The 72,089-nt window shown below is 43.1% G+C and overlaps 1 protein-coding gene across 2 annotated transcripts; it reads left to right on the top strand.

The window, feature by feature from the left end:
* The first annotated feature begins 40,200 nt into the window (after nt 1-40,200).
* LOC110505278 (YTH domain-containing family protein 2) lies at nt 40,201-53,369 on the top strand. 2 transcript variants are annotated; one of them, XM_021584409.2, is made up of 6 exons: nt 40,201-40,414; nt 40,638-40,662; nt 42,014-42,090; nt 42,725-44,353; nt 46,597-46,665; nt 52,113-53,369. In XM_021584409.2, the coding sequence occupies exons 1-6, from the start codon at nt 40,388-40,390 to the stop codon at nt 52,134-52,136; spliced, it is 1,851 nt and encodes a 616-aa protein (XP_021440084.1). In that variant the 5' UTR covers nt 40,201-40,387; the 3' UTR covers nt 52,137-53,369. The 2 variants fall into 2 exon arrangements, with proteins under 2 accessions (XP_021440084.1, XP_021440086.1); XM_021584411.2 differs by lacking the exon at nt 40,638-40,662.
* The last annotated feature ends 18,720 nt before the right edge of the window (nt 53,370-72,089 follow it).

Here is a 72,089-nt window from a genome sequence, read left to right as displayed (position 1 = left end):
ACATCAACTGTTCAGAGGAGACTGCGTGATTCGGGCCTTCATGGTCAAATTGCTGCAAAGAAACCACTACTAAAGGACACCAATAAGAAGAAGAGACTTGCTTGGGCCAAGAAACAGAAGCAATTGACATTAGACCGGTGGTAATCTGTCCCTTGGTCTGATGAGTCCAAATTTGAGATTTTTGGTTCCAACCGCTGTGTCTTTGTGAGATGCAGAGTAGGCGAACGGATGATCTCTGCACGTGTGGTTCCCACCATGAAGCATGGAGGAGGAGGTGTAATGGTGTGTTGGTGCTTTGCTGGTGACACGGTCTGTGATTTATTTAGAATTCAAGGCACACTGAACTAGCATGGCAACCACAGCATTCTGCAGCGATACGCCATCCCATCTGGTTTGCGCTTAGTGTGACTATAATTAGTTTTTCAACAGGACAATGACCCAAAACACACCTCCAGGCTGTGTAAGGGCTATTTGACCAAGGAGAGTGATAGAGGGCTGCATCAGATGACTTGGCCTCAACAATCGCCTCGGTTTTCAGCCAACAAGTGCTGTGGGAACTCCTTCAAGACCATTGGAAAAGCCTTCCTCATGAAGCTGGTTGAGAGAATGCCAAGAGTGTAAAAAGCTGTCATCAAGGCAAAGTATGGCTCCTTTGAAGAATCTAAAATATGTTTTGTTGTGTTTAACACTTTTCTGGGTAATACATGATTCCATATGTGTTATTTCATAGTTGTGATGTCTTCACTATTATTCTAAAATGTAGAAAATAGTAAAAAATAAAGAAAAAACCTTGAATGAGTAGGTGTGTCCAAACTTTTGACTGGTACTGTATATTTAATCGATTTTGATTTCAGGCTGTAGCACAACCAAATTAGGATTAGTCAAGGGGTATTGATACTTTCTAAAGGCACTGTAGCTAACTAGGAACACAACCCAGCTTCATAGGCTGCCCAATTCTGATCCTTTGTCACTAATTGGTATTTTAACCAATCAGATATTTTGCCCATAATTGGGCAAAATATCAGAATTGGGCAGCCTGTGATTTCCAGGGCCTATATTATTTTTACATTAAAAAAATATTAACACACTGCTCAAAAAAATAAAGGGAACACTAAAATAACACATCCTAGATCTGAATGAATGAAATATTCTTATTAAATACTTTTTTCTTTACATAGTTGAATGTGCTGACGACAAAATCACACAAAAATTATCAATAGAAATCAAATGTATCAACCCATGGAGGTCTGGATTTGGAGTCACACTCAAAATTAAAGTGGAAAACCACACTACAGGCTGATCCAACTTTGATCAAGTCAAAAAACAAGTCAAAATGAGGCTCAGTAGTGTGTGTGACCTCCACGTACCTGTATGACCTCCCTACAACGCCTGGGCATGCTCCTGATGAGGTGGTGGATGGTCTCCTGAGGGATCTCCTCCCAGACCTGGACTAAAGCATCCGCAAACTCCTGGACAGTCTGTCGTGCGTGGATGTCGTTGGTGGATGGAGCGAGACATGATGTCCCAGATGTGCTCAATTGGATTCAGGTCTGGGGAACGGGCGGGCCAGTCCATAGCATCAATGCCTTCCTCTTGCAGGAACTGCTGACACACTCCTGCCACATGAGGTCTAGCATTGTCTTGCATTAGAATGAACCCAGGGCCAACCGCACCAGCATATGGTCTCACAAGGGGTCTGAGGATCTCATCTCGGTACCTAATGGCAGTCAGGCTACCTCTGGCGAGCACATGGAGGGCTGTGTGGCCCCCCCTGCTTCCTAAGTGGACAGTTTGATTTCACAGAAGTGTGAATGACTTGGAGTTACATTGTGTTGTTTAAATGTTGCCTTTATTTTTTTGAGCAGTGTATATATTATTGTTATTATTATTTTTTCACCTTTATTTAACTAGGTAGGCCAGTTGAGAACAAGTCCTCATTTACAACTGCGACCTGGCCAAGATAAAGCAAAGCAGTGCGACAAAAACAACAACACAGAGTTACACATAAACAAACGTACAGTCAATAACACAATAGAAAAATGTATATACAGTGTGTGCAAATGTAGAAGAGTAGGGAGGTAAGGCAATAAATAGGCCATAGAGGCGAAACAATTACAATTTAGCATTGACACTGGAGTGACAGATGTGCAGATGATGATGTGCAAGTAGAGATACTGGGGTGCAAAATAGCAAGAGGATAAATAACAATATGGGGATGAGGTAGTTGGGTGTGCTATTTACAGATTGGCTGTGTGCAGGTACAGTGATAGGTAAGCTGCTCTGACAGCTGATGCTTAAAGTTAGAAAGGGAGATATAAGACTCCAGCTTCAGTGATTTTTGCAATTCGTTCCAGTCATTGGCAACACAGAACTGGAAGGAAAGGCGGCCAAAGGAAGTGTTGGCTTTGGGGATGACCAGTGAAATATACAGTGCCTTGCGAAAGTATTCGGCCCCCTTGAACTTTGCGACCTTTTGCCACATTTCAGCCTTCAAACATAAAGATATAAAACGGTATTGTTTTGTGAAGAATCAACAACAAGTGGGACACAATCATGAAGTGGAACGACATTTATTGGATATTTCAAACTTTTTTAACAAATCAAAAACTGAAAAATTGGGCGTGCAAAATTATTCAGCCCCCTTAAGTTAATACTTTGTAGCGCCACCTTTTGCTGCGATTACAGCTGTAAGTCGCTTGGGGTATGTCTCTATCAGTTTTGCACATCGAGAGACATTTTTTCCCATTCCTCCTTGCAAAACAGCTCGAGCTCAGTGAGGTTGGATGGAGAGCATTTGTGAACAGCAGTTTTCAGTTCTTTCCACAGATTCTCGATTGGATTCAGGTCTGGACTTTGACTTGGCCATTCTAACACCTGGATATGTTTATTTTTGAACCATTCCATTGTAGATTTTGCTTTATGTTTTGGATCATTGTCTTGTTGGAAGACAAATCTCCGTCCCAGTCTCAGGTCTTTTGCAGACTCCATCAGGTTTTCTTCCAGAATGGTCCTGTATTTGGCTCCACCCATCTTCCCATCAATTTTAACCATCTTCCCTGTCCCTGCTGAAGAAAAGCAGGCCCAAACCATGATGCTGCCACCACCATGTTTGACAATGGGGATGGTGTGTTCAGCTGTGTTGCTTTTACGCCAAACATAACGTTTTGCATTGTTGCCAAAAAGTTCAATTTTGGTTTCATCTGACCAGAGCACCTTCTTCCACATGTTTGGTGTGTCTCCCAGGTGGCTTGTGGCAAACTTTAAACAACACTTTTTATGGATATCTTTAAGAAATGGCTTTCTGCTTGCCACTCTTCCATAAAGGCCAGATTTGTGCAATATACGACTGATTGTTGTCCTATGGACAGAGTCTCCCACCTCAGCTGTAGATCTCTGCAGTTCATCCAGAGTGATCATGGGCCTCTTGGCTGCATCTCTGATCAGTCTTCTCCTTGTATGAGCTGAAAGTTTAGAGGGACGGCCAGGTCTTGGTAGATTTGCAGTGGTCCGATACTCCTTCCATTTCAATATTATCGCTTGCACAGTGCTCCTTGGGATGTTTAAAGCTTGGGAAATCTTTTTGTATCCAAATCCGGCTTTAAACTTCTTCACAACAGTATCTCGGACCTGCCTGGTGTGTTCCTTGTTCTTCATGATGCTCTCTGCGCTTTTAACGGACCTCTGAGACTATCACAGTGCAGGTGCATTTATACGGAGACTTGATTACACACAGGTGGATTGTATTAATCATCATTAGTCATTTAGGTCAACATTGGATCATTCAGAGATCCTCACTGAACTGAAGGGGCTGAATAATTTTGCACGCCCAATTTTTCAGTTTTTGCTTTGTTAAAAAAGTTTGAAATATCCAATAAATGTCGTTCCACTTCATGATTGTGTCCCACTTGTTGTTGATTCTTCACAAAAAAATACAGTTTTATATCTTTATGTTTGAAGCCTGAAATATGGCAAAAGGTCGCAAAGTTCAAGGGGGCCGAATACTTTCGCAAGGCACTGTACCTGCTGGAGCGCGTGCTACTTGTGGGTGTTGCTATGGTGACCAGTGAGCTGAGATAAGGCGGGGTTTACCTAGCAAAGACTTATAGATGACCTGGAGCCAGTGGGTTTGGCGACGAATATGTTGTGAGGCCCATTCAACGAGAGCATATGGGTCACAGTGGTGTTAAGTGTATGGGGCTTTAGTGACAAAATGGATGGCACTGTGATAGACTGCATCCAATTTGCTGAGTAGAGTGCTGGAGGCTATTTTGTAAATGATATCGCCAAAGTCAAGGATCGGTAGGACAGTCAGTTTTACGAGGGTATGTTTGGCAGCATGAGTGAAGGAGGCTTTGTTGCGAAATAGGAAGCCGATTCTAGACTTAAATTTGGGTTGGAGATGCTTAATGTGAGTCTGGAAGGAGAGTTTACAGTCTAACCAGACACCTAGGTATTTGTATTTGTCCACATATTCTAAGTCAGAACCGTCCAGAGTAGTGATGCTAGTCGGTGGGAGGGTGCAGGCAACAATCGGTTGAAGAGCATGCATTTAGTTTTTCTAGCATTTAAAACCAGTTGGAGGCCACGGAAGGAGTGTTGTTTGGCATTGAGGCTCGTTTGGAGGTTTGTTAATAACACAGTGTGCAAAGAAGGACCAGATGTATACAGAATTGTGTCTTCTGCGTAGAGGTGGATAAGAGAATCACCAGCAGCAAGAGCAACATCATTGATACATACAGAGAAAAGAGTTGGATGGAGAATTGAACCCTGTGGCACCCCCACAGAGACTGCCAGAGGTCTGGACAACAGGCCCTCCAATTTCACACACTGAACTCTATCTGAGAATTAGTTGGTGAACCAGGCGAGGAAGTCCTTGTGAAACCAAGGCTATTGACTCTGCCGATAAGAATGCAGTGATTGACAGAGTCGAAAGCCTTGGCCAGGTTGATGAAGACGGCTGCACAGTACTGTCTTTTATCGATGGCGGTTATGATATCATTTAGGACCTTGAGCGTGGCTGAGGTGCACCCATAGTGGAGAAGGTACGGTGGGATTCGAAATGGTCGGTGATCTGTTGGCCGGGGTAGGGGTAGCCATGGCCAGCCATAGTAAAATGCTTCTTGAAATTATCGATTGTCGTAGATTTATTGGTGGTGACATTGTTTCCTAGCCTCAGTGCAGTGGGCAGCTGGGAGGAGGTGCTCTTATTCTCCATGGACTTTACAATGTCCCAAAACCTTTTGGAATTAGTGCGACAGGAGGCAAATTTCTGTTTGATAAAGCTAGCCTTAGCTAGCCTTAGACTCGGCAAGCAGTGTTGTCTAGGACCAAAAAGCTCCTTAAGAGCTTCTACCACCAAGCCATAAGACACCTGGACTATTTACATTGACCCACCAATTTGTTTTTACACTGCTGCTACTCGCTGTCACTTTACAAATTACTTAGACTAACATGTACCCCCGCACATTGACTCGGTACCGGTACTCCCTGTATATAGCCTTGTTATTGCTATGTCATTTTCTTGTGTTACTTTAATTTATTTTGTTCACTTTAATTTATTTAGTAAATGTTTTCTTAACTCTATTTCTTGAACTGCATTTTTGGTTAAGGGAACCTGTTTGGGGTAGGGGGCAGCATTTTCACTTTTGGATAAATAGCGTGCCCAAACTGAACTGCCTCCTACTCTGTCCCAGATGCTAATATATGCATATTAGTATTAGTATTGGATAGAAAACACTCTGAAGCTTCTAAAACTGTTTGAATCATGTCTGTGAGTATAACAGAACTTATTTAGCAGGCGAAAGCCTGAGGACAAACCATTCAGATTATTTTTATTTTTAAGTCACTGTATTTTCAATATGTTTTCATGGGGAATCCAGAATTCGAATCGACTTTCCTGCAGTTCCTACCGCTTCCACTGGATGTCACCAGTTTGAAGGAATTGGTTGAGATTTTTCCTTTGTGTAATGAAGAAGTACCATAGCTCAGAACGAACGTCACTTCATGTGTACCTTTTGATAGAGGCACGTACCAGAAAAGTAGCGTCAGTTTGTTTTGCTCCTGTATTGAACACAGATCATCTCGTCTTCAATTTGAAGATTATATACATTTAGAAATACCTAAAGTTGTATTACAAAAGTAGTTTGAAATGTTTTGGCAAAGTTTACAGGTAATTTTTGAGATATTTTGTAGCGACGTTGCGTAAGTTGGAAGCAGTGTTTTTCGGGATCAAATGTGCCAAATAAATGGACATTTTGGATATTTATCGACGGAATTAATCGAACAAAAGGACCATTTGTGATGTTTATGGGACATATAGGAGTGCCAACAAAATAAGCTTGTCAAAGGTAAGGCATGATTTATATTTTATTTCTGCGTTTTGTGTCGCGCCTGCAGAGTTGAAATATGCTACTCTCATTGTTTACTGTTGTGCTATCATCAGATAAAAGCATCTTATGCTTTCGCCGAAAAGCCTTTTTAAAATCTGATGGCTGGATTCACAACGAGTGTAGCTTTAATTTGCTATCTTGCATGTGTAGTTTGATTTTTAAAGAAATGTATTTGAATTTGGTGCTCTGCATTTTCACTGGCTATTGGCCATGTGGGACGCAAGCGTCCCGCCTACCCCAGAGAGGTTAAGGGCTTGTAAGTAAGCATTTCACGGTAAGGTGAAAATTTGATTTGGTTTTGATTTGTTTTCCAGATGATAGCCTGAAGGAGTAATAGAAGATATGACCTCAGTCACCACAGTGAAATGTCATTAGCATAGCAAGACAAAGCAGTATACAAGATAAGGGTATTTTGATGGCTATAAAGTTGATTGATTGTGAGACCAGTGTCCAATGCAAGACCAGTATTCAATGTGTCCAATGCGAACCCAGGCAGTCGGCAAATACAGCCACTTTCCCCTCACTTTGTCTGTTTATTAAAGACTAACCCTCTCAAATGGACAGAATGCGAATTAACAGATTGACAGGAGTAGCTGGCGGGTGCCACATTCCTCCCACTGTATGGCCATGCATCGCAGTCCGTCCCCCCCCATTTGGCGTGCATGCAGCGCTGCCACCGGGTCGCTCATGTCACATACACTGCTGTGGGGACAGGGGATTGTCACCTTCCCAACAGACATTCTTCCAGGGGGGGAGATCGAGCTTCAGAGGGGGGCTGTGGAGGTTGGTGGTCAGCTCCCAGTGAAGAAGACATGGATAGGGGAATGAGGCAGGGAAATGGGGGTGGGGGGGGGGGGGGGGGGGGTAATACGGGTGTAAGGGGGAGGTGGGTTGGGGGTGCCACACAAATGTGGCATGTCACATGGTCAAACAGAGTCTGATTTACAGGCGATCGGATTCCGTGTCAGAATGCCAAGTATGGAGGAGTGATGTCAGGGGGGCGCTTTTAGATGGTGCCTTTCTAACCAAGCAGGGTTCAAGATGGCAGAGATGTTTGTGCACCCAGGGCCCCCAAGTATCTCTCGTCTTGCCTCTGCATCCTTTCCTGAATCACCCTGATTCTCCAAGGTGCCCTGGGTTCTGTCGGTTAGTCCTATGTACCACATGGCATGCAGAGTGAAGCACTCGAAGGGTGGCAAGGCTGGTGAAACACTAGAATGCAAGCTGAGAGGTGGAGGGAGAGCGATCAAGGCATTGAGAGAAACCCAAGGGGGGGAGGGAGGGACACAAATAGAAAGGAGGAATGTGAGAAAAGGAGAGCGAGAGAAAAATACGAAGTGACCAGCCGCATAACGAGCGAGGTTGGGTGAGGGGTGGCACCTGCTGTAAATAGTGAGGGAGAGAGACAGAGAGAGGGAGTAAAAAGAGAGAGAGAGACTATAGGAAAGAAGAGGTGGATAATTAGGGAGGTATGTCCCCTACCCAGAGCAGCTACAGACAGTCAACCCAGAGAGCTTAGAGACAGTGATTTACTTTGCGGTGACATCATGGAGACCGCAGCTATTTTTATTAGCCGGTAAAAGTGCCAGATCAGCTCCACACTACACCACCTGTTCAATCCAAGCCAGTCACAAAAACCCTTGGGAAAAAGTCAAACACAGAAAATGATTGGGAGTTGAAAGGAGCAATGTGACGCTGTGCATGTACGTGCTACTGTTTGGGAAATGTTCAACGAGACAAGCCAAGTTTGGAGTCTCGGTTCTTCCACAGCCTTCGCTTCCTGGTGCATGTGGTTTTTACACACGTGGTATATCTGTATAAGTAGGGTTTGAATTATACATCGACTCAAATTATTCACATACTATTTTCATACGTGAAGAGCGCCTATTTCAACTCAGTCCCTCCAGTTCTTTTGTGTTAGCAGCAGGCCGGGAAGAGGTAACTTCACCCTATGCGTGATGCACACACTTTTGGGAACGGGTGCACATGGAATGTTAAATATAAGGCCTACCTGTCGAAGAGGCCTCATGAACCACGGCTTACTCCTCACTCCCCCGCCTTATACAAGTGGGGGAAGGTAGGGGTGGGGTTATTCCTGGCCCCCTGCCCTAGTCATCTTATGTGCCAGTCACATGCCGTCTGACTCTGACCCCTGAAAACGATCAGTGGTAACCGGAGTTCTTCATACAACTCCCGGTCGATGATGTCACCTCCCTAGATAGTGATTGGCAACTTTAAAAAGACTGGGCGGAAGAGAAAATGTGTGGTGAAGTTAAACAAACTTCATAGCAAGATAATAAACAAGGTAAAGACAGACATGGACAGTATTGATCTACAATGTGGAAAATCTCAAATCTGAACAAACATTTATCGACGGCCCTGTTTGTTTAATTCAACTATATTTTATTTCAGACATTTTTTTTTTTTTACCTCTAAATGGTCTAAATTTGACCAATTGTATAATGCGTTCTGTAGTGTAAACCTTTCTATGCATTGGCACATGTCTGCAGGTTTCAATCCCAAATGATATAACTGTCCCCTTTTTATCCTAAGATCCAATTTGTGACAACAAGAGGAGAAAGACAGACTGACAAGGATCAATATGGTCTGTCAATGCGAGCAGGCCTTTTGTATTGAGAGGCAGGTGTGTGGGTGTGTGTGGGGGTGACATTGTAGTGGAGAGAGAGCTGAGGGTATGTAGCAGTGATAAACCAATGCTCTCATTAAACTGAGGTACAATGGATGGATATATGAAAGGTAGTCTGAGAAGTCTGCTCCATAGATCAATATAAACCACGTTCACTGTTCAATCCCACTAATGAGGGCCATTCGTAAGTGTGTGTGTGTGTGTGTGTGTGTGTGTGTGTGTGTTTGTTTGTGTGTGTGTGTGTGTGTGTGTGTGTGTATGTGTGTGTCTGTGACTGTGTGTGTGTGGTGGAATTGAAAGGGTCGCTCCTAGTCGTCTCTCATATGGGACCCTGCACAAGCTGCAAGCGCTGCTGGTCATGTTCTGTCCATTGCGACAAAGAGGCCATCTTGTGGTCGGGACATCGATTTACTGTCATTCCACAACTCAGTCAAACTTTTGGTTGGTTCAGCATCCCATTTTTATCAGAAGCTGGGAGTCAAATTAAATAAATAAGGCCTAATCAACTAAAAATAATTGTAAAAAAAAAATCTGTTAATCTAATCTGTGTTCCCCAATGTAGCTTCAATATTCCTCTGAATTGAGGGGTTTTTTTTGTCTGTAATAAAGCCCTTTTGTGGGGAAAAAGTAATTCTGATTGATGCTCATTGGCGTCTATTTCGTATTTTTTATTTCATTTCCATGATTGCAGAACATTTTCTGAATGTTTCATACTCACGAAATAGCCTATAGGCCTACAACAAGTTAGGATATAGGCTAGCATTTGTCCCATCTCTCATTTAATTGGACCCACTTCACTGTAGTAAATCGATAATCCTTTTCAAGTATTTTGCTCTGTCTATGCGATCCGATCCGAAGCGCAGTCAGTAAAACAGACGGTTCACCTTTTCCATTGACGTTTGTAGACTACGTCTGAATAGCCTACTGTAAATGTCACATTTCTCAAGTAGACAATATTTCATTAATAAACATAATACATGTACTGAGTGTACAAAATATTAGGAACACCTTCCTAACACCTTCCTTTTGCCCTCACAACAGCCTCAATTCGTCGGAGAATGGACTCTACAAGGTGTGGAAAGTATTCCACAGGCATGCTGGACCATGTTGACGATAATGTTTCACACAGTTGTGTCAAGTTGGCTGGATGCCCTTTGGGTGGTGGACCATTCTTGATATACACAGGAAATTGTTTTTTGCAGTTCTTGACTCAAACCGGTGCACCTGGCACCTACTACCGTGCCCTGTTCAAAGGCACTTATATATTTGGTCTTGTCCATTCACCCTATGAATGGCACACATACACAATCCATGTCGCAATTGTCTCAATGCTTAACATCCTTTTGTAACCTGTATCCTCCCCTTCATCTACACTGATTGATGGATTGAACAAGTGACATCTATAAGGGACCATAGCTTTCACCTGTAGCCTATTCACCTGGTCAGTCTATGTCATGGAAAGAGCCTGTGTTCCTGATGTTTTGTACACTCTGTGTACATCATAAACATTGCAGAATCAATTCCTGACCTTTCCTGGCAATGATGAGTTCATATTCCCGAAGAAGCCATACATCCATGTGCATCTCTCATTTAATTGTGCCTATTATAATTTCTATTTTGTTCTCTATGCATGCAAAATGAGCGCAGTTTATAACATACAGTAGAATTGAACAGGTGAACAGACAGTTGATATTTTGCATTGAAGTGTGTAGGCTACTGTAAGCAGGCCTAGCCTACTGTAGTTTAAAGACAATCTGAGTAGGCAATGTTTCAGAATTCACAGGCAGTGCAGGGGGGGAGTCAAATCAAGACAAACAGACACCTTAGAAATGGGGGCCTGCTGTCATGAGTACCCAAGGTAGGTAGTTTGAGTCCTTGCATGGGATGGGGCGGTTTACTCACCTCAGTGGCAGCGGCAGTGTTTCTTTTGTTGTTGTTTGTTGGTCTGTTGCCGGTGTTGTTTTGTGCTGAAATAAAAAAAAAACGCAGATTTGAATTAACGTTCAAAAAATATGAAGGCTATCTGTTGTTATAGTTATGCAGCCATATAGCCAGTGTTGCTATAGCCAGTGTTGCTATAACAAATAACTCTGCCTCCTGCCTCTCAATAGCCAATGTTTGCTATTGACTGCCTGTCAGTGTCTTGCATGCAGTAATGCCTAAATAGCTGCATGTAGGCTAACTCCCCTCCTGAAAAAAAAGAAAAAGAAATCGCTAGACTGCCTGTTGTGTCGTGCTTATGTTTGCATTAGATTACTGTTAAACAGACAAAGAACTACGTTTGTTCAAGCTGTGTTTCTTGTTCAAGCGGCAGCGGAGTCACATATTGAGCACTGAGCAGCAGGGGAAAGGGCTCGAAGGGGGAAGCGGTAACGGATCCTGCTGCACAAGTGCAGAAATCTCCATATCATTAGTCCAGAAAAGACCTGTTCCAGAAAATACGGAACCGCAGCCACTCCGTTGTTTTTATTTCTATTTTATTGCTATAATGTGATCACATGGTGGCATATGCATATTAAAATCCTAATATTTGTTTTATTGCACTCACAATATATATGAACTTGTATGAGAGAGAGAGAGTGTGAGAGAGAGAGAGAGAGAGAGAGAGAGAGAGAGAGTTTGTATGTGTCCAATCTCCTTAAGTAATAAACACTATAATTAAAATAAAAAATGTAACAACAAAATGACTACATCGGGCTACATCACAACATGCGTATGTATTAATAACAGAGTGCATATATGCAGAGATTGTAACGGCGTTCTTCGTTTGTTGAGAGAGAGGACCGAAATGCAGCGTGGTGATTACTCATGTTCTTTAATCAATAATTGACGATACATGAAATAACTAAACGAATACGAAAACAACAAACGGAACGTGAAACCTAATACAGCCTATCTGGTGAACACTACACAAAGACAGGAACAATCACCCACAAACACACAGTGAAACCCAGGCTACCTAAGTATGATTCTCAATCAGAGACAACTAATGACACCTGCCTCTGATTGAGAACCATACTAGGCCGAAAACATAGAACTGCCCCAAAACATAGAAAAACAAACATAGACTACCCACCCAACTCACGCCCTGACCATACTAAATAAATACAAAAACAACGGAAATAGAGGTCAGAACGTGACAGTACCCCCCCCCCCAAAGGTGCGGACTCCGGCCGCAAAACCTTGACCTATAGGGGAGGGTCTGGGTGGGCGTCTGTCCGCGGTGGCGGCTCTGGCGCGGGACGCGGACCCCACTTCGCCATTGTCCTAGTCCGCCTTATTGTCCGCCTCCGTGGCTTACTCACCCTGCCCACCCCTCTCAATGACCCCACTGGACAGAGGGGCTGCTTGGGACAGAGGGGCAGCTGCTCGGGAGAGAGGGGCAGCTGCTCGGGACAGAGGGGCTCCGGCAGAGGCGCCGGGCAGGCGGGAGGCTCCGGCAGAGGCGCCGGACAGGCGGGAGGCTCCGGCAGAGGCGCCGGACAGGCGGGAGGCTCCGGCAGCGGCGCCGGACAGGCGGGAGGCTCCGGCAGCGGCGCCGGACAGGCGGGAGGCTCCGGCAGCGGCGCCGGACAGGCGGGAGGCTCCGGCAGCGGCGCCGGACAGGCGGGAGGCTCCGGCAGCGGCGCCGGACAGGCGGGAGGCTCCGGCAGCGGCGCCTGACAGGCGGGAGGCTCCGGCAGAGGCGCCGGACAGGCGGGAGGCTCCGGCAGAGGCGCCGGACAGGCGGGAGGCTCCGGCAGAGGCGCCGGACAGGCGGGAGGCTCCGGCAGAGGCGCCGGACAGGCGGGAGGCTCCGGCAGAGGCGCCGGACAAGAGGAAGGCTCTGGACGGATGGGCCGGAGAGACAGCCTGGTACGGGGAGCTGCCACCGGAGGGCTGGGGTGTGGAGGTGGTGACGGATAGACCGGGCCGTGCAGGCGCACTGGAGCTCTTGAGCACCGAGCCTGCCCAACCTTACCCGGTTGAATGGTCCCGGTCGCCCTGCCAGTGCGGCGAGGTGGAATAGCCCGCACTGGGCTATGCAGGCGAACCGGGGACACCGTGCGCAAGGCTGGTGCCATGTAAGCCGGCCCAAGGAGACGCACTGGAGACCAGATGCGTAGAGCCGGCTTCATGGCACTTGGCTCGATGCCCACTCTAGCCCGGCCGATACGCGGAGCTGGAATGTACCGCACCGGGCTGTGCACCCGCACTGGGGACACCGTGCGCTCCACAGCATAACACGGTGCCTGCCCGGTCTCTCTAGCCCCCCGGTAACCACAGGGAGTTTGCGCAGGTCTCCTACCTGGCGTAGCCATACTCCCTGTTAGCCCCCCCCCAAGAAATTTTTGGGGCTGACTCCCGGGCCTCCATCCACGACGCCGCGCTGCCTCCTCATACCAGCGCCTCTCCGCTTTCGCCGCCTCCCGTTCTTCCTTGGGGCGGCGATATTCTCCTGGCTGAGCCCAAGGTCCTTTACCGTCTAATTCGTCCTCCCAACTAGTATACTCCATGCCATTGCTGTCCATAACGTCCTCCCTTCGCTGCTGCCTGTTAACACGCTGCTCGGTCCGGGTGTGGTGGGTGATTCTCTATGTTAGTGGCTTGTGTCAGCACAGGTCTCATTTTGTAGCTTCACGGTCGTATTTGGTTTATTGTTTTCGTTACTCTTTTGCATAGTGTTCAGTCTTTCTTTATTAAAGATTCACCATGGACACTTACCACGCCGCATATTGGTCCTCTGATCCTTCTCGCCTCTCCTCTTCAGACGAAGAGGAGGACGATCGTGACAGAGATGTTGCTATACACTGTTGATGGCGCAACAGAGCAGCTTGTGAACAGACAGGTGTATTGGCCCAGGGTCCTCTGGGTTAGGGTTTGGCAGGGGTAAATAAGAATTTGTTCTTCACTGACTTGCCTAGTTAAATAAAGGTTAAATAAATGAATAAAATACATTAACAGGGTTAGAAATGTCCCTGTTGAGTTGAGGGACTCACCAAAAGTAGTTTTTTTTATGTTGCCATGTGTTCAGAGTGATCTCTACTGGCGTAATATGGGACTGCTGTTCTGTGGTTACATCCTGGGTCTTTTACATTCTCAGCTTAGTTATTTTTACCATTGCTGGAGGTAGCTATGTATTATTGTCCATTGTATTTCAATATTTTTTTTGATATACTGTATAACTTGTTGTAAGTTGCAAACCTCTAAAGTGCTATACTCGTTATTTATGTTAGCGTGTTTCGTGATGGTTTAATTGGACTTTTGTCCAGTAACTGGACATTTCGCATTTCACCTCAGTTAGCTATGCTAGCTCCGTCCATTGGTTAATATGGTTATGCTATAGCTATGCTCACATTAGCATTGGTTTCGTGAAAAGTGACATATGATTTTATTTTATCTCAATACCCAGATTCTGTTGTAAAAACTGCAGTCGCCAAGTATTCACCAAGACACGTTTGTTTGTGTGTGTCTTTTCCAGGTATGTCACGCAGGTATTTTAATGCAGCGATTCTCAACTGGTGGGTCACGATGCAAATTTGGGAGGTTTTGAGTGGGTCTCGGGTGTCTTGAGTAATTCAAAGAAAATACAATTATAAGGATTTATTTATTTTTGATGGAAAAAATAATACTCCAGCCTGAACTTAAATGACTTAAACCTGCTAAAATGTGTGTATAAATGATAATGTACTTAATTTATTTTATAACTGAATCTCTGAAGAAAAAAAATTCAATCACAGTGTTTTCAACATAGATCTTTTAGCAGCACTAGTTCGTTGATTTTGTGGTCTCAAGTGAGTGAGTTTATTAACATTCTTCATCAAGAATATGGACAACATTTTATTATTGACAATGAAAGAGGTTGGAATGTTGTTCCCTTGTCATTTCATTGTAGGACTTGCAAAGCAAAAGCCCCACTTAAATCTTCAACATACTTCTGACTTTTTATTATATTATACGTTTATTATTGTATCTCATAGGACTGAATGTTTTAGTTTACCACACCAGTTATGGAGATCCTATTATAAGAACTGCAGTCACCAAGTACTCAACAACACACTGTCTGTGTGTGTGTGTGTGTGTCTTTTACCAGCAATTAAAGATATCAAATTTAAGAAACAAAGCGCTCCTCTGTCAGCCTCCTTCCATTTGAGAAAAGAAAAAAGAGATCCGTTTGGAAGACTTTACAGTAGTGATACGCAGGGTTAGAAAAAGAGGAGGAAATGTTATCTGAACCGCCTGAAGAAAGGAAGAGAGATGAATGATGAACCTGGGATGATAAAATGGGGGTTTGAAATATAATGCAAACAATGCTGGAGTTTTTAGGAATGATGAAGTTTGAGTGTTACATTCTAAGTGAATCCAACCATGTACAGAAGCAGTGACTCAAGAGAGGCATGGAAGATATGCATTTTAAAATGAGTGAACTCGCTATCAAGCAAATCAAATTGATAAACAACCGGTATTAGCATGCTATAACAAAACAATATTATTTTATTCAACTCAATTATGCTAAATAAAACTGACATGTACAGGATGTTCCATTCAGTGTATTGAGTTCATACAGAACGATAATTACAGTCACAACAATGACATAACTAAACATTAACATGAATATTTATAAAAACCAAGGATAAGAAATGACGAGATACCTCTTTGAGATCCCTCCAAATTAAATGTTTTTACAGTGCAGAGTGGTCAACTACGATGGAATACATTCAACTACAGTGGAGTACAGTGGGGCAAAAAAGTAGTCAGCCACCAATTGTGCAAGTTCTCCCACTTAAAAAGATGAGAGAGGCCTGTAATTTTCATCATAGGTACATGAGAAAAAAAATGAGAAAAAAAATCCAGAAAATCACATTGTAGGATTTTTTATGAATTTATTTGCAAATTATGGTGGAAAATAAGTATTTGGTCAATAACAAAAGTTTATCTCAATACTTTGTTATATACCCTTTGATGGTAATGACAGAGGTCAAATGTTTTCTGTAAGTCTTCACAAGGTTTTCACACACTGTTGCTGGTATTTTGGCCCATTCCTCCATGCAGATCTCCTCTAGAGCAGTGATGTTTTGGGGCTGTTGCTGGGCAACACGGCGTTTAAACTGTATATTCAACTACTGTGGTCAACTACATTGGAGTATATTAATGATTATGTACAGTACATAAACAGATGTTAACTCATGACTTGAGTGTGTTCACGTGTGTGTGGTCAAGTTCAAAGTGAAACCTATTCCACCATGACACATGGTTGTGTTTGAACAGGAGTTTGACTTCCCTGACAGTTTTCAACTCTTGACTTGAGCATGTGTGTGGTTGAGTTCAAAGTCAAACCTATTCCATTATGACTGTAACGTGTGCGCTGGGAGTCGGGAAGTAAGTTCAGGGAGTGAATGAATGAAACGTAACAAGAACCACGAACAACGCACAGACATGAAACAGAAACAGAAACAATGAGGTGATGGAGTCCAGGTGAGTGTCATTCAGCGCAGATGCGCGTAACGATGCTGACAGGTGTGCACCATAACGAGCAGCCTGGTGACCGAGAGGCCGGAGAGGGAGCACAAGTGACAATGACACATTGTTGTGTTTGAACAGGAGTTTGACTTCCCTAAAGACTCGGGTGTTGCTCCAGGACAGAGGAGGCTGTTCTACCCACAGGGACACTGACGAGTCGAGCCGAAACCGAAACCCTGGGTAGAGGGGTTCAGTGAATGCGGAGTAGAATGTGTACAGGCGGATGAGTGTTTTGGATGAGACACTGTAGAAGGAAAGAGTGCCGGCCACCCTGTCCGGATACACTCCTACTCTGTTAGAGTGGGAGAAGGAGGCAGGTATCCTAGTGGTCTTATTATTGCGATGGGCATAACAGTTTTTATGCAAGTAGAATAGAATCCATGACTTGTCATTGCGTCCGAGACTTGAATCGTGACCTCCCTGCCTCCTGCTGATTCCTTTATATGTCACTCCTATCTCAGCCCCATCCCTCCACTCTACCTCCCAGTAACAGTGCCCAGACAGCTCCTCTTTACCCAGCACCTGTGGCTCTATCCGAAATATAGCTGGGTGATCAGGATACTGCTGCTTCTCTTTCTCCCGTGGCACCTTTCTCTTCTCCTCAGGCAGTGAGAGCAGTTTGTGTACTGTGCGTGTGTCCAGTGTGAGCTCACAGGCATCTGATGGGGGAGACCAAGGAACAATACATTTACAAATCATCATTATTCATTATCATCATTATTATTGTTTTTTAAATTTTTTTACTGTTAATAAAATAATATAATTTTTCTACTTACATCTCTTTGCCCAGGTTTATCAGCCCTGCACTCTCCACGGTCCATATTACGGTAAAAACAGAAGAACAGCATGTGATTGACATATGCATGCGCACACTCACGCACACAACAGCCTATGTGGGCCTATACAGTGCTGTGTGCAAACTGAGCTTTTCGACGAAGAGAGAGAGAGGGTCAAAATATTATACATAAACGCTAACTGTATAATTCCGTGCATTGCTGGATATTCACATTAATAAAATTGAAGATCAGGTCTAGCTCTCTCATGTGTGAGGGGTTTCACTTCAGAGCTGAGGCCAGAGAAGCACAGCCTTCCTCTTTGACTCCACAGAATGACAACCTGCAGAGAGTTTAATATGATTTCAATGACACCACTACCCTCTGGCGGTGGACCAAGTGCCAGGAAGCTCTGTATTTCGCCCTTTTCCATGACACGGTTTCTTATTCCCAGAAATATTCAATATCTTTATGAAAGTCAACACATTATTTGATATCATTAATTTAAAGTTATTTTTTCGGGAACTATGAACATTCAGTTTAGCTGAACCGAAAAACACTGGGCCAATATAGTGCCCTAAAAGTCATGTGAAAGAATCGTGAAAATTATGTTGAACAAGCACAGCAAGACTTACCTCAGTATCTCAAGTTTACAGTGTGCATTCGCCAGTTCAGCAGAAAGCAGCTTCACTCCTGAATCATTGTCACTCAGTTCCAGCTCTCTCAGGTGTTGGGAATTAGAGCTGAGAGCTGGGGCCAGAGCCTCACAGCAGTTGGCGGTAAGTCTACACATATTCAACCTAAATAAATGATATAAATTGAATTGGAAAAGGAGACCCAAGCTGCAGAGCATGCCTTTGTCTCAACATGCTACCTTACAAAAGACAGTCATGTGAGGTCTCTATTGTACTGAACCACACAATTTCACCAAATCATGTTGACACAGGTTTACGGCTCATGTTGGCACAGGCTTAAGGCTGGTTTATACTTGGTCTAACGACATGTCTGTAAACAATTCAAATGCGACAAGTTTTGCTGCCAAAACAACATTTAATTTATACTCCGGTGGAATGTCTGTAGACCGTTACTGCGACTGTCGGTTTCCTTGTCACACAGACATGAAAAAAAGTTTAAAAGCTGGTATAGCTGTCCACATGTCTGTAGACAGTTGTGGCAGTGACATAACGAAAATACTATTGTCGCCCGACATCGAATTTGTCATTGCCGTTATGAAAAAGTATAAACACAAGTCTCTGCATGACATCAGAAGCCTTGTACTCCAAATAGCATACTTCCTCTATTTTAACACCAATAAACTCATCCATTTAAAACATATTTTGTATATGCAAGCCAGGCAACTAAAACAACTTTCTGAACTATGTCTTGGTTCATTGGTAGCTTGTTAGCTAGCTAGCTGACATTTTGACTCTAGCACATTTTTATGCATTATTACAGGAATAGACTCACAGCAAGATCATTATTGACAAGGTAATGGCGAGCCATTATGATAACAGATGACAATAGAATGTTCATGATGTCGCTGTGACAGTTGCCTACAGACATGTCAACAGACGAACTGTAAACCTACCTTTACACTTACAGTAATTACTGCAGTTTAGCTTCTTATTCAGTTGATTATTTACATTGATGATCAGAATTTAGGAGGTCTGTGATAATTATCTACTCTGATGACAGGACCCTGGATACAAATATCCAGTTTAGCGGTAATAAAGCACATTAGCACATTAGGCTGACATTGTGCTCTATACACCCATGGAAATCTTGTGAGCAAATAACACTTGTTGAACCAGTTAGAGTTACTGACCTCAGTTTCTCCAGTTCACAGTGAGGATTCATCAGTCCTCTACTAGAGAGCAGCTTCACTCCTGAATCTTTCACGTCAGCTCTCTCACGTATGAGGGGTTTAAGGTCAGAGTTCAGACCAGAGGACTACAGCATGTAGTTTACATTGACTTAACCTGGACAAGACGCGTTAAAAAGACAATGATGAGGGTTTTGCTTTTGAGGATGTAACACATGATAAATATCCCTGCTCATCAGATTTTAAATATAATGTGCATACTTACATAGCTGTCTTCACAACATTGACTACAGGCAGCAGGCTCAGAAGACATTCTTCTGATCCGATGTATTTCTTTAGGTCAAACATGTCCAGGACCTGTTCTGAAGTCAGCAAAACAAAGGCCAGAGCTGACCATTGTGCAAGTGAGAGTTATTTTCCACCTGAGCTCAGGTAGGTTTGGATCTCCTCCATTAGAGAATGGTCATCCAGTTCATTTAGACAGTAGAACAGATGGATGCATCTCTCTAGAGAGGGATTCTCCCTGATCTTCTCCTTGATGTACTTGACTGTCTCCTCATGACTCTTTGAGCTATTTCCTGACTGTGTCAGTAGGCTTCCTAAGAGTTTCTGATTGGACTCCAGTGAGAGGCTCAGAAGGAAGCGGAGGAACAGGTCAAGATGTCCATTTCAGATTTGTAAGGCCTTATCAACAGCACTCTTGTGGAAGACTGTCATCGAGTCTGTCTCGGAAATTAGTCCAATTTGACTCGTGCATTCACATTGTTGTTGATGAATGAGAGAAAAACATATAGAGCAACAAGAAACTCCTGAATGCTCCGATGTACAAAACAGTACATCTTCTTCTGGACCAGTCCACTTTCCTCCCCAAATATCCCTGTGCACACTCCTGAGTATACAGAAGCTTCAGTGACATCACTGCCACACTTTTCCAGGTCTGCCTCGTGGAAAATCAGGGTGCCGTTTTCCAGCTGTAGAAAAGCCAGTTTCCCCAGTGCCAGGATGCTCTCTTTATCCTAGTGTGTATCTACCATGTTTTTTTTCCACGATATTTGGCTATTTTCTGTTTGGCTTGAAATACCAGGAAGTGTGTGTACATCTCTGTCAGAGTCTTCGGTATCTTTGCTCTCTTATCTGTATTCAAAATGTACTCAAGGACTGTAGCACAAATCCAACAGAAGACTGATATGTGGCATATGATGTGAAGACTACTAGATGTCTTTATGTGGGATACGATTCTGTTAGCCAGGCTCTCATCACTGAATCTCTTTCTGAAGTATTCCTCGTTCTGTGGTTCATTGAACCCTTATAGTTTTAAACCAGAAATCTGTGTATAATGATGAGATGTTCATTGCTTACATGGAGCACTCCAAACAAAATACTTTATTTTGTTGACAAAACTCGTAAATGATGGTTATGAAATAAACCCAAACTTGTTTCTCATAAGTGTAGCAGGTTGTGAACTATTCAAACAATTTCCACTACGGTAATGAGAACGGTAGGCTAAATTGTTGTAATTAATATCTGTATTAACAGATATTAATGTAACCAAATGGTGGTACATTTACTAGGCCTACACTGGTGACATGTAATGGGGAATTTATTTTAAAAAGTGTGCTGTGCAACTGTCCTTTCCAATTCGAAAGAGGCTGAAACCAGAGATCAATATATAATGACGAGATGCTCATGTCTCAACCCTAACAATGGGAGTCGTCGCAAAGGCAAGCTTAGGTCTGCACAATATGCCCATAAAAACGTATTGTATGTATTCTGGACAGATGTTGGCAAGAGTGAGCCCTCTCGCTTCGCCTCTTCCTCTCTGCTGAAACTATCACTGGAGAAAGCATCTGAGCGACCTCAACAGCACCCCTCTGCCTTACTAAATGTAGCACATGTATCTGATCCTGTCTGGACAGAAATATGACATGCCATACTCTTCTTGTCCAGACAGCATCAGATACAGAGCGCTGTTTCGCTTGATCGGATGCTTTATCTGAGATTGATGCTTCGTTCTGTCGGTGTCTCATTAAATAAATGATCAATATTTCAATATTTTATTTGGACAGGCAAGGAGGTACGGTAGGGCGGGCTAGGACCCCTAAGGCCTGACCATAACTAAAATCAAATAAAATTGTATTTGTCAAATGCGCCGAAAACAACAGGTTGTGTGTATTACAGTGAAATGCTGACTTACAAGCAGTTAACCAACAATGCAGTTTTAAGAAAAAGAAGGGTTAAGTCAAAAATAGGTACGGATCCAACGTATATATATATATACAGTTGAAGTCGGAAGTTTACATACACCTTAGCCAAATACATTTAAACTCAGTTTTTCACAATTCCTGACATTTAATCCAAGTACAAATTCCCTGTTTTAGGTCAGTTAGGATCACCACTTTATTTTAAGAATGTGAAATGTCAGAATAATAGTGGAGAGAATTATTTATTTCAGCTTTAATTTCTTTCATCACATTCCCAGTGGATGAGGCTACCTGAAACGTTTGACCCTGAAACGTTTGAAGTTAAACAATTTAAAGACAATGTTACCAAATACTAATTGAGTGTATGTAAACTTCTGACCCACTGGGAATGTGATGAAATAAATAAAAACTGAAATAAATCATTCTCTACTATTATTCTGACATTTCACATTCTTAAAATAAAGTGGTGATCCTAACTGAACTAAGACAGATAATTTTTACTCGCATTAAATGTCAGGAATTGTGAAAAACTGAGATTAAATGTATTTGGCCAAGGTGTATGTAAACTTCCGACTTCAACTGTATATATATATATATATATATATATATATATATAAAATGTATAAGTCCAAAGACGGATGTAGCAACTGCCCCTTTAAGTCTATCAAAAGTGTGCAAGTTTGAGCATGTGTCCATTAGGCCTATGGATTTTCTTTTTGATCAGCATGAATTAGATTGAGCTATAAAAGCCCCACTTTTATTCCATAGGCTGGGATCCGCACTTTGCAGCTGTTGCAAGACCACATTTTTCACTGGCTGTCCACTGGTTTCAAAAACAATGATTGATAGGAAGCTTAAACTTCTTGAATTCAACCATTATTGGGTTCAAATACAGCCATCCACAACAACCACAATCCGTAAGACGCAAATAGCTAAATGAGAGAGAAGCAGTGTGATTTACATCATTGCGCTCTGTAGATATAAATAATAAGTGATATCCGTATCGTCGTAGACTACACCCTTGCTGTCATCCTTACCTCCAAGTGTTTATTCAAGTTGGATAATCTTTGGATGCCGACAGCAGTCGCAACATTTTCAAGACATAGCTTAGACTGTAGCCTACAAACGCCTATTCCTGCTCTTTTCCCACGATTCATCAAACACATTTGGTGTGTCATCATAGTGGTCTCTGACTTGTGGTCAGACTCGCTTAGGTGGAACAAACTTAAACTTGCGCCTTTTTTCAATGCTGATTTGAATGTCATTGAGAAAACAGAGAAGTGTCATAGATTTTTTTCCACAGATATCCTTTCTGAATTTAAAAGTAATCCTCGAAGTAATCATGTAATTTCTCAAAAGTTTCTGTTATCTGATTACAATATTTCTGCTGGTAACGTAACGGAGCACAGTTACCGTTGTTTCTTGCTGATCAACAAAAAAAATGTAACGGACACATGCTCAAACTTGTACACGTTTAATATACTTAAATCTCTAGTTGCCACTTACGCTTTTGGACTTATATATACAGTGGGGAGAACAAGTATTTGACATGCAAATTAATTACTTAGAAATCATACAATGTGATTTTCTGGATTTTTGTTTTAGATTCCGTCTCTCACAGTTGAAGTGTACCTATGATAACAATTACAGACCTCTACATGCTTTGTAAGTAGGAAAACCTGCAAAATTGGCAGTGTATCAACTACTTGTTCTTCCCACTGTATATACACTACCGTTCAAAAGTTTGGGGTCACTTAGAAATATCCTTGTTTTTGAAAGCAATGTGTCCATTAAAATAACATCAAATTGATCAGAAATACAGTGTAGACATTGTAGCTATTGTAGCTGAAAACGGCAGATTTTTAATGGAATATCTACATAGGCGTACAGAGGCCCATTATCAGCAACCACCACTCCTGTGTTCCATTGGCACGTTGTGTTAGCTAATCCAAGTTTATCATTTTAAAAGGCTAATTGATCATTAGAAAACCCTTTTGCAATTATGTTAGCACAGCTGGAAACTGTTGTGCTGATTAAAGAAGCAATAAAATAGGCCTTCTTTAGACTAGTTGAGTATCTGCAGCAGCATTTGTGGGTTCAATTACAGGGTCAAAATGGCTAGAAACAGACTTGTCAGTCTATTCTTGTTCTGAGAAATAAAGGCTATTCCAAGAAACTGCCAAGAAACTGAAGATCTCGTACAATGCTGTGTACTACTCCCTTCACAGGACAGCACAATCTGGCCCTAACCAGAATAGAAAGAGGAGTGGGAGGCCCCGGTGCACAACTGAGCAAGAGGACAAGTACATTACAGTGTCTAGTTTGAGAAATAAATGCCTCAAGTCTTCAACTGGCAGCTTCATTAAATAGTACCCACAAAACACCAGTCTCAACCTCAGCAGTGAAGAGGCGACTCCGGGATGCTGGCCTTCTAAGCAGAGTTCCTCTGTCCAGTGTCTGTGTTCTTTTGCCCATCTTAATCTTTTATTTTTATTGGCAAGTCTGAAAAATGTATTTTTCTTTGCAACTCTGCCTAGAAGGCCAGCATCCCGGAGTCGCCTCTTCACTGTTGACGTTGATATTGGTGTTTTGCCTCCATTGGCATTTTTAGCTCAGTGTGACCTCATTTTCAAGCTTCAGCCCTCCTACTTCCCCTCGGATTGCTCCAAAATAGCCATCCTCGTCACACTGATGTCTGGAAGGGATTTCACCTGGGCTGCCGCCTTATGGGAACAACAGCAGGCCATATGCACGAGCCTGAAGGAGTTTGTGGGAGAGGTGAGGAAGGTCTTTGATGTCCCGTTCTATGGGAGAGAAGCTGCCCAGAAAGTAATCCAGCTCCGGCAGGACGCCCACACTATGGCTGACTGTGGTGGATTTCCGTACGTTGGCAGAGGACAATGCATGGAATCCAGAAGCACTGTTCCTCATGTTCCTGCACGGCGTCTCAGAGGAGGTTAACTTCTTTGGGACAGGGGGCAGTATTTTCACGTCCAGATGAAATGCATGCCCAAATTCAACTGCCTGCTACTCATACCCAGAAGATAAGATATGCATATTATTAGTAGATTTGGATAGACAAAAACTGGTTGAATCATGTCTGTGAGTATAACAGAACTTATTTAGCAGGCAAAACCCAGAGGACAAACCATTCAGATTTTTTGTTGTTGTTGAGGTCACTCTCTTTTCAATGGGTTTTCATTGGGAATCCAGATTTCTTTCATTAAAGATGTATAAAGATAACCATGCTGCATTTTGGTACTCCTCTCCTTCCCAGGAAGAATCCCATTACAGAACCACACACCACAACAGGACCAAGCTGTGTGGTGACAGGCAGCGGCAGCAGGAACAGCGGCCAGCTTCACAGGACTCCTGGACTTGGGAGGAGATCTTAGACGGGAGAGGACCCTGGGCACAGCCAGGTGAATATCGCCGCCCCAAGGAAGAGCTGGAGGCGGCAAAGGCGGAGAGGCGCTGGTATGAGGAGGCAGCACGGCGACGTGGATGGAAGCCCGAGAGTCAGCCCCAAAAATTTAAAAAACAGATAAAACATTTCTTGGGTGGTGGCACACAGGAAGTGTGGGGAAGCCAGGTAGGAGACCTGCGCCAACTTCCTGTGCTTACCGGGGGGCTAGAGAGACCGGGCAGGCACCGTGTTATGCTGTGAAGCGCACGGTGTCCCCAGTGTGGGTGCATAGCCCGGTGCGGTACATACCAGCTCCGCGTATCGGCCGGGCTAGAGTGGGCATCGAGCCAGGTGCCATGAAGCCGGCTCTACGCATCTGGTCTCCAGTGTGTCTCCTTGGGCCGGCATACATGGCACCAGCCTTGCGCATGGTGTCTCCGGTTCGCCTGCACAGCCCAGTGCGGGCTATTCCACCTCGCCGCACTGGCAGGGCGACCGGGAGCATTCAACCAGGGAAGGTTGGGCAGGCTTGGTGCTCAAGAGCTCCAGTGCGCCTGCACGGTCCGGTCCATCCAGTACCACCTCCACGCACCAGCCCTCCGGTGGCAGCTCCCCGCACCAGGCTTCCTGTGCGTGTCCTCGGCCCAGTACCACCAGTGCCGACACCACGTACCAGGCCTGCAGTGCGCCTCGCCTGTTCAGAGCTGCCAGTCTGCAAGGAGCCGCCAGAGCTGCCAGTCGGCAAGGAGCCGCCAGAGCTGACGGTCTGCAAGGAGCCGCCAGTCTGCATGGAGCAGCCAGAGCCGCCAGTCTGCATGGAGCAGCCAGAGCCGCCAGTCTGCATGGAGCAGCCAGAGCAGCCAGTCTGCATTAAGCAGCCAGAGCCGCCAGTCTGCATGGAGCAGCCAGAGCCGCCAGTCAGCATGGAGCAGCCAGAGCCGCCAGTCAGCATGGAGCAGCCAGAGCCGCCAGTCTGCATGGAGTAGCCAGAGCCGCCAATCTGCATGGAGCAGCCAGAGCCGCCAGTCTGCATGGAGCAGCCAGAGCCGCCAGTCTGCATGGAGCAGCCAGAGCCGCCAGTCTGCATGGAGCAGCCAGAGCCGCCAGTCTGCAAGGAGCAGCCAGAGCCGCCAGTCTGCATGGAGCAGCCAGTCAGCATGGGGCAGCCAGAGCCGCCAGTCAGCATGGAGCAGCCAGAGCCGCCAGTCAGCCAGGATCCACCAGAGCCGCCAGTCAGCCAGGATCCGCCAGAGCCCCCAGTCAGCCAGGATCTGCCAGTCAGCCAAGATCTGCCAGATCCGCCAGTCAGCCAGGATCCGCCAGTCAGCCAGGATCTGCCAGAGCCGCCAGTCAGCCAGGATCTGCCAGAGCCGCCAGTCAGCCAGGATCTGCCAGAGCCGCCATTCAGCCAGGATCTGCCAGAGCTCAGGCAGGTTGACGGCTATCTCTTAGTCCTGAGCTTCCTCTCAGTCCTGAGCTACCCCTCAGGCCTGAACTTCCTGGTGGTTTGTTTTGTCTAGGGGTTTTGTAGTTTATGGGATTGTGTTTAGTTAAGTATTCTAGGTAAGTCTATGGTTGCCTGGAGTGGTTCTCAATCAGAGGCAGGTGGTTATCATTGTCTCTGATTGGGAACCATATTTAGGCAGCCATATTCTTTAGGTCTCTTGTGGGTGATTGTTTCCTGTCTTTGTGTTTGTTGCACCAGATAGGGCTGTTTCGGTTTTTCACGTTTCTTGTTTTGTATTATACATTGTCCAAGTTATCATCTTTATTAAAGATGTATAAAAATAACCACGCTGCATTTTGGTCCTCCTCTCTTTCACCAGAAGAAAACCGTAACAAAACTGTCATGATCAAAACATATTGATGCAGTAGTAGCTAAGATGTGGAGAAGTCTGTCTATAATAATGTGATGCTCTGCCTTCTTAACAACACTATCAACAAGGCAGGTCCTACAGGTTCTAGTTCTGTCACAACTTGACTACTGTTCAGTCGTGTGGTCAGGTGCCACAAAAACTGCATATTATTGAAATTAGCTCAGAAGAGGGCAGCACGGCTGGCCCTTGGATGTATACAGAGAGCTAATATTAATAATATGCATGTAAATCTCTCCTGGCTGAAAGTGGAGGAGAGATTTACTTCATCACTACTTTTATTTATGAGAGGTACATGTTGAATTCCCCAAGCTGTCTGTCTAAACTAATGGCACACAGCTCGGACACCCATGCATACCCCACAAGACATGCCACAAGAGGTCTCTTCACAGTCCCCAAGTCCAGAACAGACTATGGGAGGCACACAGTACTACATAGAGCCATGACTACATGGAACTCTATTCCACATCAAGTAACTGACACAAGCAGTAAAATTTGATTTAAAAAAACAGATTAAAAAACACCTTATAGAACAGCGGGGACTGTGAAGCAACACAAACATTGGCACAAATACATGCATACACACACACACACACACACATACGATAACATACGCACTATACATACATGGATTTAGTAATGTAGATATGTGGTAGTGGAGTAGGGGCCTGAGGTCACACAGTGTGTTGTGAAACCTGTGAATGTATTGTAATGTTTTAAAATGGTATAAACTGCCTTACTTTCGCTGGACCTCAGGAAGAGTAGCTGCTGCTTTGGCTAATGGGGATCCATAATAAATAAAAATACAAACTAAACTAAATGACTACCGCCCTGTAGCACTCACTTCTGTCATCATGAAGTGCTTTGAGAGACTCGTCAAGGATCATATCACCACCTTACCGGCCACCCTAGACCCACTCCAGTTTGCATACCGCCCTAACAGGTCCACAGACGATGCAATCGCCATCACACTGCACACTGCCGTATCCCATCTGGACAAGAGGAATATGTAAGAATGCTGTTCATTGACTACAGCTCAGCATTCAACACCATAGTACCCTCCAAGCTCACCATCAAGCTGGAGGCCCTGGGCCTCAACCTAGCCCTGTGCAATTGGGTCCTGGACTTTCTGACGGGCCGCCCCCAGGTTGTGAAGGTAGGAAACAATATCTCCACTATGCTGACACTCAACACTGGGGCCCCGCAAGGGTGCGTGCTCAGCCCCCTCCTGTACTCCTTGTTCACCAATGACTGTGTTTGCAGACGACACAACAGTAGTGGACTGATTACCAACGACGAGACAGCCTACAGGGAAGAGGTGAGGGCACTCAGGAAAACAACCTCTCACTCAACATCAACAAAACCAAGGAGATGATCGTGGACTTCAGAAAACAGCAGAGAGAGCACCCACCTATCCACATCGAAGGGATAGCAGTGGAGAAAGTGGAACGTTTTTTAAGTTCCTCAATGTACACATCAACGACAAACTGAAATGGTCCACCCACACAGACAGTGTGGTGAAGAAGGCGCAACAGCGCCTCTTCAACCTCAGGAGGCTGAAGAAATTTGGCTTGTCACCCAAACCCTGACTAACTTTTACATATCCACAATTGAGAGCATCCTGTCGGGCTGTATGACAGCCTGGTATGGCAACTGCTCCGCCATCAACCACAAGGCTCTCCAGAGGGTGGTGCGATCTGCACAATGCATCACCGGAGGCAAACTGCCTGCCCTCATGACACCTCATGACACCACAGGAAGGCAAAAAACATAATCAAAGACAACAACCACCCGAGCCACTGCCTGTTCACACCGCTACCATCCAGAAGGTGAGATCAGTACAGGTGCATCCAAGCTGGAACCGAGAGACTGAAGAACAGCTTCTATCTCAAGGCCATCAGACTGCTAAACAGCCATCAATAACTCAGAGAGGCTGCTGCCTACATGGAGACCCAATCACTGGCCACTTTAACAAATGGATCACTAGTCACTTTAAACAATGTCACTATAAATAATGCCACTTTAATAATGTTTACTTGTCTTACATTACTCATATCATATGCACAGTATATACTGTATTTTATACCATCTATTGCACCTTGCCTATGCCACTCGGCCATCACTCATCCATATACTTACATGTACATATTCTCATTCACCCCTTTTGAATTTCTGTGTATTAGGTAGTTGTTGGGGAATTGTTAGATTACTTGTTATATATTACCGCACTGTCAGAACTAGAAGCACAAGCATTTCGCTCCACTCGCATTAACATCTGCTAACCATGTGTATGTGACAAATAATATTTGATTTGATTTGAATTTCTAAACTAAACAAACAGCAGGAGGCAGGGCTTTCTCCTGTAAAGCTCAATTTTTATGGTTGGCCTATCCATGCAGATTCAGTCTCGACTTGAAGTCTTTACTGAAGACTCGTCTCTTCAGTAGGTCCTATGATTGAGTGTAGTCTGGTCCAGGGGTGCCAAGGTGAACGGCAAGGCACTGGAGTGATGAACCGCCCCTGCTGTCTCTGAGTCACTGTCTTACTAGTGCTCTCCCATGCCGCCCCTAGGAGGGGTGCATCACATCGTGCCAAGCTTTTTTTTGCTGTACTCGTTTTGAGTTGGTTGACTCACTGACGTGATCTTCAGGTCCGGTTTTGCCCCCCCCCCCCCCCCCCCCCCCCCCCCCCCCCCTCAGGCTTGTGCGATGGAGGAGATCTTTGTGGGCTATACTCAGCCTTGTCTCAGGGTAGTAAGTTGGTGGTCAATTGATACCCCTCTCGTGGTGTAGGGGCTGTGCTTTGGCAATATCGGTGGGGTCATATCCTGGTTGACCCTGTCCCGGATATCGCTGGACAGGGCCACAGTGTCTGGTGTAATTATTCTGTCTTATCTGGTGTCCTGTGTGAACTTAACTATGCTCCCTCTAATTATCCCATCTCTCTCTTTCTTTCTTTCTCTCTCTCTCTACCCTCTCAGAGAACCTGAGCCCTAGAACAATGCCTCAGGACTACCTGGCCTGATGACTCCTGGCTGTCCCCATCCCCAGTCCACCTGGTCATGCTGCTGATCCAGTTTCTGCTGTGTTGTGGCTATGGAACCCTGACCTGTTCACCAGATGTGCTACCTTGCCCCAGTCCTGCTATTTATGGCCCTCTCCCTCTCTCTCTCTCCCTCTCTACCGCTCCTGCTGTCTCGACCTTTGAATGCTCAGCTATGAAAAGCCAACATGTAGTCCTGAGGTGCTGACCTGTGACACCCCCTACAACCACCGTGATTATTATTTGACCCTGCTGGTCATCTATGAACGTTTGAACATCTTGAAGAATGATCTGGCCTTAATGGCCATGTACTCTTATAATCTCCACCTGGCCTCCCCTCAGAGCCTGGTTCTAGTTTTCTTCCTAGGTTCCTGCCTTTCTCTGGAATTTTTCCTAGCCACCATGCTTCTACATCTGCATTGCTTGCTGTTTGGGTTTTTAGGCTGGTTTTGATTTGATTGATTTGATTGATCCACACCCCTACCATTTTTTGTGACCAACAGATGCATATCTGTATTCCCAGTAATGTACAATCCATAGATTAGGGCCTAATGAATTCATGTCAATTTACTGATTTCCTTATATGAACTGTAACTCAACAAAATATTTGAAATTGTTGCATTTTGCATTCATATTTTTGTTCAGTGTAGTTATACAAGTGCCGCATTCAACGGCCACCAGTTAGCAAGTTGGACATTTCTGAGTTTCCTAGATCCGACTAGCACATGAACACGGCATTATAATGCTCATTCACATGCGCAGTTTTACTACAGGTCTGATTTATAACGGGAAACAACTATGGCATGCGCCAAGTTTTTGTGCATGTGCAATCTTTTCAGAAATGGAGCACCATTGAGTACATTAGTGTAAAATGTACTCAATGGTTATAGAGGAGGGCCCACACTTTTAAGTTGGGGCCTCCTAACTCCTCTAGCTCCACAATGAGAGAGGGTGCAGGCAAGGCAGCAGGCTGTTAGTCAGCCTGCCAGCTTAGTGGAGTCTGCCACTAGCACAGTCACTGTAGTCAGCTCAGCTATCCCCATTGAGACCGTGTCTGTGCCTCGATCTTGGTTGGGCAAAACTAAACATGGCGGTGTTCGCCTCAGCGATCTCACTGGAATAAAGACCTCCTCCATTCCTGTCATTATTGAAAGAGATTGTGATATCTCACATCTCAAAATAGGGCTACTTATTGTTAGATCCCTCACTTCCAAGGCCATTATAATAAATGAACTAATCACTGATCTTGATGTGATTGGACTGACTGAAACATGGCTTAAGCCTGATGAATTTACTGTGTTAAACGAGGCCTCTCCTCCTGGTTACACTAGTGACCACATCCCCAAAGCAACCCGCAAAGGTGGAGGTGTTGCTAACATTTACGATAGAAAATTTCAATAAATTTTTTTTAAAGACTGCATTTTCGTCTTTTGAGCTTCTCGTCATGAAATCTATGCAGCCTACTCAATCACTTTTTATTGCTACTGTTTACAGGCCTCCTGGGCAGTATACAGTGTTCCTCACGGGCAGATAATGGAAGATAATATTACAATTGTTGGTGACTAATATTCACTTGGAAAAGTCCACAGACCCACTCCAAAAGGCTTTCGAAGCAATCATTGACTCAGTGGGTTTTGTCCAACATGTCTCCGGACCTACTCACTGCCAGAGTCATACTGTGGACCTAGTTTTGTCCCGTGGAATAAATACTGTGGGTCTTAATGTTTTTCCTCATAATCCTGGACTATCGGACCACCAATTTATTAAATTTGCAATCACAACAAATAATCTGTTTAGACCCCAACCAAGAACCATCAAAAGCCGTGCTATAAATTTCCGGGCAACCCATAGATTCCTAGATGCCCTTCCAGACTCCCTCCACCTACCCAAAGACGTCAGAGTACAAAAGTCGGATAACAACCTAACTGAGAAACGAAATTTAACCTTGCGAAATACCCTAGATGCAGTCGGGTCTTGTTGATACTGTGGGTCTTAATGTTTTTCCTCATAATCCTGGACTATCGGACCACCAATTTATTAAATTTGCAATCACAACAAATAATCTGTTTAGACCCCAACCAAGAACCATCAAAAGCCGTGCTATAAATTTCCGGGCAACCCATAGATTCCTAGATGCCCTTCCAGACTCCCTCCACCTACCCAAAGACGTCAGAGTACAAAAGTCGGATAACAACCTAACTGAGAAATGAAATTTAACCTTGCGAAATACCCTAGATGCAGTCGCACCCCTAAAAACAAAAAACATTTGTCATGAGAAACTAGCTCCCTGGTATACAGAAAATACCCGAGCCCTGAAGCAAGCTTCCAGAAAATTTGAACGGAAATGGCGCTCCACCAAACTGGAAGTCTTCCGACGAGTTTGGAAAGACAGTACTGTACAATATCGAAGAACCCAAGCTTCTGCTCGATCATCCTATTTTTCCAACTTAATTGAGGAGATTAAGAACAATCCTACATGTATTTTTGATACTGTCACAAATCTAACTAAAAAGCATTCCCCAAGAAAGGATGGCTTTCACTTCAGCAGTGATTAATTAATTAACTTCTTTGACGAAAATATCATGATCATTAGAAAGCAAATTACGGACTCCTCTTTAAATCTGCGTATTTCAATTCAATTTCAACTCAATTCAATTCAAGGGCTTTATTGGCATGGGAAACATGTGTTAACATTGCCAAAGCAAGTGAGGTAGACAACATACAAAGTGAATATATAAAGTGAAAAACAACAAAAATTAACAGTAAACATTACACATACAGAAGTTTCAAAACAATAAAGACATTACAAATGTCATATTATATATACAGTGCCTTGCGAAAGTATTCGGCCCCCTTGAACTTTGCGACCTTTTGCCACATTTCAGGCTTCAAACATAAAGATATAAAACTGTATTTTTTTGTGAAGAATCAACAACAAGTGGGACACAATCATGAAGTGGAACGACATTTATTGGATATTTCAAACTTTTTTAACAAATCAAAAACTGAAAACTTGGGCGTGCAAAATTATTCAGCCCCTTTACTTTCAGTGCAGCAAACTCTCTCCAGAAGTTCAGTGAGGATCTCTGAATGATCCAATGTTGACCTAAATGACTAATGATGATAAATACAATCCACCTGTGTGTAATCAAGTCTCCGTATAAGTGCACCTGCACTGTGATAGTCTCAGAGGTCCGTTAAAAGCGCAGAGAGCATCATGAAGAACAAGGAACACACCAGGCAGGTCCGAGATACTGTTGTGAAGAAGTTTAAAGCCGGATTTGGAAACAAAAATACTTCCCAAGCTTTTAACATCCCAAGGAGCACTGTGCAAGCGATAATATTGAAATGGAAGGAGTATCAGACCACTGCAAATCTACCAAGACCTGGCCGTCCCTCTAAACTTTCAGCTCATACAAGGAGAAGACTGATCAGAGATGCAGCCAAGAGGCCCATGATCACTCTGGATGAACTGCAGAGATCTACAGCTGAGGTGGGAGACTCTGTCCATAGGACAACAATCAGTCGTATATTGCACAAATCTGGCCTTTATGGAAGAGTGGCAAGAAGAAAGCCATTTCTTAAAGATATCCATAAAAAGTGTTGTTTAAAGTTTGCCACAAGCCACCTGGGAGACACACCAAACATGTGGAAGAAGGTGCTCTGGTCAGATGAAACCAAAAATGAACTTTTTGGCAACAATGCAAAACGTTATGTTTGGCGTAAAAGCAACACAGCTGAACACACCATCCCCACTGTCAAACATGGTGGTGGCAGCATCATGGTTTGGGCCTGCTTTTCTTCAGCAGGGACAGGGAAGATGGTTAAAATTGATGGGAAGATGGATGGAGCCAAATACAGGACCATTCTGGAAGAAAACCTGATGGAGTCTGCAAAAGACCTGAGACTGGGACGGAGATTTGTCTTCCAACAAGACAATGATCCAAAACATAAAGCAAAATCTACAATGGAATGGTTCAAAAATAAACATATCCAGGTGTAAGAATGGCCAAGTCAAAGTCCAGACTTGAATCCAATCGAGAATCTGTGGAAAGAACTGAAAACTGCTGTTCACAAATGCTCTCCATCCAACCTCACTGAGCTCGAGCTGTTTTGCAAGGAGGAATGGGAAAACATTTCAGTCTCTCGATGTGCAAAACTGATAGAGACATACCCCAAGCGACTTACAGCTGTAATCGCAGCAAAAGGTGGCGCTACAAAGTATTAATTTAAGGGGGCTGAATTATTTTACACGCCCAATTTTTCAGTTTTTGATTTGTTAAAAAAGTTTGAAATATCCAATAAATGTCGTTCCACTTCATGATTGTGTCCCACTTGTTGTTGATTCTTCACAAAAAAATACAGTTTTACATCTTTATGTTTGAAGCCTGAAATGTGGCAAAAGGTCGCAAAGTTCAAGGGGGCCGAATACTTCCGCAAGGCACTGTATACAGTGTTTTAACAATGTACAAATGGTTAAAGGACACAAGATAAAATAAATAAGCATAAATATGGGTTGTATTTACAATGGTGTGTGTTCTTCACTGGTTGCCCTTTTCTCGTGGCAACAGGTCACAAATCTTGCTGCTGTGATGGCACACTATGGAATTTCACCCAGTAGATATGGGAGTTTTTCAAAATTGGATTTGTTTTCGAATTCTTTGTGGATCTGTGTAATCTGAAGGAAATATGTCTCTCTAATATGGTCATACATTGGGCAGGAGGTTAGGAAGTGCAGCTCAGTTTCCACCTCATTTTGTGGGCAGTGAGCACATAGCCTGTCTTCTCTTGAGAGCCATGTCTGCCTACGGCGGCTTTTCTCAATTTTTTTATTTATTTTTATTTTACCTTTATTTAACCAGGCAAGTCAGTTAAGAACAAATTCTTATTTTCAATGACGGCCTGGGGTTAACTGCCTGTGGGTTAACTGCCTGTGGGTTAACTGCCTGTTCGGGTTTGAACTCACAACCTTCCGGTTACTAGTCCAACGCTCTAACCACTAGGCTACCCTGCCGCCCCTCAATAGCAAGGCTATGCTCACTGAGTCTGTACATAGTCAAAGCTTCCCTTAATTTTGGGTCAGTCACAGTGGTCAGGTATTCTGCCGCTGTGTACTCTCTGTGTAGGGCCAAATAGCATTCTAGTTTGCTCTGTTTTTTTGTTAATTCTTTCCAATGTGTCAAGTAATTATCTTTTTGTTTTCTCATGATTTGGTTGGGTCTAATTGTGCTGCTGTCCTGGGGCTCTGTAGGGTGTGTTTGTGTTTGTGAACAGAGCCCCAGGACCAGCTTGCTTAGGGGACTCTTCTCCAGGTTCATCTCTCTGTAGGTGATGGCTTTGTTATGGAAGGTTTGGGAATCGCTTCCTTTTAGGTGGTTATAGAATTTAACGGCTCTTTTCTGGATTTTAATAACTAGTGGGTATCGGCCTAATTCTGCTCTGCATGCATTATCTGGTGTTCTACGATGTACACAGAGGATATTTTTGCAGAATTCTGCGTGCAGAGTCTCAATTTGGTGTTTGTCCCATTTTGTGAAGTCTTGGTTGGTGAGCGGACCCCAGACCTTACAACCATAAAGGGCAATGGGCTCTATGACTGATTCAAGTATTTTTAGCCAAATCCTAATTGGTATGTTGAAATTTATGTTCCTTTTGATGGCATAGAATGCCCTTCTTGCCTTGTCTCTCAGATCGTTCACAGCTTTGTGGAAGTTACCTGTGGCGCTGATGTTTAGGCCAAGGTATGTATAGTTTTTTGTGTGCTCTAGGGCAACAGTGTCTAGATGGAATTTGTATTTGTGGTCCTGGTGACTATTTCTCCAACGCTCAGTTGTCCTGAGTCTGCACAACACTACCAGGACCTAGGATCAAGTGAGAGTTTTTAAATCCAATATGTTTTGACACATTCATGAAAGTAGTAATGGCTTCTAAACCTTCAAGCTGCATACTGGACCCTATTCCAACTAAACTAGTGAAAGAGCTGCTTCCTGTGCTTGGCCCTCCTATGTTGAACATAATAAACAGCTCTCTATCCACCGGATGTGTACCAAACTCACAAAAGGTGGCAGGAATAAAGCCTCTCTTGAAAAAGCCAAACCTTGAACCAGAAAATATTTTAAAAACTATCGGCCTATATCGAATCTCCCATTCCTCTCAAAAAAAATGTGAAAAAGCTGCTGCGTAGCAACTTCACTGCCTTCCTGAAGACAAACAATGTATTCAAAACGCTTCCGTCTGGTTTAGACCCCATCATAGCACTGAGACTGCACTCGTGAAGGTGGTAAATTACCTTTTAATGGCGTCAGACCAAGGCTCTACATCTGTCCTCATGCTCCTAGACCTTAGTGCTGCTTTAAAAAAATTTTTTTAACTTTATTTAACTAGGCAAGTCAGTTAAGAACAAATTCTTATTTTCAATGACAGCCTAGGAACAGTGGGTTAACTGCCTGTTCAGGGGCAGAACGACAGATTTGTACCTTGTCAGCTCATGGGCTTGAACTTGCAACCTTCTGGTTCCTAGATCAACACTCTAACCACTAGGCTACCCTGACACCATTGATCAAAACATTCTTTTGGAGGGACTGTAAATCCAAATTGGTCTACACGGACAAGTTCTGGCCTGGTGTAGATATCAGTTTGTCTCTGTGGATGCTTTGTCCTCTGACAAATCAACTGTACGTTTTGGTGTTCCTCAAGGTTCTGTTTTAGGACCACTATTGTTTTCAATATATATTTTACCTCTTGGTGATGTCATTCAGAAACATAATGTTAACTTTCACTGCTATGCGGATGATACACAGCTGTACTTTTCGATAAAACGTGGTGAGGCCCCAAAATTACCCTCCCGAGAAGCCTGTGTCTCAGACATAAGGAAGTGGATGACGGCAAATGTTTTACTTTTAAACTCGAACAAAACAGAGATGTTAGATCTAGGTCCCAAGAAAATAGAGATCTTCTGTTGGATCTGACAATTCATCTTGATGGTTGTACAGTCGTCTAAAATAAAACTGTGAAGGATCTCTGCGTTACTCTGGACCCTGATCTCTCTTTTGATGAACATATCAAGACTATTTCAAGGACAGCTTTTTTCCATCTTCGTAACATTAGAAAAATCAGACATTTTCTGTCCAGAAATTATGCAGAAAAGTTATTCCATGTTTTTGTCACTTCTAGATTAGACTACTGCAATACTCTCTTTTCCGTCTACCCGGATAAAGCACTAAATCAACTTCAGTTAGTGCTAAACATGCCTGCTAGAATCTTGACTAGAACCAAAATATGTGATACATATTACTCCAGTGCTAGCCTGGCTAGTACTGCTAGCCTGGCTTCCTGTTGAGGCTAGGGCTGATTTCAAGGTTTTAATGCTAACCTACAAAGCATTACATGGGCTTGCTCCTGCCTATCTCTCCGGTTTGTTCCTGCCGTATATACCTACACGTATGCTACGGTCACAAGACGCAGGCCTCCTTACTGTCCCTAGAATTTTGAAGCCAACAGCTGGAGGCAGGGCATTCTCCTATAGAGCTCAATTTTTATGGAATGGTCTGCCTATCCATGTGAGAGACGCAGACTTGGTCTCGACCTTTAAGTCTTTATTGAAGACTCATCTCTTCAGTAGGTCCTATGATTGAGTGTAGTCTGGCCCAGGGGTCTGAAGGTGAACTGAAAGGCACTGGAGCAATGAACCGCCCTTGCTGTCTCTACCTGGCCGATACCCCTCTCTCCACCGGGATTCTCTGCCTCTAACCCTATTACGGTGCTGAGTTACGGGCTTACTGGTGCTCTTCTATCCCGTCCCTAGGAGAGGTGCGTCACTTGAGTGGGTTGAGTCTTCCTATTCAGGTTTGCGCCCCCTCGGGTTTGTGCCGTAAAGAAGATCATCGTGGGCTATACTCAGCCTTGTCTCAGGGTAATAAGTTGGGGGTTTGAAGATATCCCTCTAGTGGTGTGGGGGCTGTGCTTTGGCAAAGTGGTTGGGGTAATATCCTGCCTGGTTGGCCCTGTCTGGGGTATCGTCAAATGGGGCCACAGTGTCTCCTGACCCCTCCTGTCTCAGCCTCCAGTATTTATGCTACAATAGTTTATGTGTCGGGGGGCTAGGGTCAGTCTGTTATATCTGGAGTATTTCTCCTGTCTTACCCGGTGTCCTGTGTGAATTTAAGTATGCTCCCTCTTATTCTCTCTCTCCCACTCCCTCCCGGAGGACCTGAGCCCTGGGACCATGCCTCAGGACTACCTGGCCTGATGACTCCTTGCTGTCCCCAGTCCACCTGGTCGTGTTTCCACTCCAGTTTCAACTGTTCAGCCTGTGGCTTTGGAACCCTGACCTGTTCACCGGACGTGCTACCTTGTCCCGGACCTGCTGTTTTCGACTCCCTCTCTCTACCGCACCTGCTGTCTCGAACTCTGAATGCTCGGCTATGAAATGCCCACCGACATTTACTCCTGAGGTGCTGACCTGTTGCACCCTCTACAACCACTGTGATTATTTGACACTGCTGGTCATCTGTGAAAGTTTGAACATCTTGGCCATGTACTGTTACAATCGCCACCCAGCACAGCCAGAATAGGACTGGCTACCCCTCAGAGCCTCGTTCCTCTCTAGGTTTCTTCCTGGGTTCTTGCCTTTCTAGGGAGTTATTCCTAGCCAACGTGCTTCTACATCTGCATTGCTTGCTGTTTGGAGTTTTAGGCTGGGTTTCTGTATAGCATTTTGTGACATCGGCTGATGTAAAAATGGCTTATGAATACATTTGATTGATTAAGAATGTATGAATGACATTTTGTAAAAAAAAAAATATATATATATATATATATATATATATATATATATATATACACAAATGCTATGTTATGTGTGGGAAATGTAGGCCTAAATCAATATACGTTCCTAATTTAAAACAATTTCCCTTTATCTACAGTCGTGGCCAAAAGTTTTGAGAATGACACAAATATTAATTTTCACAAAGTCTGCTGTCTCCGTTTGTATGATGGCAATTTGCATATACTCCAGAATGTTATGAAGAGTGATCAGATGAATTTCAATTTATTGCAAAGTCCCTCTTTGCAATGCAAATGAACTGAATCCCTAAAAAAACATTTCCACTGCATTTCAGCCCTGCCACAAAATTACCAGCTGACATCATGTCAGGGATTCTCTCGTTAACACAGATGTGAGTGATGACGAGGACAAGGATGGAGATCACTCTGTCATGCTGATTGAGTTCAAATAACAGACTGGAAGCTTCAAAAGGAGAGTGGTGCTTGGAATAATTGTTCTTCCTCTGTCAACCATGGTTACCTGCAAGGAAACACGTGCCGTCATCATTGTGTTGCACAAAAAAGGGCTTCACAGGTAAGGATATTGCTGCCAGTAAGATTGCACCTAAATCAACCATTTATCGGATCATCAAGAACTTCAAGGAGAGCGGTTCAATTGTTGTGAAGAAGGCTTCAGGGTGCCCAAGTCCAGCAAGCGCCAGGACCGTCTCCTAAAGTTGATTCAGCTGCGGGGTCGTGGCACCACCAGTACAGAGCTTGCTCAGGAATTGCAGCAGGCAGGTGTGAGTGCATCTGCACGCACAGTGAGGCGAAGACTTTTGGAGGATGGCCTGGTGTCAAGAAGGGCAGCAACGAAGCCACTTCTCTCCAGGAAAAACATCAGGGACAGACTAATATTCTGCAAAAGGTACAGGGATTGGACTGGGGTAAAGTAATTTTCTCTGATGAATCACCTTTCCGATTGTTTGGGGCATCCGGAAAAAAGCTTGTCTGGAGAAGACAAGGTGAGCGCTATCATCAGTCCTGTGTCATGCCAACAGTAAAGCATCCTGAGACCATTCATGTGTTGGGTTGCTTCTCAGCCAAGGGAGTGGGCTCACTCACAATTTTGCCTAAGAATACAGCCATGAATAAAGAATCGTACCAACACATCCTCTGAGAGCAACTTCTCCCAACCATCCAGGAACAGTTTGGTGATGAACAATGCCTTTTCCAGCATGATGGACCACCTTGCCATAAGGCAAAAGTGATAACTAAGTGGCTCGGGGAACAAAACATTGATATTTTGGTTCCATGGCCAGGAAACTCCCCAGACCTTAATCCCATTGAGAACTTGTGGTCAATCCTCAAGAGGCGGGTGGACAAACAAAACCCCACAAATTCTGACAAACTCCAAGCATTGATTATGCAAGAATGGGCTGCCAGAAGTTAATTGATAGCATGCCAGGGCGGATTGCAGAGGTCTTGAAAAAGAAGGGTCAACACTGCAAATATTGACTCTTTGCATCAACTTCATGTATTTGTCAATAAAAGCCTTTAACACTCATGAAATGCTTGTAATTGTACTTCAGTATTCCATAGTAGCATCTGACAAAAATATCAAAAGACACTGAAGCAGCAAACTTTGTGAAAATGTATGTTTGTGTCATTCTCAAAAAAATTATAACAATATTTCCAATTGCCTATTTAAAAGCCTACCTGCATAATATAGTTCCTCCATGCCGTTAAGGGGCGCATTTCCGTCATAAATAAACGCTATCGAAAAACCCGGCCTCTCAGCCATGTTGAGATGTCGCTCAGCGCTGAGAGAGCTGCAGCCCGCCATTGTGTAGATTCTAAGCTCTGTAGAGAGACAGGGGCACTTGGCTAACTCTCAAATAGACAATTCATATACCCTCCCACTTAAATTAAAAACGAATTAAAATACAAAAGGCTCCAGGGAGAAAGACATGTCAGCCAGCAGCCTTCTTGAACAGGTAAAGAGAGTCACTTTCTGAATATTTACGAGACCAAATTTCCATCGAGACGTAGCTAGTTAGGATAACGTTAGCTTGTTCCAGAGGCAGTGACTCTCTGTAGTGCAAGTAGGCCTGACCACCTGCTAAAGGACTGACTGGTGAATATACATTTCTTCATTTATTTTTCCCTTCCTCTCTTCTCATAAATCAAACCTTCATGAATCACCTGGACCCAATCCAGAGACCGAAAGGCCAAGGAAACAAAGGTAAGTCATCGTAACATGACTAGTTTGCTGGCTCTGAATGCGGACCTTTTTCGTGCGGTGTGTACGGAAACCCTCTTCTGCGTGGGCAAATGTGATGATGGCTCGCTAGCTAGCCAGATAGCAGGCCAGTATTACCAAAGTACCAATTTCGCTTCTATTGTTGATTGGACATGTGAACACATTTCCGATACGTTGGTAGTACCTACTTAGCTAATCCTTTAGTTTAATTACATTTACTGTCAGTTGTGCGAATACACAATTTTGTATTTTGAGGAAATCCGTTAGCGCCAGCTTTAACGTTCGCTAGTTAGCCTGGCTAGCTTGGTAGTTAGATTGTGCTACCTGACTGGGATTACGCTACATTTGCAAACTAGCTCGCTCTACATTTCTCAAGTCCGACAGCTAGTTAGTGGCTAACTTGAGTTTTGGTTAAATGCTAGCGACTACCTTAATTGGAACCTTTTTACGCAAACTAAACCGGTTGTTCCATGTACTTCCTTAACGCTAGCTGGCTAACCACGCGATTTAAAGGATTCTTTGCGAACATAAGCATGAATTGCCTGCCAATGACACGTCTTCGAGCATGCTGTTCTCACTGTGCCAGTAGCTTGGCTATTTCCACCATAACCATTTAAGCTTAAACGTTTTAGTTCAATATTGTGAGGCAATTTTGTTTACTAGCCAGGCCTGTTTTCCAGTTTGGCTATTCTTTTTCAGATTCTGCTCATGTCAGGACGAACTGACACGCGTCGGACACAAGTTAAAGTTATGTCATGACCCCCGAGCACTGGTGTTAAATACCAATCGATTGAGTTTGTTCGTCCAAAATTGCAGCTAGAAACAATATAAATATAGTACAGCAGCACCTCAACGCCTATTTCCATTCCCATTGGTGGCTGTCAAGATACTTATGCGACTGATTCACTGTAATAAACAGGCCGTTTCGCATGTAGCAATAGTTCTGCAGTTAAGTTATTTTTTGGTAGATTTGATATCTAACATATACCGCAGCACATGATACAACCCGATGCCTATGGCCTACAGTTGCTTGTTTTAAAGGTGGGACAGTAGTTATAGGTCTAGCCAGCATGAAAGACAACTGTTGTCCAACTCAACCAATCCAATGCTACCCATTTTAGTGCATTAAAACAGCTTATTGTGCAATTTGTGACAGTGAACTCAAGTTGTGCCATACTACAGATGTATTATTAAATGTAAGGACTTCCTGATTCTTATTGTCGTCCTACTCACCACCAGCCACAAATGTAGGCCTATGACTAGTTGTAACTATTTCCACCTCGTGCAAACAGATATATCCAGATGTTTTACATTGCTGCCTACTCTTTTCCAGTGCAAAACGGAGCTGTGACCCAAAAGGATACTTTGAATGATGAGTTTGAGCCTTACCTGAACACCCAGGCCAGACAGGTGAGTACCACTTCTATCAGCTTTACTAGGCCACACTCTGCTCCTAACGTTTGCCTGCTTAGGCTGCCTTATTCATAGCGTTTGTTCAAGTAACATTTTAAACCCGCCTCCGTTTTAATAGAAATTTTCAGGATGATCAACAAGCTGTCTCATAGATTACGATGGTAAACATGCAAAACAGGGATATTTTGCTGTATAGCTTTACAGTAAATTACTTTTATACTGTTGCAATTCATCATGTGTCCAATCCAGGGCATTTAGTGCACTCTTCTCTCCCGGTTTACTACGTAGTCCATTTGCTTTCCTAGAATTCCAATTCATAATTAAACTGCCGTTCATCTTGTCGTAACTGCCTCGGTTGGCATCCATCATTGGGTGCCCCTCAGTAGAGTGGGCACTTCCCAGAAAAGTGGGCCACAATGGAAATAATGGAGCCTGTATTCCTCCAGTCAAAGGAATGCTGCATCCTTTTGTTGTGTAGCAATGCCACTGTTTCTCTTCATAAAGCAGTTCACTGGTGTGAAAATGGCCAGTTGTCCTAGTCTAGGAGGTGACAGAGGCTGATAGAGATTCAGAAAAGGATGTAATGATTGAAATACAGTCAGCAGTCTAACTAGTGTTCTTCTCTTCCCAGAGCAATGCGTATACGGCCATGTCAGACTCCTACATGCCAAGTTACTACAGCCCTTCCATAGGATTCTCGTACTCCCTGAACGAGGCAGCATGGTCCACCGGCGGCGACCCCCCCATGCCTTACCTGGCCTCGTATGGACAGCTGAGCAACGGGGAGCACCACTTCCTGCCCGACGCCATGTTTAGCCAACCCGGCCCGCTGGGCAGCAATCCCTTCCTGGGCCAGCACGGCTTTAACTTCTTCCCCAGTGGCATCGATTTCTCGGCCTGGGGCAACAACAGCTCTCAGGGACAGTCCACGCAGAGCTCTGGCTACAGCAGCAGCTACGCCTACGCGCCCAGCTCGCTAGGGGGTGCCATGATCGACGGACAGTCCCCTTTCACCCAGAACGAGCCCCTCAACAAAGCCCCCGGCATGAACAGCTTGGACAGCTTGGCGGGGCTTAAGATTGGAGGGGGTGCTGGGGACATGGGGGTGCCCAAGGTCGTGGGCTCCGGCCTCCCCGGGGGACCCCTGGGCCACAGCCAGGTGTCTGGTGGAGCTCCCAGCATGCCACTGCCCCCCATTGCCCCTGCCAAACCCGCATCCTGGGCAGACATTGCTGGCAAGCCTGCCAAGCCTCAGCCCAAGCTGAAAACCAAAGGGGGCATAGCGGGTACCAACCTTCCCCCTCCGCCCATCAAACACAACATGGACATCGGCACTTGGGACAACAAGGGGAACATGCCTAAAGCGTCCACCCCACAGCATGCGCCTATCCCCAGCAATGGGCAGCCGCCCAACCAGGCCTCCCCTCAGCCCGGCACCATGGCCGGAGGGACCCCACAACTACAGCTCAGCAACGGGCAGTTGGTGGCCCCTTTGGCCCAGCTTGGGCAGCACCAGTTCCCCCCGAACGGGCAGCAGGGCATGGGGGGGCAGCTGCAGCTCTCCCAGGGCCCCCCGCCCACCACTCAGCCCACCCGCTGGGTCCCTCCACGGAACCGCGCTAATGGCTTTGGGGATGGCGGGGTGGGACAGTCTCCCCCGAACTCTGGTGTGGGCGGGGTGCAGGTACCTTCGGAGCCCCACCCGGTGCTGGAGAAACTGCGCCTGGTCAACAACTACAACCCCAAGGACTTTGACTGGAACCCCAAGCAGGGACGTGTGTTCATCATCAAGAGCTACTCTGAAGACGACATCCACCGCTCCATCAAGTACAACATCTGGTGTAGCACAGAGCACGGCAATAAGCGGCTGGACGCCGCCTATCGCTCGCTGGGTGCTAAGGGCCCCCTGTACCTGCTCTTCAGCGTCAATGGCAGTGGCCACTTCTGCGGCGTGGCGGAGATGCGCTCGCCCGTGGACTACAACACCTGCGCCGGTGTGTGGTCGCAGGACAAGTGGAAGGGGCGCTTTGATGTGCGCTGGATCTTTGTTAAGGACGTTCCCAACAGCCAGCTACGGCACATCCGCCTGGAGAACAATGAGAACAAGCCAGTGACCAACTCGCGGGACACGCAGGAGGTGCCCCTGGACAAGGCACGGCAGGTGCTGAAGATCATCGCTGGCTACAAGCACACCACCTCCATCTTCGACGACTTCTCCCACTACGAGAAGCGCCAGGAGGAGGAGGAGTGTGTGAAAAAGGTAACGGCCTACCCTCCACCCACCTGGGGAAATTAATAGGCCTGGGGTTGGGGAGGTGGGGGCATGGGAAGCTGTGTGTGTGTGAAGGTTCTGAGAGCATCTGGAGAGCTACAATTCTGTTGGGTGTTATGTTGATGTAGATCATCAATCATTATGTATGTGTTAATCTTACAATGTGCCATTCCAACAGAAAATGTAGAAATGCCATGAACAAAATACTATATATATATATATATATATATATATATATATATATATATATATATATATATATATATATATATTCAATAAATGCTGACTAGTGTTGATCAGTAGTTGGTATTGAATGTATATTTCCAATTCGGTATATTTAATCAATGAGCAATGTCACATTTTTGTTGTGTTGGAAATGTTATTAGGTATTTATTACTTTTGCATAGGCATTTACAGTTGAAAATTATGCCCTCTGAGATGGGGTTTCTGAAGTTATTTAGGAAATGCTTCAGATGCTTGGCTCACCAAACCAGTGCTCTAGCCCAGTAAGGCCACTATGTCCATATATACAATTTAAAAAGGGGGAGCAGAAAGGTTTTTGCAAGAATCAATTAAACCAAAATTATTAAACCTAAATGCCAGCAGTCTACCTTGTGCCCACCAAAATGCATTTTGTTGACCTTCTCTAGAGACTCCCAAAATAATTAGAATATTATTATGCTCCGTCTTTTACAAAGGCTTCTATTCACATATGAAATGCATGTTTACATTGGCCCTTCAGTCTAAATGGCCATGGGCTCCCAAGTGCGGCAGTGGTCTATGGAACTGCATCTCAGTGCAAGAGGCGCCACTACAGTCCCTGGTTCGAATCCAGGCTGTATCGTATCCGGCCATGATTGGTAGTCCCATACGCCGTGGCACAATTGGTCCGGGGTTGGCCGTATATTGTAAATAAGATTTTGTTCTTAACTGACTTGCCTAGTTAAATAAAGGTTCAATAAAATAAAAATAATGTTAATCCTTTGATGTTGGGAACAAATGCTTGCTCAATCTACTAATGTTGATGACTTCCACTCACAGCAGTGCAACAACTTGTTTTGAAGATGCTCTATTGAAGGCCATGTTATCAAAAGCTGTGTAAGTAGGATGATTGCATATTTAAATCTTATCCTACAAGGTCTGGGTTACTACAGTTTTTTTTTTACCTAGTAATTTATTGCACCAACCTGGTGTCCCATATCTAAATCAGTCCCTGGTTAGAAGGGAGGAATGGGGGGGGGGGGGGGGGGGGGGGGCAGTGGAACTGGCTTTGAGGTACAGATTTTAGTTTGATGGCCCTATAGGCTTGTACAGTTTCTGATTCATTGCCAAGCTGTGTATATCATAATAGATTGTCAAAAAGGGGTACACTCTCTGTAGTTCTGTATTACTGACCCTGTTTTTATAGTGACTACAGTGCTTGTTTGTCAGGTCTGAGATGCGGATGCGGCTTTCTTTACATCAAAACAAAGGCCTAGTTATATTAGACAGTCCTGTCTGCTCTGGCAACAATATGTTGCTAATTTACATTCTACCTTGTATGTTTCCTTCAAGCTTATTTTGCTGAAACACAAATCATGCTTCCTTACATGGTGCTCTCTAATAACATTTTATTTTTGAACTTGAGTTGTTGAGGTGTCCTTTCCCATCAGTAACTTCACGTTGCATGACTGAGGATATGTGTGCAAAACAGTGCGTTATTTACTGCGGCAAGGTTACTGCTCTGCACCTGGGTATTTCTCAGGGAAACTCCCCTGTAAATATTTGGAAAATACTATATTTACTAGTTGTCAAAGATCAATCTGTAACTGGTATTTTATCAATTAATTAACTATAGCATAGAAAAACATGAGATACGTGTTAATCATAGTTTTGTGGTTTACATATTGATCCAGATTGGTGATAACCATGGATTACTGACTGGTATTGATGGAATATCAACATGCACTTAGGTTCAGGCTTCAGAGTAGAGCTGAGAGTCATGTGCGCTAGGAAGGTGATATGCTGACAACTCAAATGATTAATGATCCTTGCTGTATAACGTAACAATGAAACAAAAGATTGTTTTAGAGAGCGATCACGGTTGACTCATTTTTCATCTATCCACTTTGATACCACCAAGTAAAAATGTTTAAGTTCCTTAAGGTGATGCATGTATGCCTGAGGTCGATTGAGGCCTCACATCCTTTCTGTTTTGTTCCAAACTAAAGCCTGATGTTTTGTGTTACCAGGTGGAAGTCCAGGGAAGCGAGCCGTACCCCAGCAACCCAAACCCCAGCAGGAGTCATTACAGACTTCAGGTAACATGCCCTAGCGCTCCCACCTTCCCCTCGTTCTCTTGGACCAACCTTTTTGTATGGATTTACACTTCATTAGGCCAGGTAGCCTAGTGGTTAAGAGCATTGGGCCAGTAACCGAAAGGTTGCTGGCTTGAATCCCTGAGCTGACTAGGTGATGTCTGTGCCTTTGAGCAAGGCACTTAACTCTAATTGCTCCTGTAAGTTGCTCTGGATAAGAGTGACTTATTGCTGATATTTCCAGAGGTCAAAATAACACTCTGAAATTGTCATAATTATCATAATGTCTTTTCAGTTTAAGCTTTTTCAAAAGAGCGTCTCCAATTTCAGCTTGTTCAGTTGGGATGGTGATTTTGGCCCACAACATTACTTCAATCGGATTATTCTGACCAATGACCAGTCATTTATTTGCGTACAGTGCCTTCGGAAAGTATTCAGACCCCTTGACTTCTCCCACATTTTATTTTATAACCTTATTTTAAAATGGATTAAAAAAAATGTTTTAGCAATCTACACAATACCCCATAATGTCCAGGCAAAAACTGGTTTTTAGCCAATTTATTACAAATAAAAACAACTTCAATACCTTGTTGACAGTGCCAGTCAGAGCAAAAACTAAGCCATGAGGTCGAAGGAATTGTCCGTAGAGCTCCGAGACAGGATTGTGTCGAGGCGCAGATCGGTGGAAGGGTACCAAAACATTTCTGCAGCATTGAAGGTCCCCAAGAACACAGTGGCCTCCATCATTCTTAAATGGAAGAAGATTGGATCCACAAAGACACTTACTAGAGCTGGCCGCATGGCCAAACTGAGTAATCGGGGGTGAACTGCTTTGGTCAGGGAGGTGACCAAGAACCCGATGGTCACTCTGACAGAGCTCCTCTGAGGAGATTTGAGAAACTTCCAGAAGGACCACCATCTCTGCAGCACTCCACCAATCAAGCCTTTATATGGTAGAGTGGCCAGACGGAAGCCACTCCTCAGTAAAATGCACATGACAGTCCGCTTGGAGTTTTCCAAAAGGCAACTAAAGGACTCTCAGACCATGAGAAACAAGATTCTCTGGTCTGATGAAGCCAAGATTGAACTCCTTGGCCTGAATGCCAAGTGTCACGTCTAGAGGAAACCTGGCACCACCCCAATGGTGAATCGTGGTGGTGGCAGTATTATGCTGTGGGGATGTTTTTCAGTTGCAAGGACTGAGAGACTAGTCAAGATTGAGGAAAAGATGAACGGAGCAATGTACAGAGCTATTTGAAAACCTGCTCCAGAGCGCGCAGGACCTCAGACTGGGGGGCAAAGGTTCACCTTCCAAAAAGACGACGCAGGAGTGGCTTCGGGACAAGTCTTTGAGTGGCCCGGACTTGAACATCTGTGGAGAAACCTGAAAATGGCTGTCCAGCAACGCTCCCCATCCAACCTGATAGAGCTTGAGAGGATCTGCAGAGGAAAATGGGAGAAACTCTACAAATACAGGTGTGGCATATTTGTAGCGTCATACCCAAGAATACTCAATGCTGCCAAAGGTTTTTCAAGTACTGAGTAAAGGGTCTGAATACTTATGTAAATGTGATATTTCTGTTAATTTTTTTTTATAAATGATCAAATATTTCTAAACCTGTTATTGTGTGTTGATTTGAGGTGGGGGGAGACTATAATACATTATAAAAATGTGTCTAACGTAACATTTTTAAGTTGAGCGGTCTGAACACGTACTGTGCCTTCGGAAAGTATCGTGACTTGAAATGGATACATTTTCTGAGCACAAAATATATATATTTTGACATGACTAAGAACACTGGGAAATCAGCTCCAATTGAAATTTTGGAAAAAAGTATGCCCACGCATAAACACGTGATCGTATACTAATTTAAGCGAGGTTTGTCATTTGTATATTTTAGTCACATATATCGGTTTGGGCTTCTTGCTGTCCATTTGCAGCCTACAAATAATGGAATTGTTTCGGCACCCTACCATCCACGCAAGAAAGATGGCCCGCGGCTCTGCTCTGGAGTCTAGACAATCCTTTCTGCCAATCAGGGCTGTGTACATGAACATACTGAATATAAATGTAACCTGCAATAATTTCAATGATTTTACGGAGTTACAGTTCATAAAGGAAATCAGTCGGTTGAAATAAATTCATTAGTCCCTAATCTATGGATTTCGCATGACTGGGAATACAGTCATCTGTATTCCCAGATACCTTGGTGTCTGCTGTGACCACCATTTGTCTCATGCAGTGCGACATCTCCTTCGCATAGAGTTGATCAGGCTCTTAATTGTGAAATGTTGTCCCCCATGAATTTGCAGGATATTGGCGGGAACTGGATTATGCTGTCGTACACATCGATCCAGAGTATCCCAGACATGCTCAATGGGTGACATGTCTGAGTATGCAGGCCATGGATGAACTGTGACATGTTCATCCCTGTTTTAGATCATTCAATTCTCTGTTAACCTGTCTAGGACTGGGGTTCCGCTAGCGATACATGTATGTTTTGTTCGGTAAAGTTCATATTTGTATCCCAAAATCTTATTTTACATTGGTGTGTTATGTTTAGTAGTTCCAAAGCATGCAGTGATATTGCAGAGAGCCACATGAATTCACAGAAATACTCATTTATAAATGTTGATGAAAATTCAAGTGTTATGCATGGAACTTTTAGATGCACTTCTCCTTAATGCAACCGCTGTGTCAGATTTTTTTTTTTTTACTTTACAGAAAAAGCATAATCTGAGAACAACGCTCAGAACCCAAACCAGCCAGAGAAATATCTCCCATGTTTGGTAGTCAACATCAGTCATAAATAGCATTATAAATATTCACTTACCTTTGATCTTCATCAGAATGCACTCCCAGGGATCGCAGTTCCACAATAAAAGCTTGTTTTGTTCGATAATGTCCATAATTTATGTCCAAATAGCTTCTTTTGTTTGGGCGTTTGGTAAACAAATCCAAAAGCGTGTTCTGGTCCAGTCGGACAAAGTTCAAAAAGTTATATTACAGGTCGTAGAAACTTGTCAATCAATCTGTTTTTATCATAAATGTTCAATAATGTTCCAACCAGAGAATTCCATTGTCTGTAGAAAAGCAATGGAACGAGAGGTACCTCATGTGAAATGCGTAACTGAGAACAAGGCTGCTGTTAGACCCCTTAGTCAAACAGCTCTCATCCGGCACCCGTTCACATGAGCAGCCTGAAACAACGTTCTAAAGACGGTTGACATCTAGTGGAAGCCTTAAGAAGTGCAAAATAACCCATATCCCACTGAATTCGATAGGGGCTGAACTACAAACCAGATTTTCCACTTCCTGTTTGGATTTTTTCTCTGGTTTTTGCCTGCCATATGAGTTCTGTTATACTCAGACATCATTCAAACAGTTTTAGAAACTTCAGTGTTTTATATCCAATACTAATAATAATATGCGTATATTAGCATCTGGGACTGAGTAGGAGGCAGTTCACTGGGCACGCTATTCATCCAAAAGTGAAAATGCTGCCCCCTATCCCAAAGAAGTTAATGGCTCTGGTAGTCATTCCTACAGTCAGCATGCCAATTGCACACTCACTCTAATTGAGACATCTGTAGCATTATGACACAACTGCACATTTTGGAGTAGCCTTTTATTGTCCCCAGCACAAGGTGCACCAGTGTAATGATCATATGGTTTAAGAATCAGGCCCTTTTTTTCTTCCAATTTTCACCTAAAATTACATATCCAAATCTAACTGCCTGAACAAGGATTTGCATATTCTTGATTCCATTTGAAAGGAAACACAACTTTGTGGAAATGTGAAATTAATGTAGCAAACATTTGTTTTGGTTCCGTCTTTTGAAATGCAAGAGGGGCCATAATGTGCTATTCCAGGTTAGGTGCTATTTAGATTTTGGCCACTAGATGGGAGCAGTGTATGTGCAGTTGTAGACTGATTCCAAATGTTGTATCAAGACTGCCCAAATGCGCCTAATTGGTTTATTAATAAATGTTCAAGTTCATAACTGTGCACTCTCCTTATACGATATATCTCCTCATACACATATGTCTATGTCCTGGGAAATGTTCGTTACTTACAACCTCGGGCTAATGTGATTAGCATATGTTAGCTCAACCATGCTGCGGGTGGGAGGGGGGGACTCCAATCCTGTTGAGGGTAATCAGCTTCCTGATATGCCACACCTGTCAATTGGATTGATTATCTTGGCAAAGAATTGCTCACTAACAGCGACGGAAACAAATTTGTGCAGAACATTTCAGCAATAAGGGTTTGATGCATATTGAAAGTTTTCAGCTCATGAAACATGGGACCAACACTTTTACATGTTGTGTTTTAATATTTTTGTTCGGTGTACCTAATTTCTTTGCTAACGAATAAAAATGAGCTGCCAAACCCGCTTTGGTTAACTCTGAGGTCCCTCTGTGTCCAATTTAGAGAAATCCTCCTTTAATTTTAGTGCCGTCCACTGTCGGAATAACCTACAAAATTCCTTGCATCTTGATTCCCTGGTGTTGCTAGGGCAGTTTTTAGGACTCTGGTGTTAACTCAAATCCTCAATGAATTAATTATTGATTGTAGTGGATTTGTTGATGTTGTGCTTTGTTTAATTTGTATTTTATTTGTAGTGTTTTTCACCCTGTTTGTGGAAATGTTTACTTGGCCTCATTCCCAATGGTGCCCCATGGTCTCAATTGGGCTCCCCTGAATAAAAATAAGTTTTATATATTTAAAGAAACATTTCACTATACACTGCAGAGATTTTGGTGCATGCCAGAATTAGTAACTTTACGGACATGTCGCTCTGGGGAACAAGTGGAGAGTAAACCCAGCCTAACAGTCCTGCTACTTTAGATGTAACTTTTTGTAGTGTGAGACTCATTCCAATGACAATTCCCTGTTTTATTTTCAAGAATTCTATGTGTGGATAACGCCTGCTCATGCTGGCAAAAACTACACTTCCAGTCTAGCATCTAAAAACCTGTTTTCCTGCTGCCCTGTTAGACAGCCACCTTTTTGTTTTGAAATCAGGATATTTCATCAAGTCAAATTCCCTTTCTCTCAAGTGATCAAAATGCAGATGTACTTTTTTTGTGCTCAATGTGCTCTTTACTGAATGAGGACAAATGGTCCTTGTCTTGCCGTGGATGATTATTGCAAATGTCTGAAAAGGTGATCAGAACTGAATGTTGTAGGCAATACACATCCTATTTGTGTAGAACTACTTGGTGGGACCTGGTGGTAGGGAGATGCTTAGCACCAACAGACATGTGACTTGCTTTTAAGATTGACAAACTCCCCTCTTAAATCCATTGGAGTATAATAATTATGCCCACAGGTTACATTAAAATTGGATCTACAACATTCTGAAAAGCCCTAAATCTCTGAAGTGTATGTTTTGATGTGAGTCCCCAAACTGAACTCTTCTTGTTTTCTCTTTGTGTCCCACAGGAGCGCCAAGGACGTGTTAAGTAACAGTTACTGCTTTGGGCAAAAGACTGCAATAGCTCCCACTTTCCACCCCATCTCACATTCAGATCTTTCAAGAAATGCAAAATGGAGGGGGAAATTAACCAAGGACAAAAAAAATCGACTAAATGAAGACTTTCTTGATTTCTTTTTACTTTAAAAGACTTACTTCGAACTTGTAGTAAAAGAAAAAGAAATGATTATTCATAGGACTACAACATAATGCATAGCATCCTTAGGTGAATCTCTTTTGCCCCACCCAACCCATTCCACTACATATGCTTTTTTTTCTGGTATGCTTTTTAAAAATATAACTTTTTTTTTTTTTTTACAATTTTGTTCTTACAGTCCGAGAGCAAGTCTAATTCTTCTTACGCAAAATTCTAGTGGAAATGTTTAGTGTCGGCTACTATTAGTGCCCAAAAGTCAAGGCGGGCCATTTGTTTAATTTCTTTGTAAACCCCTCCATCCTGTGGAAGATTAATGGATCCAATCAGGACGCAGACGGGGTCTCTTCAGTGGATATTTGTCGTTGTGGGTACTGTCATCTCACCCTGCAAGGAGTTTGTTTCCAATGCTTCTGTCATAAAGGAGAACTGAAATGGATGTTTGAGATTACCCTGTTTTATGGGGGGGGGGGGGTAAGGTTTGGGGGAATTGAAAGTAAAAACATTATTACGTTTAGAACCTTGGTCATTGTATAATTATTTTATAGTGTACAATTGTACAATACGGGCCCTGTTTCCAGTCCTCTTTCTGGACCTGTTCGGTAATGTTGCTTTTCTCTTGCCATTTTTGTTTCTTCCTCCCCTTTCATTTTCTTAAAGACCGCGCTGACACTGGCCTCGCCCCGACTCTTTCTATTAATCACTTCAAAGTAATAAATGTGGTATACTCAGCAAGAACATGTGCGTTCCCCTCGTTTGACTGTAAGCACTTCTTGTCATGCTGTGTGCTTCCTTTTTCTGTATTTAAGGGAAAATGAATGTTTTATTACTTGGTAATTAAGCCCTATACCCTCGCACTTAATTCTACCCCAAACACCCCTCTTGCACCACTAACCACCTTTATCCCATCCACAATGTCCCCCCTTCTCTTTCCCCTCCCCTGCTGGCTGCTTAACCATAACACCACCACTACCCTTGCAGAATGTCAATGTTGGTGGAAAAAAAAACAAGGTCCTCTTTCAAAAACTACTGGCTTTTATCTGTGGCATAATAAAGATGCTCCACAAAAGTCCAGCTTGCTATTTTCTCTTCTTGAAGCTAAGCTATGGGGGTTTCGGTAAGGACAGCATTCATGCATTAGGCCAGTAGAATCTTGAGTGGTATCTGTAGGTGTTTTCTATGTGCTGCTGTTGTCATACTTGTGATCTTGTCATTGTGCTCAACTATGCATCTGTAACTACTACAACTCAGGTCACTGTCAAGTATGTTGTAACTGGAGGCATTGGTGTGAATCTCAGCCTACATTTTGGGTATTTCAGTCAAGGGCGATTTGGATTTTGTAATTGGCCTATTTAATGATGCCGTCTTGTTGTTGAATATGTTAGCAAAACAACCGGTGTATGGCATTAGCACAGACATGAGAAACATGCTTTCCGTATCTTGAATTCCCTTAAGCGCATGGTCACTCGGTAGGACTTTTAGGATCATCAGTATGCTACATTTAACTCATCACTCACATTATTGCCCTTGAAATTAGATCTCATTTAGCCATAATTATAGTACTTCAAACACTGACAATGAATCAGTCTTACCTTGACGTTATCACTGATCTGTCAGATTTAACCTGTAAAACATTGGCCTGCTTGAGGTCTTGCTTATCAAAACCTGTTAGATCAATGATTACCATACTCAAATGATGCAAAAAGTATTCTGACAGTGTTAAAGACCCATATGTCAGTTCAAAAAGGTTAAAGACCAAGTGCTCTCCGACCTGTGTGTTAGATTGGGGGTGTCAAACTCATTCCACGGCTGGCCGAGTGTCTGGGTTTTTTGTTTTTTTTTCCCTTCAGTTAAGACCTAGACAACCAAGTGGGGGGGAGTTCCTTACTAATTAGGGACCTTTAATTCATCCACCAAGGACAAGGGTGGAGTGAAAACCCACAAATACCCAGCCCTCTGTGGAATGAATTTGACACATGTTAGATCATTTTTCGGTTGTGGAAAAAACAACTCCAAAGTACCTCCAGTGAAGTAATCTTCCTTCCATAGGTTTTGCATACCAATAATTATTTTTGATATATATTTTGTCTATTGTCACTAAATGTATTCTCAATGTGAGTCCCATCATGTAGGTGTCCTCAACACATACTGGTGATGAATCTGAAAATCAAGACTCCTCTTTGTCAGAGGAGCGATACCTCACCGACACATCCATTCAGCTCACGGGTCGGATTATGCTTCTAGCCTTTAACACTTCCTGATGTAGCCTATTTAGCATCCCAATTCAGATCTTTTGCCCAATTATTGGTCAAATAACTTGTCATAAGATCTGAATTGGAAGGGGTCCGTAACCACGACCTTTGTGTGCATTGTTTATGTTAAAAGAAAATTGGGTACAAGAGCATATTCACTAGCCTCGCATGTCGCCTGATCTCATGAGTTTACGTGGATGGTTCGCTACCGCGGAATCATAGCGCAGTAGTACCGTGTTTACGTAATGTTTGAAACTAACATTTCCGACTTGCTAACCTGGGTGGAAGAGTCAAATCCAGAGTTTCTCACTTGGGAGGTACCAGAATCAACCAATAGGAAGCTCTACTCAAATAACTTTGTTTAATTTTAACTCCGCGGTCCCGAGTTATCCAACATGTGAACGCGGCAGGATAATATGTTAGGAAAGTGGTACTTCTTGATTTTTTTGTGTAGGCTAAGAATGGGAGCACGTTCAAGCAAATCAGTTTTGTCAGGTCGGTGACTTGTTGGTCACCGCCTTTAAAAGTGTGTTGCATTATGGGGATAACATTTGTCTGATGTGCCTACATGTCGACTGCATGAACTTAAAAAAATAAAATAAAAAAGTGATTGAACGAGCTACTGCGGTGACCAGAATGACACAACGATGAACCACCAAACCACACTCCATTTCTGTTCGAAAATTGAGAAAGAGGACCGTTTTTACTCATACATCTACACATACAATTTCAGTTTGTGAAGGTTTGATTAAGGGGGTTAGAGAGATGTTTATTTCAACATTATAAAGAAAACTTGTATAAACAATGGCAACACTGCCATGATGGTCTGATCCTTGCTGTTGGATAATGACGACTTTTGGCTGTCGCAGATGCACCTCCCACGACTTTACTCCTCGACTTTCGTCTATAGTCGGTTGCTTTAGCCTTACCATTCAAACGCGCCCTGGGCTTCAAATCACAGGCAAAATTGTCACGGGATGTGGGGACATGTCCCCCCCAATATTTAGAACAGGTCGATTCGTCCGCCCCAAAAATACTTAAAATCCCCTGGAGGTCTGGGGCCCCCCAGATAGCATACGAACATGTCATAAGCATTGGCAAAATGTGTAGAATTGCAGGAAATTAGCTTTAACGGTTGACTTTCAGGCACAAAAAACAGTCCTCTTTCTCAATTGTCGAACAGAAATGCGGTGTGGTTTGGTGGTTCATTGATGTGTCACTCTGGTCATGCGCGCCAACACCAAAGTAGCTAGTTCATTAGCTTAGCTAGTCACCTGTAACTAATCAGTAACTCAGGGTTTCCCAAACTCTGACCTTGGGACCCCAAGGGTTGCACATTTTGGTTTTTGCCCTAGCACTACACCACTGATTCAAATAAATACTATTCATCAAGCTTTGATAATTTGAATCAGCTGTGTAGGGTTAGGCCAAAAACCCAAACGTGCACCCTTGGTGTCCCGAGGACAGAGTTTGGGATTCGCTGCAGTAACTCCTCCAGTATGTGTTGTTATTTCACATTCGTTTTTGGATGGAAGCTGTAGAGATGTGTAATAAATTGCGCTTCCGTAGCCAAATATCCTTTTCATTTAAAAAAAGGAAGGCATTAAATGACCTGGTATGATGGTGCATTGATTGATCAGTTACACAGTTTAAAGCTGTTTTAGCTTTTTGCTCAAATATCGACCTTTAAAGTAACTCTCCAGTGTTTCCAGATTTCTATGAAATATGACCTATAGTTCATTATAATATGAGTTAAATAGTTTTCCACGTATCCTTTCACTTATACTGTGTTTTCAAAATACCCCTCCATATACCCTTCAAAATATGCCTCGAGGAGGATAATAAGTCATGTCAAAATATAAAAAAAATATAATCTACTGTTCCCTCCCTTTCTACAACTACACACAATACCCCATAATGACAAAGTGAAAACATGTTTTTAGAAAATGAAATACAGAAAAATACATAACCTCCATCTAAAGTTACCACCTTTTCATTAGAACTACACTCATGAACTACTGCTCCCACCAAGTACCCGATGCCCATTTTGCCACAATATACATGTCTCACTTTCTACACATTGCTGGTCCATAAAAAAATAAAAAAAATAAATTTGATAAAAGGCATCGGGTATGAGCAAATAAATAAACAAATATAATTTAAACAGTGCCTTCAGAAAGTATTCACACCTCTTGACTTTTCCCACATTTTGTTGTGTTACATCCTGAATTTAAAATGGATTAGATTGAGATGCTTTGTCACTGGCCAACACACAAACACCCCATAATGTCATAGTGGAATTGTGTTTTTTAAAATTTTCCCAAATTAATAAAAAATTAAAAGCTGAAATGTTTTGAGACAACAAGTTTTCAACCCCTTTGTTATGGCAAGCCTAAATACGTTCAGTAGTAAAAATGTGCTTAACAAGTCATAAATTGCATGCAATTAACCTTTTTTTCCTGATTACAAAGTGTTATGTTTGGGGCAAATCCAATACAACACATTACTGAGTACCACTCTCTGTATTTTCAAGCATAGTGGTGGCTTGAAATATATATAGTTCCTTCGCGAAATAATCAGACCCCTTGACTTTTTCCACATTTGGTTATGTTACAGCCTTATTCTAAAATGGATCAAAAAATATATATACAATCCTCATCAATCTACACACAATACCCCATAATGTCAATGTGAAAACATTTACAGTTGAAGTCGGAAGTTTACATACACTTAGGTTGGAGTCATTAAACTTGTTTTTCAAACACCCCACAAATTTCTTGTTAACAAACTATAGTTTTGGCAAGTCGGTTAGGACATCTACTTTGTGCATGACACAAGTAATTTTTCCAACAATTGTACACAGACATATTGTTTCACTTATAATTCACTGTGTCACAATTCAGAAGTTTACATACACTAAGTTGACTGTGCCTATAAACAGCTTGGAAAATTCCAGAAAATGACGTTATGGCTTTAGAAGCTTCTGATAGGCTAATTGACATCATTTGAGTCATTTGGAGGTGTACCTGTGGATGTATTTCAAGGCCTACCTTCAAACTCAGTGTCTCTTTGCTTGACATCATGGGAAAATCAAAAGAAATCAGCCAAGATCTGAGAAGAAAATTGTAGACCACAAGTCTGGTTCATCCTTGGGAGCAATTTCCAAATGCCTGAAGGTACCATGTTCATCTATACAAACAATAGTGCGCAAGTATAAACACCATGGGACCACGCAGCCGTCATACCGCTCAGGAAGGAGACGAGTTCTGTCTCCTAGAGATGAACGTACTTTGGTGCAAAAAGTGCAAATCAATCCCAGAACAACAGCAAAGGACCTTGTGAAGATGCTGAAGGAAACAGGTAAAAAAGTATCTGTATCAACAGTAAAACGAGTCCTATATCCACATAACCTGAAAGGCTGCTCAACAAGGAAGAAGCCACTGCTCCGAAACCGCCATAAAATGCCAGACTACGGTTTGCAACTGACGTGGGGACAAATATTGGACTTTTTGGAGAAATGTCCCCTGTCTGACGAAACAAAAATAGAACTGTTCGGCCATAATGACCATCGTTATGTTTGGAGGAAAAAGGGGGAGCCTTGCAAGCCGAAGAACACCATCCCAACCGTGAAGCATGGGGGTGGCAGCATCATGTTGTGGGGGTGCGTTGCTGCAGGAGGTACTGGTGCACTTCACAAAATAGATGGCTTCATGAGGGAGGAAAAATATGTGGATATATTAAAGCAACATCTCAAGACATCAAGTTAAAGCTTGGTCGCAAATGGGTCTTCCAAATGGACAATGACCCCAATCATACTTCCAAAGTTGTGGCAAAATGGCTTAAGCACAACAAAGTAAAGGCATTGGAGTCACCATCACAAAGCCCTGACCTCAATCCTGTAGAAAACTGAAAAAGCATGTGTGAGCAAGGAGGCCTACCAACCTAACTCAGTTACACCAGCTCTGTCAGGAGGAACGGGCCAAAATTCACCCAACTTATTGTGAGAAGCTTGTGGAAGGCTACTCAAAATATTTGACCAAAGTTAAACAATTTAAAGGCAATGCAACAAAATACTAATTGAGTGTATGTAAACTTCTGTCCCACTGGGAATGTGATGAAATAAATAAAAGCTGAAATAAATCTTTCTCTCTACTATTATTCTGACATTTCACATTTTTAAAATAAAGTGGTGATCCTAACTGACCTAAGACAGGGAATGTTTACTAAGATTAAATGTCAGGTATTGTGAAAAACTGAGTTTAAATGTATTTGGCTAAGGTGAATGTAAAACTCCGACTTCAACTGCATCATGCATCAACTGCATCATTTGCATCATTATCCAGACTCAGGTGCATCCTGTTTCCATTGATCATCCTTGAGATTTTTCTATAACTTCATTGGAGCCCACATGTGGTAAATTCAACTGATCGGGCATGATTTGGAAAGACACACACCTCTTTATATACAGTGCCTTGCGAACGTATTCGGCCCCCTTGAACTTTGCGACCTTTTGCCACATTTCAGGCTTCAAACATAAAGATATAAAACTGTATTTATTTGTGAAGAATCAACAACAAGTGGGACACAATCATGAAGTGGAACGACATTTATTGGATATTTCAAACTTTTTTAACAAATCAAAAACTGAAAAATTGGGCGTGCAAAATTATTCAGCCCCCTTAAGTTAATACTTTGTAGCGCCACCTTTTGCTGCGATTACAGCTGTAAGTCGCTTGGGGTATGTCTCTATCATTTTTGCACATCGAGAGACTGATTTTTTTTCCCATTCCTCCTTGCAAAACAGCTCGAGCTCAGTGAGGTTGGATGGAGAGCATTTGTGAACAGCAGTTTTCAGTTCTTTACACAGATTCTCGATTGGATTCAGGTCTGGACTTTGGCTTGGCCATTCTAACACCTGGATATGTTTATTTTTGAACCATTCCATTGTAGATTTTGCTTTATGTTTTGGATCATTGTCTTGTTGGAAGACAAATCTCCGTCCCAGTCTCAGGTCTTAAGCAGACTCCATCAGGTTTTCTTCCAGAATGGTCCTGTATTTGGCTCCATCCATCTTCCCATCAATTTTAACCATCTTCCCTGTCCCTGCTGAAGAAAAGCAGGCCCAAACCATGATGCTGCCACCACCATGTTTGACAGTGGGGATGGTGTGCTCAGTGTGATGAGCTGTGTTGCTTTTACGCCAAACATAACGTTTTGCATTGTTGCCAAAAAGTTCAATTTTGGTTTCATCTGACCAGAGCACCTTCTTCCACATGTTTGGTGTGTCTCCCAGGTTTGCTTGTGGCAAACTTTAAACAACACTTTTTATGGATATCTTTAAGAAATGGCTTTCTTCTTGCCACTCTTCCATAAAGGCCAGATTTGTGCAATATACGACTGATTGTTGTCCTATGGACAGAGTCTCCCACCTCAGCTGTAGATCTCTGCAGTTCATCCAGAGTGATCATGGGCCTCTTGGCTGCATCTCTGATCAGTCTTCTCCTTGTATGAGCTGAAAGTTTAGAGGGACGGCCAGGTCTTGGTAGATTTGCAGTGGTCTGATACTCCTTCCATTTCAATATTATCGCTTGCACAGTGCTCCTTGGGATGTTTAAAGCTTGGGAAATCTTTTTGTATCCAAATCCGGCTTTAAACTTCTTCACAACAGTATCTCGGACCTGCCTGGTGTGTTCCTTGTTCTTCATGATGCTCTCTGCGCTTTTGACGGACCTCTGAGACTATCACAGTGCAGGTGCATTTATACGGAGACTTGATTACACACAGGTGGATTGTATTTATCATCATTAGTCATTTAGGTCAACAGTGGATCATTCAGAGATCCTCACTGAACTTCTGGAGAGAGTTTTCTGCACTGAAAGTAAAGGGGCTGAATAATTTTGTATGCCCAATTTTTCAGTTTTTGATTTGTTAAAAAAGTTTGAAATATCCAATAAATGTCGTTCCACTTCATGATTGTGTCCCACTTGTTGTTGATTCTTCACAAAAAAATACAGTTTTATATCTTTATGTTTGAAGCCTGAAATGTGGCAAATGGTCGCAAAGTTCAAGGGGGCCGAATACTTTCGCAAGGCACTGTATGGTCCCGCAGTTGACAGTGCATGTCAGAGCAAAAACCAAGCCATGAGGTTGAAGGAATTGTCCGTAGTGCTCCGAGACAGGATTGTGTCGAAGACACAAATCTGGGGAAGGGTAACAACACATTTCTGCAGCATGGAAGGTCCCCAAGAACACAGTGGACTCCATCATTCTTAAATGGAAAAAGTTTGCAACCACCAAGACTTCCTAGAGCTGGCTGCCTTGCCAAACTGAGCAATCGGGGGAGAAGGGCCTTGGTCAGGGAGGTGACCAAGAACCCGATGGTCACTCTGACAGAGCTCCAGAGTTGCTCTGTGAAGATGGGGGAACCTTCCAGAAGGACAACCATCTCTGCAGCAGTCCACCATCAAGCCTTTATGGTATAGTGGTCAGATGGAAGCCACTCCTCAGCAAAAGGCACATGACACAGCCCGCTTGGGGTTTGCCAAAAGGCACCTAAAGCGCTCTCAGACCATGAGGAACAAGATTCTCTGGTCTGATGAAACCAAGATTGAACTCTTTGGCCTGAATGCCAAGCGTCACGTCTGGAGGAAACCTGGCACAATCCCTATGTTGAAGCATGGTGGTTGCAGCATTATGCTATGTGGATGTTTTTCAGCGGCAGAGACTGGGAGACCACTCAGTATCGAGGGAAAATGAACGTAGCAAAGTTCAGAGACATCCTTGATGAAAACCTCAGGAAATCAGACTGGGCGAAGGTTCACCTTCCAACAGGACAACAACCCTTAGCACACAGCCAAGACAACACAGGAAGGGGGAGGTCTCTGAATGTCCTTGAGTGGGCCAGCCAGAGTCCAATTGAACATCTCTGGAGAGACCTGAAAATAGCTGTGCAGCGACGCTTCCAATCCAACCTGACATAGCTTGAGAGAATCTGTAGAGGAGAATGGGAGAAACTCCCCAAATACAGATGTACCAAGAAATCAATTAAATCCATTTTGATTTCAGGCTGTATCAACAAAATGTGGAATAATTCAAGTGGTATGAAAACTTTCTGAAGGCACAGTATACACACTATAAATACAAAAGTATGTGGACTCCCCTTCAAATTTGTGGATTTGGCTATTTCAGACACACCTGTTGCTGACAGGTGTATAAAATATAAAATCGAGCACACAGACATGCAATCTCCATATACTAACAATGGCAGGAGAATTGCCTTACTGAACAGCTCAGTGACTTTCAACATGGCAACGTAGTAGGATGCCACCTTTCCAACAAGTCAGTCCATCAAATTTCTGCCCTGCTAGAGCTGCCCCGTTCAACTTTAAGTGCTGTTATTGTGAAGTGGAAATGTCTAGGAGCAACAACGGCTCAGCTGCAAAGTGGTAGGCCACAGAAGCTCACAGAACGGGACCCCCGAGTGCTGAAGCACGTAGCGAGTAAAAATTGTCTGTCCTTGGTTGCAACACTCACTACCAAGTTCCAAACTGCCTCTGGAAGCAATGTAAGCACAAGAACTGTTCGTCGGGAGCTTCATGAATTGGGTTTCTATGGCCGAGCAGCAGCCTAAGATCACCATGCGCAATGCCAAGCCTCAGCTGGAGTGGTGTAATGCTCTTCGCCATTGGACTCTGGAGCAGTGGAAATGCGTTCTCTGGAGTGATGAATCACGCTTCACCATCTGTCAGTCCAGCAAACAAATCTAGGTTTGGCGTATGCCAGGAGAACGCTACCTGCTCCAATGCATTGTGCCAACTGCAAAGTTTAGTGGAGGAGGAATAATGGTCTGGGGCTGTTTTTCATGGTCCGTCTAGGCCCCTTAGTTCCAGTGAAGGAAATGTTAAAGCTACAGCATACAATGACATTGTAGACGATTCTGTGCTTCCAACTTTGTGGCAACAGTTTGGGGAAGGCCCTTTCCTGTTTCAGCATGACAATGCCCCTGTGCACAAAGCGAGGTACATACAGAAATGGTTTGTAGAGATCGGCGTGGAAGAACTTGACTGATCTGCACAAAGCTTTGACCTCAAACCCATCGAACACCTTTGGAATGAATTGGAACGCCGACTGTGAGCCAGGCCTAATCGCCCAACGTCAGTGCCCTATTGCTCTTGTGGCTGAATGGAACCAAATCCCAGCAGCAATGTTCCAACATCTAGTGGAAAGCCTTACCAGAAGAGTGGAGGCTGTTATAGCAGCAAATGGGGCACCAACTCCATATTAATACCCATGATTTTGGAATGTTCGATGAGCAGGTGTCCACATACTGTTGGTGCTGTAGTGAATCTTATATGACCGCAGTTTTATGAATTATATTATATAAGCTTGAAGCCCATTGAAAAATGGTACGGAACTTGCAACAGGAAGTAGGAAGTACTTTCATGACGTATTACCAAAGACAGCACAGTATGAACATAGGCAGTAACTGCTTCTCTAATAGAAATTGATCCGTGCTACCCGGGACCCTTGGGATGTCTCTACCTCATTGAAGTTGACATTTAAAATGGTTGTGGTAAGAGTTGGGGTTGGGTAAGGTTTATAGTTATGGTTAAGGTAAGGTTAGGGTTTAGGGTAGGGAAGTCCCAAGGATTCCGAATAGCACTGACCGATAGAAATCCCCGATCACACTTGTATGAGATGTCTTTATTTATATATTTTTCTTATTTAAAATTTGTTTTTATTTATTTAAAGGTATATATATATACTTTTTATTTTGCAGACTTGTTGGCTATGTCATGGCGATGTTGGCTAGCTAAACTTATGCGCAGAAACGTCCTCGGATCTAACGATCGTCTCACACTGAACTACGCATGTGCAGGCCATCAAATCAAAGGCATTCCTCAGATATAAAGTCGTTTTTGGACGAAAATGAATATGTGTCAGTTTGTCACTTTGACAGTCACTGAATACAAACACACACGTTTGCGCAAGGCCCACGTTGAATACAAACATATTTCATTTTTGAAGATCGTAAGAAGTATTATATCAAGTGGTACCAGCAGATGTGTTGTAACACTTTTTGCTTCATGCTATATTTGAGACAAGCTACTGATATTGTTGCAGTGAACAACAGACTTGTTATGTATGTCATGTACTGTTAAAATTGTGTTGATAAATGTTATAACCTTGTAATTATATTATTCCACTGAGCGTATATACACAGTTACTACATATCCTGATTTATAATGCTATTTCCTTTCCTCATGAGAATAGAGACAGACTATACCATATAGACATACTGACAAGCTGAATGTGCTTTGTACACTTAAGTTATACCAGCTCCAGTAAAGAGATCAGAGACTCGGGTGACTTCTACATCTTTACTAAACAACATAACACAATTAACACAGCAGACATGGTTTGACCACTCCTCAAAAATGGCTTCACTCCTGCTCCTCAAAAGAGGCAAAGACAGTCATTTTCTTGTTGTCAACTGCCTCCTCATCTACAAATACAGTACTCAACAAGTCATCACAACTATTATATCTTGCCGTGCATCAAGCCTTCAGCATTACACACAGTAGACTACATACCCAGTTCACAGCTCCCAGCTCCCAAATTTTGTTTTTGGGTGACCTTGAAGGAGACGGGGAGGGTTCGTTCGGTTTAAACGCGATTGACTCCGCCCACACTGACCCCGGCGGCCCCGAACTGCACGCTGCAGTCAGGGGCTTAACATTTGGCACAGGGGCCTGCCATCATTCACTTTGAACTGGACTGTGTGTTTACAGGCAGTTGCAACAGCGCAACTTTAGATCATTAGAACGCATTCGCCAAAAGCCACAAAATCCCCCTGTATGGAATTCTGCACTTACTGTATGTAAACAAAACGGCAGTCCTCTTACAGTTGGGGATTTTACAGTCTATTGGTCAAACAACCATGAAAAGATAGGCTCTCTCTCCCTCGGGTATGCACATGAACAGCAACAAGATCAACAACTAATGCTAGCCAGAGCAAGATGAGCTAAAGTCTAACGAAGGAACATTAGATAAACCCTCTTAAACTTTTTCAGCTAGTTGTCTGTCAAAATTGCACTGATAAATGATGAGGAATTGTAGCCTCCTAGTCCTTCTACAGCATGCCTGCCAATTCATGCTTGTCCCAACCAAGCACCCAAGCTAACTGGCTAAAGTTGGTTAGCTTGCTATTCAGCTACTTCTAAACACAAATGAGAGAACACCTAACTCTGACCATTTTACTTGCCGTAGCAGAGCTGGTTAGGCTGTTTACATCACAGGAGGCTGCTGAGGGGAGGACAGCTCATAATAATGGCCGGAATGGAGTAAATGGAATGGCATCATACACATGGAAATCATTCCACTAATTCCACCCCAGCCATTACCATGAGCCGGTCCTCCCCAATTAAGGGGCAACCAACCTCCTGTGGTTTACATGTTGTCTAGAGCGTTCTTGACTAGCTGTTACTTTTTTTTTGCCTACGTTTACTGACACCGGTCATATTCAGCAGGTGTTGCGCATTTATAATTCATCAGTTGTTAGGCACTCTGGCACACTCAGACGAGAGTGCTCTGAAATCAGAGTTGATAGCCAGAGTGAATTTGCGAATGCAAGAGATATGCTAACTGTATAACAGTCATTCAAGTTCTTGCTAGCTAACCAAATGACACCTGCATCTCTAGATGTGTATAGCCACCGAAAAGCGAGGGGGGAAAGTCAGTCACTCCTCCAATGGCATGACATGACATCCTCCTTGCAGCTAGCTAGCTATCTGGCTATCTAGTTCATGTTAGGCTTCGTGTTTTTTAGCTTACTACATAAATCGATACGTTAGCCAATTAGTCACGTTATGACTGACTTGTGATCATTGCCCTTGCTAGTTTGATTGTATTGACATTCCCAACCTTAGTTAAATTTTTCTGTTTTTGTCCAGAATATTGAGTCGTTGAAACTGAAAAAGTGCATACCGACTGGAGCCAGCAAACAATGTAACAGGCCAGCTGTGATTTATTCAGTATTGTTGAATTATATTAATCATGCATTGAACTGCATCCATCTATTCTGCCAACAATGCCTTAGTGTATGTCGTGGAACGTTGAGTCAAATATAACCTATTTTTAAAGCCTCTTATAAAGTTGGTTTTGTAGCATAAAGTGGAAATGTTATATATTTGAATGATATTATAATTGTTTGTTTACTATCTGCAAAATAGGTGAAACGCTGTCAGTTCCACTTTAAACTTTTGGTCACCGGTTACTTTGTGTGCTAAATGTGAAAGGTTTTTTGCAATGGGAAGTAATAGTTTTACATTTTGATTGGGAAATGCTTAATGGTTGTGTTTTTGTATTCTTATGATTGGGACCTACTGGCTGATCGTATCAGAGTTTATGGACTGCTTATCCTTTAACATCATGCTGTGTGTGACTGCTGTCTTTCCATCGGCCCTCTGCAGTGGTGTAGTGGTGCCTGGAGAAGTGGGTATACTCTAATTTTGCCAAAAAGTTCCCAAACGGACTGACCAGCAAAGAAAAGACACACTGTGTGAAAAATCCAGTTTTTTAATGAGTTTTCCTACACTCTAAAAATAAAAGGTTCCTTGAGTATCCCTTAGGGGTTCTTCAAATTGAAACTGTGGGGGAGCCTCTATAAGTTCTTTGAAGAACCGTTTAAAAGGGTTCTTCTAGGAACCCCAGGTTTCCTGTTATGTTCATCAGAGGTGTAGGGAGGGTGAAGTCTGAATCCCAAAAATAGTAATTATACAGACGATTAACAAAACGGGTACACAACAGAATTCATACCTTGGTTTTTGTGGTTGAATGTGAATGAAAAAAGCATGTCATTCTTCTGTGAGCTGCTCCATGACAAAACCAGTTGACAGCTGCCTGCAGATGATATTCGGCTGAAACTAGGCTATGTGTGCGCATGCAAATGAATAGATATCACGCACTTTGCGATTGTGTAGGCTACTTTGTGCATGATTTCTCTATTGCACTACATAATTGATAAGTTGTATTTTTGATTGAACCTTTATTTAACTAGGCAAGTCAGTTAAGAACAAATTCTTATTTTACAAAGATGGCCTACCCCGGCCAAACCCTCCCCTAACCCGGATGACGCTGGGCCAAATGTGTGCCGCCCTATGGGGCTCCCGATCACGGCCGGTTGTGATACAGCCCAGGATAAAACCAGGGTCTGTGGTGATGCCTCTAGCACTGAGATGCAGTGCCTTAGACTGCTGCGCCACTCGGGAGTATACCTCAACTACAATGCTGTGATACGCATCAATAGGGATTGAGAAATGACTATAAACAATGTCCACTGAAAAAAAACGGGGTATATGTGTGTATGCTCCACTACACCACTGGCCCGTTGTGTTTTACAGAAAGTACACTCTCCTACATGAGTGACCTGGTATTACGGCTGCTGTCCTTTCAGAATCACCAACCTGTCACACACTGAAGACCTATAGGTTCACCACTGTACTAACCTGTCACACACTGAAGACCTGTAGGTTCACCACTGCGCAAACATGTCTATAAGAAATATTACGGCTGTTTAGATATTCATGTTTCAAGAAAGGAGTGTATATATTTGGCCCTGCGAAGCTGTCACGTTCTGACCTTAGTTCTGTTATTATATCTTTGTTTTAGTATGGTCAGGGCGCGAGTTGGGTGGGCAGTCTATGTTTGTTTTTCTATGTTGGTTTTTGAGTTCGGCCTAGTATGGTTCTCAATCAGAGGCAGCTGTCAATTGTCCCTGATTGAGAATCATACTTAGGTAGCTTGGGTTTCACTTTTGGGTTGTGGGTGTTTGGGCCACACGGTACGGTTTTGTATATTCACGTCATCGTTTGTTGTTTTGTTCGAGTGTTCTATTGTCTTTATTAAAAAACATTATGGACACTTACCACGCTGCGCATTGGTCTTCCGATCCTTCATACTACTCCTCTTCGTCAGAAGCGGTTTTATGCGCTGATTGAATGGAAGCTAATAATTATGAGTTTTTTTACTCCGCTGGTCTCGGATGGTCTCTGGAAGAAATTAACAAATGTATCCTACACCGAGGCAAGACTGAGACACCCAATATGTGGTCTCGAGACCTACAACACCGTAACATACCTCCAAGACATGCTAACAGGGGAGGTTAGCATTTTTGGGGTGTATGGTATTTATGCCTCCGCGTTATTCATGATTCATTCAGGATTATCCGTAATCATGGTAGCATCCCCATTAATGTATGTACAAAAAGCTATGTCATTTCAAAACTGTTTACCCAATATGGATTTAAAAAAGAGCCGCTCTTTAACCTCATAGTCATTGTATCATTTCAAATCCAAAGTGCTGGAGTACAGAGCTTAAACAACCAAAAATGTTTCACTGGCCTAATACTTTTGGAGCTCACTATGTTGCACAGCTGAGAAAGTGTGGAGACAAACGGATTTGGTTCAGTCAGTCATCCCGATGAGGGTTTCCACTAGCTTCCACAGCCACAAGGTAAACATTGGTTTTTGGTCTAAATGTAATCTTAGGGCTAGGCATAAGGTTAGGGTTCTGTTTTAAATCAAATTTTTTGTTAAGAAATTGTAGAAATGGGTGGGGTTTAGCTATAATTATGACTGTGGCTATAGGAAGCTAGTGAGGACCACTGATGAGCCCTTCCTAGCTGGCGTGAGGCTAGAAACTGTATGCTTGTGGCTAGAAACTTCAGTGGGAATTTGAAACTTGTCTGCAGAAGTTGTGACTTGGGATAGTGTTCAGAATCATTCAGTTTTTAGAGATAGAGGACTCTAGTACCCAAAAGCCGTGTTAGCATGGGCATGACAATTGAGGACTTTCACCATTTTGAAGTAGTCAACTGGGTGACTTCCTATGGGTTATATTCAGTTTGTTTGCCAGCTCATAGAAGTAGTAAAATAACATTTACTACTTAATGGAGATGGCCTCAATGGGCAGCGCCATGCTCTCACAGTCGCCTAATTGAACAGATAGACATTGCATCACTGCACTGCATATCTTGACAATTCTATTGTACAGCCTCTAATCGGGTGAAATGTATAGAAAATGGTGGGTGAAAATATACATAATGGCCACTAGGTGGCGGCAAAATATAATTTATTGGAGACCGTTCTGACCAATGACGTTTATAAACCTTGAATTGCTGACCTCTATATATAATGGCACTCCCCAGTAAGAGCATTCCTCCATAGGAATATATTTAATTCTACAGTATTTCAATTAAATGTTTCAAGGACAATATTACATGCAATTAATTGAGCATATTTGTATTGTATTGGGGACTGTTTCGGCAGGTAGCCTAGTGATTAGAGCTTTGGGCCAGTAACCAAAAGGTTGTTAGATTGAATCTTCGAGCTGACAAGGTAAAAATCTGTCATTCTGCCCCTGAACAAGGCAGTCAACCCACTGTTCCTAGGCCATCATTGTAAATAAGAATTTGTTATTAACTGGCTTGCCTAGTAAAAATAACATTAGTACATACTTTACAGGGGCAATCAGCATTTGCTACACCGATTTTTGGACTTTTAAATGAATGTACCCATTGATTCTTGAAGAATATAACTTAGAAATGACCCATGAGCTTAGCTCAACTGTCGTACCCTATCAGGACCCGAAATAGAAGCTTGTTTTACTCCAGTGTTTGTAAGCAAACTCTATATATAGCCTCAAAACATGGTTAAAATTGTAATGTTTATATCATGGATGATCAATCCTTGCATCTGTAGCTCTGTCTATGAATTTGAGAGTGATTACATTTCTCCAGCCCCATCTCTCAGCTTTGACCGAACCAGGGGTGTGGAGGCCCCTTTGTTATTGTTTCTACTGCTGGTTGCTGCATTAAGGAGAAGAAAAAAAATCTCTTTTTTTTCATTTAAATTGTTATGATTAGGTCACATAATTGAATTTAAAAGTATGCATTAATGTGTAATATTAATAGTATAATAGTATTAACGTGTCAAAAACAAATGTAGACCTTAAATGCATTTCTATAGCTTAAGCTATAGCTTTTTTTACCATGGAGAGGTACCAAGATGGCTGCGCTGTGGCTTCAATAGAGCGCCCCCTGTCAGTCATCCAGGGTTTATACACAATATAGGTACAAGTACTGATGCCCTGTGGCTGGCTCAGAAGAACTGCGAGTGATGGAGATGAAACAGCCTTAGCCATGTATTCTCTATGGCCATGCAGCAGTCAGGCCAACATTTTTCACTCCATAAAATCACGAGTATCACAAATGAAGACATGAAATAGGAGTTTAGATAATGTGGTTTGAGCGTGCAGTACAATTTTACCTTTGAGTCATTTAGCAGACACTCTTATCCAGAGCAATTCACAGGAGCAATTAAGGTTAAGTACCTTGCTCAAGGGCACATCAACAGATTTTTCACCTAGTCAGCTCAGATATTCGAACTAGCAACCTTTTGGATACCTGCCGCCCTAGTATGTATAAAAGTACGGGGATGTTGGGGCCTGTAGGCTATTGAATAAGTCTCTTTTCACTTCTGAATTGTTCACCACGGATTGAGTTATCATATGACGTTATTACAAAACCAGTCGACACACACACACACACACACAAGCTTTGAGAAATAGCCCTGGAAACAAATATTGACCACATACTGTATGTGTGAATATGTGCCTATGATTTATTTGAACTTGTGTTTGTATTTGCCTTCTTTCATTCTATACAGGAAAGCAGTTTCTTGGGATTCCCCTCGGCGTCTTACTATGACAATGGCCCATCTGACTGTGTGGATTATGGTGAGCAAGAGTAGGACCAGGATGTTGGTTCCAATGCAAGTGGGCTGCCTGTCAGCACTCTCATTGGCTAACTTGAGCCTCAAACATGTAACTACATCGTGCCTCTGTATTAAAGGCTCCAATGCTTTCACATTATTCTGTTTGATGACGTTCTCAATGACACATTTTCACCATAGGCTCGTGATATCAGCCATGAATAATCACTAATCTGCAGTGGGCAATGAGAGACTAGTCTGCAATGTTCTCCAGTCTCACTGATGGATTGGGGTTACTTGCGAGGGGGTGGGGGCTTATTGGGAAAGGGTGAGAGTGGGTGGGGGTTGGTGACACGTGTCGAGGAGTCTACGGTTGGTGCGTGAAACATGTAGCCCGAGGGGGCCTTCGATGACCCTTATCTGCGCCTCTCTGGGGACCCCTTGGCCCCTCGTGGGATGCAAATGAAAGGCAATGAAAGAGAGAGGGAACGGGGCCCAATGAGAAGATGAAGGAAAATAAAGGAAATGGGACCATAGGGAGTGATGGGAGAATCGGAGTGGGGAAGGTCTGCGCTCATATCTTAAGAGCACATAATAAAGAATAAAGCAGTATGCATAAGAAAAACCTTGCCTGTGGTAAAAGCTGCCACGTTCTCTTCTTCCTCTGTCGAATGATTAATACTGCTCCTACTGAGCCTACCAGGGTGCCTTTGTGCCCCTCTCATTGCACTGTCCGTTCTTTCTTTTTTTCTCAACCTATTTTAGCTATACATGCACCTCTTTTTCCTCATATTCTTGTATGGAATTATATTTGGTTGAATATTTCCTCGTTAAGGGTTGTCCTCTTAAAGGGGCTTTCCTCTCTTACCACCTCTACCATGGTGATAGTTTATTGTGTGTGTTTGTGCGTGTTCTCAAATTATTAAAAAAGTGCTTCATCATGGTTGCTATTTATTTGTTCAATTGTGACATGGTATTTAGTATTTTATTAGGATCCCCATTCGAAATAATACATATTAATTGACAATTACAGCGGAAGGACAGAACTACATAAAATAGAAAAATATATAGCATTAACAGACAGGTACAGAACTACAAACATTTTAATGACACAAGACACACAACAAAATTATCCACATAGCCAGCCCATGCTACAAAGAACCATATAGGCCTATCTCCATTTTGAAAACATGTACAGTATCTCAGTTTATCTATAGCCTAGTCTTGATATTAAATACAGACTATACATTTATAGACAATACATGTCCTTGTTAGTTGAGAACTCTGGACATTACAGAGAAATTATTATTAAATCCAAAATCTGGAAATTAAAAAACTCACATGTTCACCTATATGGTTCATTGGTTGAAGGGTCAATCTTTCTAAAAATCAATTTTAGGCTATCAGAGACCATCTTAAAAAAAACGAATTTTCTGTTTGACCTCTATTGAATATGCTAAACTTTTTTTGTAGCAAATAAACATTGTAAATTAAGTGGTTGTTGTGAAATGTTTAAATAACTCATAAGTCAAGGTGTATTCTTATTTTTACTTTTTAAGCCAGGGTCAGGTATGAAGATTTGTATAGCTGTTTAGTCAGATAGGCCTTTTTAACGCGCGAGTTCCTTTTGCACTCAGCAACGAGACGTGTCCCTGATTATCATAAAGGCATCCATCTACTTCTTCCGTTAGTAACGCTTCGTCTTGTCTAACCCCGACCCTTATTTATATCACTAAATTATACTTTTTTCTTCGTGTAAGAATAGCCCTT

The sequence above is a fragment of the Oncorhynchus mykiss genome, chromosome 25 (genome assembly GCF_013265735.2).
Source record: "Oncorhynchus mykiss isolate Arlee chromosome 25, USDA_OmykA_1.1, whole genome shotgun sequence".
Classification (NCBI taxonomy): domain Eukaryota; kingdom Metazoa; phylum Chordata; class Actinopteri; order Salmoniformes; family Salmonidae; genus Oncorhynchus; species Oncorhynchus mykiss.
Note: the sequence above shows the minus strand (reverse complement) of the source record. Positions and strands in the feature narration are given on the sequence as shown.

Bases quoted from the DNA above. Each gene is read 5' to 3' on its own strand.
- LOC110505278 (XM_021584409.2), top strand. From the start codon at position 40,388: ATGTCAGCCAGCAGCCTTCTTGAACAG. The intron at 44,354-46,596 runs GTAACGGCCTAC...TTGTGTTACCAG, and splicing joins AGGAGGAGTGTGTGAAAAAG to GTGGAAGTCCAGGGAAGCGA. The intron at 46,666-52,112 runs GTAACATGCCCT...TGTGTCCCACAG, and splicing joins GGAGTCATTACAGACTTCAG to GAGCGCCAAGGACGTGTTAA.